This window comes from Lepidochelys kempii, chromosome 21 (genome assembly GCF_965140285.1).
Source record: "Lepidochelys kempii isolate rLepKem1 chromosome 21, rLepKem1.hap1, whole genome shotgun sequence".
Taxonomy (NCBI): Eukaryota; Metazoa; Chordata; order Testudines; family Cheloniidae; genus Lepidochelys; species Lepidochelys kempii.
In genome coordinates, this window is record NC_136400.1 from 13236042 (window position 1) to 13307683 (window position 71642).

Sequence of the window (71642 nt, forward strand, 5' to 3'; positions counted from 1 at the left end):
GTGAGTTTACACCCTTATTACAACCCCCTAATGAAATGAACCAAGAACATGGATTAGTATCAGTTATGTTAGGGTAGTAGCTAGCAACTTCTGAGATCCTGGAGGTAGTGTTTCTTAGTGGGCAGAGCACTGAACTGGGATTGAGAAGACCTGGGTTCTATTGCTTGCTCGGTCACTGTGTGCCCTTGGACAAGTCTTCACCATTCTGTGCCTCGGTTTCGCCATCTATAAAATGTTGATAGTGATGTTGACCTCCTTTGTAAACCAGTTTGAGACCTGATGCAAAACACTACAAAATAGTGAGGTATTATTATTGTGTGAGGTGCTGTACAAACACAGAGTAAGAGATCAAGCCCACCCCAAAGAGCTTACAACCTACAAAGAAGAGGGTGGGTGGGATGGGAAATACCAGGTCAGAGTAGCAGAGATGGGAACAGAACCCAGGTATCCCAAGTCCCTCTGCATAGGGACGGGGAAGGGGAATAAAACAGGATTGGAGCAGAAGGAAGGGAAGAAGTGAGCAGGCAAGGAGACGAGGAGCACGTAGGAAAGGGAGCGAGTGGAGAAGGGAGAGGAAGAGGGAAGGCTCGGTGGATGGTTGAAGGATGAAAAGCAGAGCTGCAGCGTGCGGGAGCAGTGAGAGTGCAGGTGGGGAGAGAAGCAGTGAAAGAAGCACAGATGGGGTGGGGAGGAATTGAGAGAGTCGGGGGGGAAGAAGGATCGCAGGGAGGAAGGATGGGGGGATAGGCAGAGAGCTCAGGGGTTAAACAGCAGAAGCTGGGGATTAGACATAAGAACACTCTGCCCTCTGGTGGGTTTGCAAGGATCTGAAAGGCCTTCATCCTAAAGAGACACTGCTCAGCACCTTTGCATTGTAACACACACACACACACACCCCCCGCCAGTGTGGGAGGTCAGCAGGGGCAGAAACCAGGACCAGCTCCAAAGCACTCAGCTTTGCCACTTGAGCTAAAGGAATGACTCCACTAGTTGGCAGCAGTAGTAGGCTGTTATCCTCCAGGAAGACCAGCCAGAAAAAGGGCACACAACACACTGCTATTCCAACAGTCAGCAGGACAGAGCAGGCCCAAAGCACTTTTCCCCCTTTTCTGCATGTCTTCATGGCTCAGAAAGGGGATGACACTCAAATATTTGCTGCTCACTCACTAATCACCAAAATTCAAGGAGCAGAGGGCATGGGAGACAGGGAGCATTGGCCCTACACCTGCATCCACCCCCCACCCCTCCCCCAAGGGACCCCATGACCAGTGGAGAACACTTTGTGGATCCAGGATTGTGGGTGTCACTGGGGGGATTTGTGCAAAGGACCCCCGCTGCGCATGGACCCCGGAGGGCAGACAGACGATCTCCCCTCACATTAGGTGCGCTTGCCTCTGAGCCAGAATGGCTTCACGACAGATACTGTGGAGCAATCTAAACCTATATTAACTAGAATGGCACTTAGGTTGCCACAGTGTCATGACAGCATGCTGCAAGCATCATCACGTCAGGACAGGCAGGCAGGCGGAGGCAGGGCTCCCTGGGTTGAGGCTCCCCCTGCTCTGCAGAACGGGCTCCTGGAATACACGGCTCGTCTTGGCTGGCACGAGGAGCGATGCCATCACACCCATGCCACGTCACCCTGTGCTGCTCCGCTGACCCCCACAGGGCAACGTAGCATGGGCGTGATGGCATCAGCCCAGCTGGGGTGATGTAGCTCAGCTTAATTGGGCTCCTGAATCAGTCACTCACCTCACCGCTCCCACCCAGGGCCAACATCACTTACCAAAGGCTTCTGAAAATCCCCCCTGCACTAGCTGGGTGTGCAAGACGCTGCCCGCCCCAGCACTTTTCAGGGCCACATAGAGGACCAGACCCTACTGCAGCTGGGGGAGCTCAAGAGGCAGAGGTCGGTGCTGGGGGGCCACAGTTCAAAGCCAGCTAGCAGGGGGGTTGTCACACGCGTAACAGCACAGGGATGCAGGCCAGATCCACGCAACCCCTGCAGGTGCATTTCCAAAAGGCCCGGCTTCCTAAGTGTGCAAAGCAGGCCTTGTGCGGCAGACCTCGGTTCAGGTTCTGCATGAACTTGGCTAAGACACTTCCTCCTGCCTGTAGGAGAGGCAGAATAATCCTTCCTTTCCCTGGCTTTTCTCTATCGAGTGGGAGCTCTTTGGGACAGAGGCGGTTTCTCACTGCTGTGTGTACAGCATCTAGCACAATGAGACTCTAATGCCGATCACCCTGGGAGGCTCCTACACTGGCAGAGCCCACGGCTAGCTGTGCAGAGCGCCCAGATCCTTTAAACACGGCAGCTGCCCCGTTTCCAATTCCCATGCTGCTAATTGAATGGCTTCCCTTTATCAGTTCCCTTCAACTCGAGCCTCTCTCAGCCACATAGGTCAGGGCAGCTCTTTATCGCCTCACTCCATTACAGCCTTAGAAGCCACTTGCCGCTGCGGGGTGGACTAACCTGAATCAGAGAGGAGACAGCCGTGGGGAACGCAGTGGCTTGTTGTGAAAGGCTGCTCTGTTCTCAGAGGGTTTCAGTCCCTCGTGCTTCCTGGGGCTACAGCAGGGCTAGGAAATAGGCAGTATCCCAGGCTGGGATGGCCCTTGAAGAGAGCTGGGGTTACCCCCCTTGTGACTAATTACCTGCCACCCACGTGAGGAGGTCACAGACCAGATGACAACCCAAAGATTGAAGTGCTAACCTCAAAGGCCAACAAGCATTTCCTCTGGAGCAAGACCTGCAGGGAGCAGGTAGGGTCCTGCAGGGAACAGATGGGAGACAATGGATTCGGAGAAATAAATCTCACCCCTTAGAGAGAAGGGATCTGGCTGCAGCTGCGGTTGGGAGTTATTTAACACACTGGCCAATGAGCTGGCCACACTGGCTTACAGAGGGGCTGTGGTCCCTGCCACTCACTGGCCAGCACAGCTGAGCTAGCCCTGTGGGGTGGGGAGTGATAATTTGCTACTGCTGACTACCTCCTGAAGCAGAGCAGAAATCAAGGCAAGAACTGTGCCTCTGTAGTGACCTGGGGTGATGCAGCTCCAGGCTGTTCCAATCTGTGTCCCCCATTACATGCATAGACCCCTAAGCCATTTTTCTAGAGGGTTTTCTCTAATCAGGTGCTAAGAAGTCTCAGCCACTGGCAGCTTGTGCTTCAGCTTGGCCTGTTTTGGACCCCGTTTCTGCCAGGGCTGGCAGCGTCCACTGGGTCTGTGCCCCCACTGACCTAGGGCTGGGGTCTATGCTCCTCAGAGGACTAGGGTCTGAATGATGGTATGTCCACTGCTACAGATCAGGAGTGACTCCACTGAAATTCATGGAGCTGTGCTGATCCACACCAGCTGAGGATCTGGCCCATCTGTAGCCAAGAGTGAAAACATGGAGTTTGCCCCAGTGGCCTTGTCCAAAACTTCCCAGTGGTTGGCAGTGAGCCAGTTGTCCGCCTGGTTGCTGCCTTCCACCCCAGAGGTGGCTTCATTTCAGTGGGTATTTGGGGGATTCTACCCTAAATTCTTACAGCTCCAATATGGTGGAATGTTCCCAATTTATAACCCACTGTGGATCTGGTCCCTCATATCCAGCCTTTCTTCCTCATTGAGTCAACCCCACGATGGATGGGGGTGGATCCTCTTCTTTCTCAAGGTGGTGAAAATCAGGAGTAACTCCAAGGAAGCAGAAGGATTTACACCTGTTTTACACAATTGTCAGTAAAGAGGGAATCAGGCCCTCAGTGTTTTACTGGTTGGCCTTTTCAAATCCAAATAACTCCATGATTCTATTACAAAGGCCTATGGCCCCGCGGTGCTGCTTGGGTTGTATTTTGGAGCAAGACCTGGTGTCCAGGCCAAATTCCACCCAGGTGAAATACATTCTGCTGCTCTAAATTCTGCCTGCAGCTTCAAACGGATGCAGTAGTCTTCCTGTCCTTTGTCTTGTTGCTGTGCACTGTTAAGGGGGAGCTATGCTTCACCCTAGAAGTGGCTGCATTTTGTGTGTACACTGGGCCGCATCCTCAGTTGGCGTAAACCAGTGTCGCTCCATCGACGAAGCGGTGCTGATTTGCACCAGCTGAGGCTGTGGCCTGTAATTTGCAGGTACTGTGATAAAAGTGCTCTGAGATCGCGTAGGAAGGAAGGCCCAGAATTTCAGGCGGTATTTAGGCTCCTCGCTTCCACTGATTGGAGTGTCTGGGCCAAAGGCGCGATGAAAATTAATAGTTTCTTATGTTATCACAAAGTCAAGGGCATTTTTGTGTGCGTTCTTTTAATGTGAGGACGCACAATGGCAAGGATTAGTGAGGAAGGCGACCGACCGTTGTTGGCCAATTTCAGAGAAGTGGGGCACTTTGCACAATGAAGTGGCTCCCAGTGTTCTATTGCAGGGAAAGGCTGCCCCCTTGTGGCTGGAAATGGTTTAGACTGAAGTGTCAACACCTGTGGTTTAATCATCATAACCACCTGCATGCAGGTTAGAGCTCTGGGCTGGCGGAAAACTCTCTGCGGCTCCCCTCATGGGGATCATTGTGCCCCACCAGCATCCCTAGGGCAGGGGTATACCTCTGAGCAAGCCCTGTGGCTCTAAAATCCCCTGTCCCCCACTCCCTCGGCAGCATCCCCCAGTGGCTGGCCTAGGTGGCTCCCTGCCTAGCGGGCTGGCTTTTGTGCACCCCAGTCTTAGGTGCCTTTCTCTCCTCATTCACTGACGAGGGAGCCTAAGCACCTAACTCAGGCTTAGGGGGTCCCGTTGTTCTTCCAATGGTTTTCTAGGTATCTAAAAGTGAGGGCCGGTAACACTGCGTATTGCTACACCTAAGTCCCTGTGTGCCAAGACAGAGGGGAGCTGAGTCTACTTGGTCCTTATTACAGGCAAGCAGCATTGTGTCCGTAAGGGGACTGAGAATGGACATGACTCAGGCAAACGTGTGGGAGGGATAGCTCAGTGGTTTGAGCCTTGTGAATGCTACAAGCACGGAGATCACTGGGGAATGCAGAACAGGCCCCATCAGTGCACACCAGAGCCTCACCCCCCCAAACCAGGGTGGGGAACTGAGAAGGAGCAGTCTCACTGCATGCCCTAGACACAGAGCCCTGAGCCTGGAGTGCCCAAATGGGTGTGAGAGACATTCTGGAGCTCCCCTTTCCCCCGTGCTCCTGTTGGGGGAGGCGCAGGGTGAGAAGAGCGCTATCCAAGCTCTAGCAAGTAACGGTGCAGTGACTGGGCGCTGCTCATAAAATCTGCCTGCCCATTCTGCGCTTCCATTCGCTTTTCTCTGTGTGCCTTCTCCACAGCTCCAAATGCTTCTCTGAATGTCTGAACTTTCTCCAGACATCTCATCTCATCTTCTGGGAGGACCTCATTGCTCATGCAGGTGCCAAGTGCCAGCCAGTTCAAGCAATTCTCTGCCTCATTTATAAGTTTGTGGATTCTACTACCATGGTTATTGCTTTTCCTCAGAGCCTGGCTGATGCCTGAAGCACCATATAGGAGATCACATGGTGATAGACTGAGCTTATTAAGTATTATTTGTACTGCCTGAAGGCCCTGACCTCCGGTGCTAATTGCTGTACAAATAGATAAAGAGATGGTCCCCACACACAGACACAGGCAGAGACATGTAGGGTGATAGACAGACATAGACAGAGGGTTTCATGGATATTTATGCTCTCCATTTAACATCTCCCTCTTCTGTCACTGCCGCCAGATCCCTCCTTCAGGCTCGATCTGTATTGCCCTTGTAAGCACTGCTGTGACCCCTTAGTGCCCTCTGGCAAAGAGGTTGCTGCTCTGTATCAGCAGCCTGTGGCAGGCCTGAGAAACTCATCACACCCAACACTTTCCTGTCACAGTATTTATCTGTAAAGAATGCTGTGTGAGATCCGAAATGAAAGCCAGGATCACGCTGATCCTCCTTATCGCGGCGTGCTGTATGTACGGATGATATTTCAGACGCTGGGTCTGTGTACTAGACACAATGCTTTAAAACCTGCGTCCCCAGGCAGAGCCGGCAAACACGTCTCCCCCACACCGGAGACAAAACGTGCCTGGCTCTGTCACGTGTAAATGAAACCTTGTAAGTCAACAAAATAGAAGACCGTTTGCACACGACCTCAACAAGAGGATGTGAAGTCAACATGAAGCCACCAGGCATCATGGAGTAGACATTAGAGGGTTTTACTGACTCTGGGGAGAGCAACAATGACTTTTGGGGAGTATAAGGGGACACCTTAATCCAATCGCCAAGGGAGCCAAAACAACAGCAGTTTTTGCATCCAGGGATGGTGGAGCCAGCAACAAGGGCTGGTGCTACTGGGTGGTTGCTTTAAGTGATAAACTACTTTAGACAAGGATTCCAGCCTGATAAAGTTAAGTTTCAACTTCAAGAATCGTGTTATACTTTTTGTTTTCTATATAACATTTCTGCTTCCATTATCCATGCTCAGTGTCTCTTAAATCTTAATCTTTGATAAAACACGTAAGATTGTTTCACTATAAATCTCTGTGCAGTTTTCAGAGTAGCAGCCGCGTTAGTCTGTATCCGCAAAAAGAACAGGAGTACTTGGGGCACCTTAGAGACTAACAAATTTATTTGAGCATAAGCTTTCATGAGCTACAGCTCACTTCATCGGATGCATTCAGTGGAAAATACAGTGGGGAGATTTATATATACAGAGAACATGAAACAAGGGTGTTACCATACACACTGAAACGAGAATGATCAGGTAAGGTGAGCTATTACCAGCAGGAGAGTGGGGGGACCGGGGGTGGGGAGGGAGGGAACCTTTTGTAGTGGTAATCAAGGTGGGCCATTTCCAGCAGTTGACAACGTGTGAGGAACAGTGGTCGGGAAGGGGGGGCGGAATAAACATGGGGAAATAGCTTTACTTTGTGTAATGACACATCCACTCCCAGGCTTTATTCAAGCCTAAATTAATTGTATCCAGTTTGCAAATTAATTCCAGTTCAGCAGTCTCTCCTTGGAGTCTGTTTTTGAAGTTTTTTTGTTGCAGACTTGTCACTTTTAGGTCTCTAATCGAGTGACCAGAGAGATTGAAGTGTTCTCCGACTGGTTTTTGAATGTTATAATTCTTGACATCTGATTTGTGACCATTTATTCTTTTACGTAGAGACTGTCCAGTTTGACCAATGTACATGGCAGAGGGGCACAGTTGGAGAACACTTCAATCTCTCTGCTCACTCGATTACAGACCTAAAAAGTGGCAATTCTTAAACAAAAAGACTTCAAAAACAGACTCCAACAAGGGACTGCTGAATTGGAATTAATTTGCAAACTGGATACAATTAACTTAGGCTTGAATAAAGCCTGGGAGTGGATGTGTCATTACAAAAAGTAAAACTATTTCACCATGTTTATTCCGCCCCCCCCCCTTCCCGGCCACTGTTCCTGTTCTTGTCAACTGCTGGACATGGCCCACCTTGATTATCAATACAAGAGGTTCTCCTCCCCCCCCACCCCCCGCCGCTCTCCTGCTGGTAATAGCTCACCCTACCTGATCACTCTCCTTACAGTGTGTATGGTAACACCCATTGTTTCATGTTCTCTGTGTATATAAATCTCCCTGTATTTTCCACTGTATTTTCCATGGCATGCATCCGATGAAGTGAGCTGTAGCTCACGAAAGCTTATGCTCAAATAAATTTGTTAGTCTCTACGGTGCCACAAGTCCTCCTTTTCTCTGTGCAGTGTGGTTATAAAGGACCAGATCCTGAGTTGTACCAATGAAGCTGGGAACAGCAAAGCTGGTAATTAGTGTGAGTGTCCAGTGACGGGGCTGGATACTATAGGGGGACACTTTGTGAGGGGATCGGGGAGCACCGCAAAGCACAGTCATGGCTGGCAAAGCTGAGGAAATGGAAGTGGCTAACAGACTAGGAGCGTCTGGGAGCTGACCCCAGTTAAGTATCAGCAAGCCTGTCTCTCCCTGAAGCAGGGGGGGGAACACGGTGGCTTACGGTCCTAAGTGCCCCAAGATAGCATCACAGCTGCTCCTGTTTTTCGTGTGACATCCCCGTTCCCCGAAGCTTTGAGTTACCCAGGCACGGATCGCAAAAAAGGAAGGCCAGGAGACGGCGCTTGGTAAGAAGAGACTTTTAATGGGACTCAGTTATGGTTGTTACAGTATCTCTCTCCTACTACAAATCTTCCTGCCGGCACAGGGTGTGCTTTGTAAATACACCGGCTATGTTCTACGGGAGACGACGAGTTCTGTGCTTTACCCTGTACAGTGGGGGTTCCTCAGACATGTGCTTTCCAAAGTTTAATCACCACACACAACACACCACAGCCACTCTAAGGGCTACACCCTACAGCTGATGCCATCTCACCGTGCGGCACACTGGCCTAAAGGCCTTGCTACTCAGGGTCAGCCCTTGACTCACCAGCAACTAGACCTCTTCCTCACCTCCCTCCCCTGCTTCTTGGCCCTTTTTTCTGCTCCTCTGGGGCCTGATCTAAAGCTCTTGGACGCCAATGGGAGTCTATCCATTGTCTGCACTGGGGATCAGGCCCTTGGTTTCCAAATGCAAAGGATTCTGGGACATACATCGGGCACCATTCAAACATCAGAGTTTGCCACTCCCCAGTACCACGGTGCCTGCTAGGCTCAGGACAGGAAGACCCCATGCTTAGGACTGAGCCAAAGCTCACTGGCGTGAATGGAAAGACTCCCACGGATCCCCAAAGCCTTTGGGTCAGGTCTGTAGGAATATGTCTACACTGCAAGTCGTGGGGTGTTTGCAGCACAGATAGGCATACCCCTGCTAGCTTTAATCTAGCTGACATGGGTAACAATAGCTGTGTCAACATGGTGGCAGGGGCTAACAACGCAAGTACGCATCCACTCTCCCCAGCGAGCTTGTCTTTGGGCAGCTGGCCCCTGCCAAATCCCAGTCCCCTGTCTTCATTCCTAGGATTACCCACGCTAGCTAATGCTAGCACGGCTATGCCTACCCACCTGCCGTGTAGACAGAACCTGCATCAGGTAGCTGGCCTGGTGGGTGTTGGGTTTGTAATGGCGCCCCACCTCACCTCATTCCCATAGGCTCTCACTGACTAGGAGCGAACAGAACCAGGAGCTGAGGAGCAGTTGGGGGTGAAATAGGCAGCCCCGAAAGGTTCCCCCTCTACCAAGGGTCGTGGTGGAGTCTCCATCACTGACCATTTTTAAATCGAGGTGGGGTGTTTTTGTAGACAGTCTGCTCTGGGATTTATTTTGGGGAAGTCCTTCAGCCTGTGTGATACAGGACTTCAGACTAGAGGATCACACGGGCCTTTCTGGCCTTGCAATCTATCAGCCTTTGAGGTACCCCTTGTGGCTGCCCCCTTCGCCCAAGGACACCCCTGGCCAGGAAGCTTCCCCTCTAGGCAGAACGCAAGGCAGGGGATTCAGGGAGAACATCTGCAATAATAAACTCCACAAGATAGTGCGATTTGGCTCCAGTCGAAAATAACCTGAGCAAAACACGAGTAGGCAGGGACTGTGGGATCAGCTGAGTGCAATGCTGAGTCACCAGGTCCTTCATAGGTAACGGCGCAGGGGGACGGCATCACCCAGTAATACTGCACAAGGCCAGTAGGGAGAGATGTGGAGACTCGCTCTCCCCTTTCTTGCGGTGGCAGCAATGGCATCCAGTCTGTATCGTTCCCAGAAGAACTACACCACCTATTCAGCCATTCCCAGGTCCTGACAAAGATGATGATGATCTACAGTACATTACTAAAAGCACTGTGCGTGGGAATGTATTGCCGGAAACCGTTACCTACCCCACTCACCGCTACCGGGACAGAAATACCATTTCGCAGAGGGGCTGGGCTGCCCACTCAGTCCTGCCAAGGGTTTAGCAGCGAAAGGCAAAAGCAGGGGTCTGTTCAGGGGACACTTAGATGAGTCAGACGCAAGCCCCTAAAATCCCAGATCTGGATTCTGAATATCTCCAAAGTTCAGATCTAGAGTTTTGTAAAGAACTGGACCATGTACTAAACCAGGACTGGGATTTTGACCTCCCCTCTCACCCAAGGTTGGAAGTGTTTGGATCTGGGGGTTATTTCATCCCCGTTAAAAAGATGGGGTGTGGTGCCCCACACAGGCAGCAGAAGAGTTACGGCAGCCTTGGCGAGGCTGCGCAGAAGCCAGCCAATCAGGAAAGGGTTTATTGGGAGAGCCAATCAGGAGAAGGCTTGCTGGAGCAGCCCATCTATAAAGGGCTGCTCCGCAGAGCAAGGGGCAGTCTCTTCCTGGAGGGCAAAGGGGCGGGGCAAGGCAAGGCAAGGCAAGGCAATAGTGGGGGCTGGTGAGAGTGGAGTTACAAAAGTGCTGGTAGCTCCCAGGCAGGCTGGGCAAGTCAGCCAGGCCTTAGAAAGTCAGTTCTTCCTTAGAGGCTGTTGTGCTTGTTGAAGTTGTATCCTGTGCTAATGTGAGCCAGCCTCCCCGCAGCAGATGGGTGCGGTACCGGCTAAGTGTCCCCTCGAGGCTAGGTGGGGACACTTTCTGAGAATACCCCTTATTGCTCCCCGATCCTCACTGACCCCATCCCGTGCCACTAATTCCACAGGGTTGCAACCTATCACATTTTTGCAATCAGAAAAAAAAAGTGCACCCGGTCATAATATTGACCATTGGCCATAAAGCCCTGCAGCTGATCAGCTTTAACCCTTCCCGGGCCAGGGAGAGAGCAAGATCTGGGAACACTCCCTAGGCCACGTTTGCTGCTAGAAACAGACTAAAGTTGGTTGTTAATACAAACTGAAGAGTGGCTGGATTACAGAAAAGTCGTAACGTAACACACACGTAGCATCTATTAACCATAACACACACACACAGAGTGACGGCATATAGCACCACACTTAAACCCCGCCCCGAACCTAATATCTAGCAAACGCCACAAGCAACACTGTGTTTCCACAGAAAAAAAATGAAGGCAGCTCCCCCTGGTGGCTCCCCCCTGTGGGCAGTGTGGCCGGGGCAGATCACACACTAAAATAAGAAATTATAAATATCTCAAATATACAATGAAAATAGATCTGTACAGAACAGAGAATGAAAATAGCTCACGGGTCACTTTGGAACATGTTCGTCATTAAACAGAATTTACACCAACATTTACAGAGTAAATATACAAGAGAAATAGAATCTATAGATTATTATGTATATATGTATATAGGTGACAGTTGTTCTTTGCCTTTCTACCACCACTGCTGACGCACCACAAGAAGAGGAAGGGGGACTAAGTGGACTGGTTGCTGGCTCGAAAGTGTAACTCAGCAGTTGGCGGGCGAGATCTCTAGCTGGCATAAGTCAGCATTGTTTCATTGAAGCGGCTGGAATGATGTGATTTTATACCAGCTGGGGATCTGGCCCCATTGACTCCAAATGGAACCGCAGCTGATTGACATCAGCTGGGGATTGCTTGGGGGCGAACTGATTCTGATGGAGCGACGACTGATTTACACCAGCTGGGGCTCTGGCCCTTAACGCCAACGGCATGACACCGATTTACACCAACTGGGGATCTGGCCCCATTGACTCCAATGGAGCGACATCGATTTGCACCAGCTGGTAGCCTTGCCTGGTGGCTCTACCGACACAGACTGGGAAGGCTACACTGGGTATAATGCTCGTGCTCCTTGCTTGGGATCCTGGGGCCCGCGGGGAGTGAAAAGACCTGGAGGGGGAGAAACAGAGGGAGTTTGGAAGGCCCCGCCCCCAATGGGCACATTATTCCATGACTGAGCACGAGGCAGTGCCTTGGACCTTTCTCTAAAGCAGCTGGTGCTGGGCCCTGGGGGAGATGGACCCTGGTCTGATGAGGTGAGGCCATTCCTGTGTTCCTATGCACTGTGGGAAGGACAGAGAGAAAGACACAGAGGGATGGAGAGAGGGAGGAGTGGCTTTGATTCTGAGGGCACATGGCCAGCTGTCCCAGCAGAAGCCCTCTACAAAGCTCCCCAGGTGACAGGGACTCCAAGCTGCAAGCAGAACGGGCTCGGTTCTGATGCCTTTGACAACCTGCTCTCCCCAAACCGCCTCTGACCTGCACTGCTATTCCACCCACTGCTCTCGACGCCCTGCGGAGTGGGGTCAGGTGGCAGGTTTGCAATTCCCGGCTGAGGCACTGCTCAGATGAGCGAGTCAAATGCCAGGCCTGATTCTCCCCTCAGTGCAAATCAGGGGTAACTCTATGGAAATCCATGAAGAGACACCACTTTAAATGAGAGCAGAAAATAGGGGGGTCCCGGTCGCAGCTGGTGCAAATCATTGAAGTCAAAATGAGATTTCCACCAGCAGAGTATCTGGCCCTGTGTTTCTCCCATGAAGTTTGGAAAAGAGCCAATTCCTAACCCTTCTGATTCCCACTCGGGTTTAAATTTTCTCTCATCTGAGGTGGAAATTTCTTAGGGATGCTGGTGTCTATCAAGCGGCTAATGGACACAGGGAACTGGATCCTTCTAGGGCCATCCTGCAGCTGCTCCATCCCCATCTCGAAGCAAGTGCACCAGCCAGGCAAAACCAGCCTCAGATGCAAAGAACTCAACTCTGCACAGGGCACATTCGTCGCTTTCGCTCTGCTCCGAAGGTTAGCGGGGCCCCCGTGGCGACTCCTAATGCATCGCCCAGGGAGACAAAGTGAAGAGGGTGAAAGAGTCTTCGCGATGACGGCCCATGGCACAAAAGCCAGAGGAAGGGACATGAGCCTTTGCGGCTTGTGGGAACCCAGTGGGTCCGACTGAACAGAAGTGAAATGGTGTTTGGGACACGTTGGGTGCAAGCGGGCGGGGGTGGGCCTGATTTGCAGCTCACGCCGTCTGTCTAGCTGCGGTGCGTATACCCCACTAGTGTAGTAGCTGAGCCCGTCACAATCTTTTGTGTGTGTGTTGATCCTCAACTCCCGGCGAGGCAGAGCCTTGCTGTCACCGCGGGAGAACTGAGGCACAGGGAGACAAAGGCCCAGATCCTGAACGGTATTTCGGTTGATTGCAGTGGGAGTTGGGGGCCCAAATACCTTCAAGGATCGGGGCCGGAGGGACTTGCCTAAGGTCCCACAAGACGTCTGTGGCAGAGCAAGGAGTGGAGGTCCGTCTCCCATATCGTAGGCTAACATCCTAACCCAGAGGCAGCGGAAGATCGCTTTGAATGGGGGTGGAGGGGTCGGAGGGGGGGCCAGTGAGCATGCAAAGCCAGTGTAACTTACCCCCTTCCCGGAGTAACAGTGGAGCTACACTACTTTACACCACCTGGATTTGGCTCGTTGGGCCCAATTCTGATCTCATCTACACCAGTGCAGATCAGGAGTGTCTCCACCGGCATCAATGGAGTTACACCAGGGTAAAAGCACTGTCGGGTCCGAATCGGGCCTGCCTGGCATTCTGTGCGGACGTGAGCAGGGGCAGCTTCCGCTGAAAGCAATTGAAGCTGTACCCACGTAAGCTTGAATGCGACCCCAGTATATCAGGAGAGGGTTGAGAGCATAAAATAAAGTTGTTCTACTTCATCGTGGACCCGCTCGCTAGTTGTCTCTCCAGCTACGCGTCGTTCCGCCCCAGGGTACGTACGTCGCCACAACTGAACACCACACTGGTGCACGAAATTATGGCCACACTGTATCTAACCCAGAAGATTGCAAGGGAGAGGTACCCCTTGCCTGTGGTTGCTGAGTCATGTGACCTTACCTTGGAAAAGCCCCACGGGTGGCCTAGGGGAGAAGGCCCGATTTTTAGCACAGGGATAGGGAATCGGGCGTCATGGGTTCGATTCCCAGCAGTGCCACTGGTTCACATGGTAACCAAGGCCCAGTCTGTGCCTCAGTTTCCCCACCTGTAAAATGGCTACTCCGGGGCTCAATTAATGTCCTTGAAGTGCTTCCAGACCCTTGGATGACAGGTGCAATAGAAGGGCCAAGGGTTATTATTTAAAGGCTCACAGGTTGCATGAGGGAAGTCTCAAAAGAGATGGACCTATGGGTGGAAACAGTGCTAATGGAAACGAACGAAGCAGTGAAAAGCTCCGGGGCTTTTCACCCGTCCTTCAGTCTTCCCGTGTTTACCCAAGAGGGGATTGACTCTCAGCAGAGGGGAAAGCAAAGGATGAGAGGGGAGAAGGTCTCCCAGCCCTTGCAAGGACAAGGGGAGATCAGCCTGGCCTATGCGCTGGCATGAAATACCATCGAGCTGGCGCTAAGTACAACAGGCATAAGGAAAGGCAGGTTAAAAATGGACTAAGGTCTTTAAGATCTCAGTGAACTGGTTGGATGCCAGCAGTTTGCGAGCTGAAGAGACAGCAGCTTCACCTGTCCCAGAGGGAAACTGGAAACAGGATCAATAAAACTCGCTGCCCCATTGAGACCCACAAATGGATGTGGGTAATGACTCTCTCTGCTCCCAAGGAGACCCTGCCCATCAGGAGAGGCCCTCCCTGCCCCCAGATAGATCCTAACCTCCCTCAGATGGATGGGAGAGACCCACAATTACTGCCCCTATCCAAGCCCTAAGTCTCACAGATGGGTGTGACAGACAGGGATTCGCCACCAGAAATGCCAAGACCTGCCACTAACCTACAGGAGACTCCGTAACACAGAGTACACAGCTCAGCTGCTGCAAACTCGGCATGGAGCCTCTGAGCCAACTACACCCCTGCTGGAGGCCACTGACGTCTACGGAGATACACCGGGGAGGAATTTGGAGCCTTGCTGGTAGATGCATGGAAGAAACACACACAGTCAGCTTCCGTTACACCCAGATGACACCACTCTAAAGAAGGGCGGAATTTAGATCATGGAGGTCTATTTCCTCCAGAAGCTAGCCCAAGATTGTAATCCGAATCCAATAACCCCAGCTTCTCTCTACTCATCTCTGTGTCTAGGAGGGCTAGAGTATACCATTCACCAGGCCAGGGGGTTTCTTTCACACAGTGCATTGAAAATGAAAATCCTGGGGCTGGAGCTTGCTCACAGTTACCCAGCTGCAAATCAGGAACGACTCCAGGGGTCACTCCTGATCTACACCCGTGTAACCCTGCTCAAATTCTGGCCTATGGGCATGGCACATGCTCACACACCTGAAATCGTGGTTGCACCGGAGGTCCGGTGCCACTTGGGATGGAGTAACACTGTATAATAAGTGGGTGTGCTCATTGCAGCTCAGTTTAGAATGAGATCCCGCCCCGCCCCGCCCCGACTCATGGGCATATTCCCCATGTGCGTCGAACCAACATCTATAGTAACACAACAGATACCAAAGGGTCAGCTCCTTGCTGCCGCTCACTGTAAAGCGTTGTCCACTCAAGATGCGTCTCCGCTGGGTAAGAAATGTCCACTAAAGCTGAGCTCTTTGGGTGTCTCCAGAGCTACAAAACCAAAGGACGTGCCACATTCACCACCCCAGCGGACACCCCATCAGGAGATGGCTGTCCATCGGGCTATGAACATGGGTGGTCCAATGTGATCAGTGGAGTAAGAGCCATCTCTTCTCCTAACTAGAGGAAAACGAGAGGAGGGGGAATAACTCCAGGTTATAAGAGGAAACGTCTTTGGCTGTCACCCCATTTTGTATCCCTTCTCTGAACTCCTGATGCTTGGAAACCAGGAGATGCTTGGTTTGGTCTCCAATTTTCTCTGTCTGGAACCACACCGATCAAATTTATTGCAGTGTCTTGTTTCTTGTTTTGGTTTTTGTTTTTGTTTTTCACAAGGGCAGCTGACAAGGGGTCCTGCCTTTTTGATTGGAGATTGCCGAGAGGGAAATCCGACGCCCTCCCACAACCCCTTTTTCCCAACCTTGCCAGGGAAATGGCTGCTTACTTGCTAACATTCTAGGAAGGGTTTCTTCTTTTTTTCTTTTTGCTCCACAAACGGACACGATCCATTCCCCAGTTGCCTCCTTTCCTAGGCGCTGGGGGTGGGGGTGGGCCGAGCGCTGGTGGGTGGCCATCACAGTTCAGATTCAGGGGTGCTGGCCAAGTGGTACCCACTCCCATAGCGTCCGTTGGGTGCACTGCTCATCTCCATTGGGGAAGCATTTCCCGGGCCCAGGTAGGAACGGTGCGTGGGCATCGGGGATGGGGTCTCGCTGGGCACTTTGCTCAAGATGAAGCGAGTCTCGTCATTGTCCTCCAGGTTGGAGATGTCCTTCATCATCCGGCCCTTCTTGTAGGTGACGGAGAGGGCGTTGGAGCCATCGGACACCAGGTGGAACTGACGGAGGATGAAGACCACGGGCAGTGGGAGGGTGGCCAGGATGATGAGAGAGATGAGGATGGCTACAGCCCACACTGGGTAATAGAGGAACTTCTCCGCAGCCTGGAAGAGAAACGGGCAGCATCACTACAGTGGACGTGAGTGGAGGCATAGAGGCACATAGGCAGATGACAGGAAGTTATCACTATCAAGTTAAGTAAGGCTCATAGAGGTCTTGGTCCTCCAGGTCCTAGAGAGGACCAGGACATGGTGTCTCGGGGAACTTAATAAAGGGAAGCAGGAGGCCACTGTCTAGCTCTCTGCCGATTCACCTGATGTCTGAGGGAAGGGGGTACAGAGAGATCCATCTACTGTAGGTGTGTTTATCACAAAGGAAAACTTTCCCAGAGTCTGGTTGTCCCTCACCCATCGTCTCCTGCCAACTGTGTGGTCTACACACGAAGGAAAGGGCAGTTCAGAGCTTCAGGGACAGAGGTGGAGGTAGCCAAGAAGTCAATTCCAAACACAGTGGAAGCGGAGAATTCCCAACTGCTAACCTGGAACCAAACCGTCACTCATTGTTTACCCAGGCATTACGCAGGCAGACTTCCCACGAGGAAGGTGAGGACCAAGTGCAAACTGAGTAAGGGCCTCAGGTTTGGAACTGTGGAAGAGGGGACTCACTAAGCGCTGGCGTTCCTGTACTCACCTCCTCTCTGATCCAAGCACTGTAGCCCGGTGGGTTGACTCCGAGCTGGATGATGCTGGCTGTCATTAGCACAGCCATGCAGAGGGGAGAGATGTACTTCCAGGTGTAGAAGTAGAAGATGTATGGCCGGAAGCCCAGCATTTCTGTCAGTTCCTGCATGAATCTGGAGAGAAGGGAGAGGAAACCCAAATGGATGGAGCACAAGAGTCCTGCCTTCTCCTTTCCCACCACTTCAGGTGGAAAACTCCTACCCAGTAACCTCCTTGGTGAACTAAGCATTGGGTGACCCTAGAAAAGGTCAGAAGTCAGCGGTCAGCTTAGGTCCAGAGATCCAAAAGCTTTCTTAGCTTTTTGAAGCTCTTGAGGCTGCAGAGCTGGCCTGGGAAAAGTCCACACAAGGGAAGCTGGCCTGGGAAAAGTCCACACAAGGGACTCCTGGCCAGTCCCCAGTCGCTCCCAGGAACAGCCACTTTGGGACTGCAGCGTTCCTGATTCTGGACCCGCCTCGAATCCTCAAGTGAAGGGAAACGAAAAGCAATGAAGACAAGTGGAACCAAACATTTCAGACAGGGTTTGGTTCCAGGGCGGGGGTTACGTTTTCCCAATTATTTTAGCCGTCGGTACACTTAGACCAAGTTCTAGATCCCCTCTTTATATCCGGGTGAAATGCTATGGCTTGCCTTATGTACAGGAGGTCAGAGCCCATGATCCTAATGGCCCCTTTCTGGCCTATGGGCCAGATTCTCAGTTGCCCTATGCCTTATGTACTGTTGTACACGAAGCTGCAGTGGGTGCAATGCACGACCATCCCGATCTGTACTTCTTTTGCATGGGTGAAGATGACTCTACCAATTGCAGGATCAGGTTGAATCTGGCCCTATGAGCTAGTGACTATCTGTCGACCCCTCCAGGGTTAGAACTCCTTGACGGGACCTCTACAAATGCCTTCAGGATTAGCCCATGCTCTGGTCCTAGCCCTGGAATTTGAGAGGGGGGTGGGAAATGTTGATCCCTGCCTCAAGCTTGCCTATCATTGCTCCTAACCTTGAGGTGCCACTTTGGGACAGAGATGGGTGGCTTGGAACTAACCCCTGTGCCGTTACAAATTTGGAGCAAGAGGTTAAAGGAGAAAGTTTAGGAATCCAGCCAGGCTAATAGAGGCAACGGTGAGATTATTGCCGTTGCATGAGTTCTTACTTCTTGGTGCCATAAATCCAAGCCACGGCAATGTTCTCCAGGATCACCACGACCATGAGCGGCAGCGTGGCGGAGTAATCATCAAACATGGTGACGAAGTAATTCCCCGAGTGCTGCACGAAGATCAAGCCTATCAGGAAGGCGAAGATGCAACAGCCAACTGCAAAGAGCACATGGTCACTGTCAGCATAGCTCCTGCAGGGGAACGCAGAACTCAGGGAGGGGGAACAACGGGGTTCTAACAACTCCCCCAGGCTAAATTCATGCAGCCTCAAACCTGCTGATGGAATAGTAAATAATAACAACAAGCATTACTTAGCATTGGTGAGTCTGGCAACCACCTGTGACTGGCCACAAACCCATGCTAATGCACCGGTCTCTACTGTTGCCTTGTCCTCCCATGGTTTGCCTCTTTTGTCACCTGGGCCCCTATCCTGAAAAGTCTTATGCACATGCTTAACTTTCAGCTCTGAGACCAGTCCCATTGCAATCAGTTGCAGGAGGAGGAAGGATGGTTCTGTGGTTCTCAGATAAAGATAGGAAGTTGATTATTATTATAATGATTTGCATTACAGCAGCACGTAGGAGCCCCGGCCATGATCAAGGTCCCCTTGTGCGAGGCACTGCACATACATATTGTTAGACAGCCCTGCCCTGAAGAATTTCTCAAAGACAAAGGGCAGAAAGGAAACTGAGGCACAGAGCAGTGACATGACTTGCCCAAGTGGCAAGAGCTAGTCAGTGGCAGAGCCAGGAATAGAACCCAGGTCTCCTATGCCCACTCTAGTGCCCTCCCCACAATTCATCTCCCTGTGCTTTGGGATTGCTAGGAACAGCAGGTGCTGTGTTAATATTAAATCATTAAATGCACTGAGGAGAGCTAGGGATGAAGGTGTATGTGACTTTGGTAGAAGGCACAGTGCGTGTGTCCAAAACACTCCGAAATGTTGAGGCCACTAAAGGTGCAGATCTAGATCTGGAACACCTCCAAAGTTTTGTGTCTGCAATTTCGGGTTCAGGCCCATCTTTGGTTATGATGTGACGCTTCAATGTTGTTTTGCAGTCATGGAGCCACAGCCTGGCCCTCCCAAGAGCAGAGGGAAGCAGGGTTCTTCCCACCTTCCATCATCTTTCCAACCCGCTCCCAACAACTGAACAGCCAATCCAGTGCCTAGGTAACCCTGGGCCTCACTAGATCCAGAGTTCCCTTCCTCCCCTCACCTCCCTCCCACCTTCAGCCCCCTCCACAACCAGGTTTTGCTCAGGATCCCTCTGGGAGCAAGCTCTGCTCCCCTGGTCCTGCTAACCTTGGGCCCTTCCTATAATGCAGACAGAGAGCTGAGGTACTGTGCACACTCCTAGGACATCCTAAGGTTCAACCCTGCTGGTGGAGAACCTGCGTCGAGCCTCCTGTGTGGGATCCGACCGGGCCTCACAAGCCAGCAGACACTGCAGTCTCCAACCCACCTTCTCAAGTCACCATGCCCACCCCAAGGAAATGGAGAACCCCCTGCCCCCAAGGCAGAGTAGCCGGAAAGAACCTCACCTGTGAAAACTTCCTTCCGCACCTTGAAGGTGTCAATGATAGGGGTGGTGATACCTGCCATGGTCCCAATCATGCTGCCAAGCCCCAGGTTTATCAGCATCAGGAAGAACATCACAGACCAGAAAGGAGAAGCTGGGAAATGGGTCATGGCTTCGGTGAAGGCGATGAAGGCCAGGCCGGTTCCCTGCACTGACTGCATGGGTGGGAGAAGAGGGACAGCTGTGTCAGACTTGGGAGAGAAATACACTGGGGACATGTGCATAAAAACAGAGACGCCTCTGCAGGCCCAACAGCCACACCTACACCTGACCCCCCACCCCTTGAGCTACCCCTGGCTCTGAAGCGAATGCAAAAGACCGTCCCCAGGCACCTTGTTGAGCTCATCCTCTAGCAGGCAGGCATCCAAGCCCAGCTCCTTGAAGTGATTCTCCTTCACCGTCATGATCACTTGGTACATCTCGCTGTAGTCCTTGGCCGTGAGATGGGAGAAGTTCACGTGGGGCGGGATGAGGTCGTGGCTCAGGACGTGGCTGTTCAGGTATCCCAGGATCTTCTCAGTGTTCCTATGGGGAGCAAAGCCAGAGTCACCAAGGGAGCCCCCACCCTGCAATGGAGATGAGGTGGGATGTGATTGCCCCCTATGGGCCAGGCAGGGCACTGCGTGTGGAGGCGGGACGCTGGGAGCAAGGGGGAGCATCATCTGCAACATTCCCCCACAATGTAGGTGCACTGGGAGGCAACCCTGCCATCAAATGCACTGAGGGTGGTACACTCCCTGTCCTCCTGCAGCTGGCGCTAGCCTCCGGCTCTGCAGCACTCGCCGTGAGTACAGGGAGAAAAGCTATCTTGGCTACCAACTGTAGACCACAAAAAGAACAGGAGGACTTGTGGCACCTTGGAGACTAACATATTTCTTTGAGCATAAGCTTTCGTGGGCTACAGCTCACTTCATCGGATGCATTCCGTGGAAAATACAGTGGGGAGATTTTATATACACAGAGACCATGAAACAATGGGTGTTACCATAAACACTGTAACGAGAGCGATCAGGTAAGGTGAGCTATTCCCAGCAGGAGAGAAAAAAAACGTTTTGTTGTGATAATCAAGGTGGGCCATGTCCAGCAGTTGACAAGAATGTGTGAGGAACAGTACGGGGGGGAAATAAACAAGGGGAAATAGTTTTACTTTGTGTAAAGACCCATCCACTCCCAGGCTTTATCCAGTTTGCAAATTAATTCCAATTCAGCAGTCTCTCATTGGAGTCTGTTTCTGAAGTTTTTTTGTTGAAGAATTGCCACGTTTAGGTCTGTAATCAAGTGACCAGAGAGATTGAAGTGTTCTCCGACTGGGTTTTGAATGTTATAATTCTTGACATCTGATTTGTGTCCATTTATTCTTTTATGTAGAGACTGTCCAGTTTGGCCAATGTACATGGCAGAGGGGCATTACATGCATCCGATGAAGTGAGCTGTAGCTCACGAAAGCTTACGCTCAGATAAATTGGTTAGTCTCTAAGGTGCCACAAGTCCTCCTTTTCTTTTTGCGGATACAGACTGACACGGCTGCTACTCAAACTGTAGACCATGCCCTCTCCCCCACCCAGTGAGGGGCTGTAATCCCAGCCCCATCTCCAAGGCTCCAGCTCTGGGATCAACAAGAGTCAAACCAGCCTGTGCAGCAGTCCCCAGATGCCAGCACTGGTCCAACGCTTGCCACTCAGGTGCTCATCCAGAGATCCAAAAGCGCTGTGCACATTTTAGAAACTCGGTATCGAGCTCGCTTCACCCCACGCTGAAACTCAGCCACTTTTGTGGTCGAGCGCGGCAGCTCTTTAACATCACATAACTACGCACCAGTTGAGGACAGGACGTGAAAGAGAATCCCGTCTCCAGCTGAAACTGGAGGAGGAATTTAGAATGTAATTAGTCACGTTGGATTTGCCCACGACTGTCAGGTCAATACCTCAGCTTTAAGCTTGGATTTCCAACGGGACCTAAGGTCTTATTAGAAGCTGGTGGGAGATGGGCACTTAGGTCATGACTCAGAGAGAAAGAGCACCCTGCAGTGTGTCACCAGCAATACCCTAGACCAGGTTTCATTTATCCCCGTAACAATCTTTTCATCCCCATTGGGTCATGAGTGGAGACAGAACTGGGAGCTCCTGGACCTAAAAGCATGAGCTTTTAATGCATGCGCTAAAGGAATAGGGCCCAGATCCTCAGTGGCATTTAGGCACCTAACTCCCATTGAAATCAACCTTTGAGGACCTGGGCCTAGAAGATACTGAATATGCATCCCCATTTGTGGGGGTTCACCCCCTGGGCAGGAGACCAAGGTCAGGAGAAGGGCCCTGGGAAGTGAGAGAAATCCACACGTACTCCACCACACATTTCTCATTCATGATGTTGGCCTTGAACCCCAGCACGGCGAAGACCACCAGGGTGGCCAACACGGAGGTGAAGAAGTTGATGAAGGAGACGAGGGTGGCATCGAAGTGGCAGTTATTGTCCTGCTTGTTGTAGCTGGAGAAAGCGATGACACCTCCAAAGCCCAGGCCCAAGGCGAAGAAGACCTGAGTGGCCGCCTCTCGCCACACCTGGGGGTCCAGCATCTTGTCAAGCTGGGAGGGGAGAGAAAGGAGGAGGAGCCTGGTGAGTCTCCCCGTCTCCCTGTTCGTTCAGCCTGGCGGGTCCAGGGAAACCCAGCACACCCATCACTGGCTCCAAGCCAGTGACGTCCCTTATGATAATGAAGGCTCTATATGTAGAATCTTGGGCTCCATGTGCTAGCCAGGGCCGTGGGCTCATACCCACTGCACCCTGGACTGACCCTTGACCAGGGTTTTCGCATATGCATATGGACTTGGAGAAGCAAAGAATATAATTCCCTCCCAAACAAACACCCCTTCTAACGAGAGTAATGAGTCCATCGTGTTTATGTAGCCTATTCCACCCGCAGATCTCTAAGAGTTAGGGGGTCACCATCTCTAATTTACAGATGGGGAAACTGAGGCACCGAGAAGGGGGAATCGCCACACAGTGACACAGCTGGGAATAAGACCCCAGCTTGCTTGATGCCCGAGCCTGTCCGTGCTCCAACCACTAGACCCTTGTGCTTTTCATGGATTTCAAAGCCCCTTCAAAGCAAGTGTGGTTAGCTTCCTTTCGGAGATGGGGAAGCGACTGGCCCAGGGTCACTCATTGAGTCCGCAGAGCTGGGAAGAGCACCCAGATCTCCTGATGTTCACTCAGATCCCCCATCCACTAGACCGTCCTCTCTATGAGCTCCCTGTCTTTAATACCTTCCCTCCCCGTTACTATATAGTTAGACCCAGGCGCTCGCTTTCCGTGCATTCTGCAGCAAGCTCCAATCTTCCCATCAAGACCACTGGCTGCTGACTTGCCCCTTGACGACTATGCCATGTTTGCTACCATGGGACCTGGAGTGCTGCAGGTCCCCGCACTGTGTGGAGCGGGAGCTGGATGCTGAATTGCGGTGTGTTCATATCTGCAAAGCCGCCGGAAGATGCACAGAGCCATCTCTCTCTAGCTATTTAGAGCACACGTCTCCCCACGGTGCCTGAGTACCTTAGGAGTGCCCTAAGCATTAACATTAATTGAGAGCTAGTTGCCTGTGTGATTAGCCCAGTTTGTTTTCAATTCTCCCCCCATCACAGCTTCCCCTTTGTAATAAAAGCCAGAGCTGTAGGACTGGAGTGTCCGGGTATCTCTCATCAAGCTATCATCGTTAATATCTTGCATCCGCTTTGTGGGATGAGCTGATTTATCTACATCTCAGCTTCATTAATTCATTAGCTAGTGAATTACTCGATAGGTAAGACTGATGGCTGCCTAGGTTTGTAATTGTGGAGGTTTGTCTGCCAGCCAGCATCTGTCACAGGGGCAGCCCCATGAAGCCTTAAAATGTAGCCCATGTCAACAAGCAGAGAGACTGCAGGTGCCAACCAGCAATGCCCCACCTTGAGCTAAGAGACCTGCCCCCCAAAGCATTGCAGGCTGGGAGCTGTAGTTTCCTCGAGCTGCTGCCTCACTTGTGCAAGTTAGGTGTGGTCTTGGGGTTCCTGACTGTTTCAGTGGCACTGGGTTTAGGCACCCCGCTCTCCAGTAGGGGGCGTGTGTAGCACCGATTGTATGTGCATAGAGGGTTGTGTCAGGCTGTGTGCAGCTGCATTGCATGCATCTGTTTACTAGTGCGACGAGGCTGTATGTGTGTGATGGGGGAGGGGGAATCTGTTTCCTAGTGTGAACCAACTATATGTGTAAATGGGACTGGGTGCACAGGGCTGACTGCATGTGTGTAGATGTAATTGTATGTGTGTAGATGTGATTTTGTGTGTGTGTTGTATCAGTGTGCACCTGCCTCTGGTTGATAGAGGAAGCAGCCTGCTCCTTCCAGGGAAATGAAGGAGCAAGCCAGAAGGAATGGGAGCCTGTATCGTGATCATGGATCTCTGCCCCTATCGCCCATCCAAACTCATCATGAAATCAGCAGGGCAAGCAGCCGTGGGAAATGGCCCTGTCCCTCTCTGATCAGGCAGAGGGGCTGTACAGCGAGTGATGGTCACTTACCTTAGGAGTGAACATGTGCAGGATCCCATCTATCGCTCCCCTCAGGAGCAGCCCCCGCACCAGGAAGCAAAGGAGCACCACATACGGGAAGAGGGAGCTGAAGTACATCACCTGGGAGAGAGAAGACCCAATGTGACAAGGACCTGTGCATAGCTACCGCCTCCCACCCTGGCACTCAGGCAGGGCTCTTCCTCCGTTCCCCTCTGCACACAATCCCCCGACAGAAAAGGAGCAAGAGGGGGAGAGAATGCTACTCTGAAAGAGAAATATTGAGCCTCTATAAGTCAGCATGAAACACGTTGCAGCATTAAGGGGCATTGTGCTGCTGGAATATTGCCCTTCAGCACCTAAATGCCAGTTCTATCTGCCATGGCACCAGGGGGCACTGTGCTGCTCGGGATGCTGTCCTCCATAGCCTGAACCTATCCCCTTTATACCGTAGCATGATGTAACAAGCCCCGCGCCCCCCGTACGGTCTCTCAAAAAGATTTGAACCTGCCACCTTTATCACTGACCTTGACCACTGGAACAGCCTCCATTGGGTTGTAGCAGTAGTAGGCTGTTATCCTCCATATGACCCGGCCACTAGGAAAGGGCGGGGATGCAACGCATACTTTACTAGTGCGCTCTAGTGGCACGAGGGGGCCCTCTGCGGCTAATGCCGACTCCCTGTGTAACCGGGGCCTATTTCACACTTAATCTGAGCAGGGAAGTTTGGCTGTTAACGCTCGGCTTTTGTTCTCCGCTTGCTGCAGAGCATCTGGTGCCTCTTTGTATTGCGGGGGTGGCTGCCAGGGGACCCACAGTCCTGTCTCACCTGTTGACATGCCAGAGGCTTCTACAGCAGAGTTATGGAGACACAGTGTGTTCCGGCATCTCCGCTGGGATTTTACCCTTCAGAACTCCCTTGCCTTGCTCAGCGAGGAGACGCAGCCTCCTTCACAGCGCCAGATGTGAACATCCTCTCAATGCTCATCGCAGCCTTCTCCCCAGGCCTCTGATCCAGCCCTGGTTGTCTCTGGTGCCTACCAATTCCCACTGGCGCTGCCTGCCAACCCAGGAAGACAAGCTGGGCGTTGTGGCAGCTTCCTTGGAGCAGAGTTTCCTCAGCAAAGCCAAGGGCAACGAACACAAAAGGCCAAACCTCGCTCTGGGCCCAAATCATCACACGTGGGTGCCCAATGTTTCACAGCCAGGTGCCTGGCCTGATTTTCACAGATGCAGAACACGCACAAGCCCCCCTGAAGTCACAGGGACACAGCCCTGGAAAGGACTTCCCAGGGCATCCATGCTATCATAGGCAACCCCATTCGTAAAGCTCCATCTTAAAACCAGCACGGGTGTTTGCCCCGCAATTCCTATTGGAAGCCTATTCTGAAACCTCACTCCTCCGATGGTTCTAATTCTAATCGCCAGCCTGTCCTTTTGCTTAAATAGCTCTTCTCCCTCTCGGGTGTGTACTCACCTGATGTGTTTAGAAAGAGCAGACAGAACCCCTCCTAGCTTTCTTTTACAAGGTCACACAAGTCAAGCTCTTTCAGTTTCCTCTCATGAGATCTGCTCCTGATTCCTCTGCTCGTCCTAGCAACCCTTCTCTGCACCTGCTCCCGTTTGAATTCATCTTTACTGAACAGGGGTGACGGGAATTAGACATAGTATTGAAGAGGTCTCACCAGTGCCTTGTACAGTGACGTTCATCCTTCCCTGTCTCGACTGGAAATACCTTGCCTGGTACATCCTGTGTTCGCCTTTTTCACAGCTGGTCAATGGGGAGTTGCTGGTGGCCAGAAACTCAGAACATGAGCTCATTTCCATTAGGGGACCTACAGGCTGAGGTCTTGACATGCTTGCAGAAGTTAATACCCTGTCACATACCAGGGGTATCTGCGAAGGCCAGTCATGATGGTTACATCAACAAGGCCACATTCCCAGCAAGAATAAACTCACCAGCCGTAGAAACCTCCTACCTCAAGGCACAAGCAGCAGCAAACATTCCTACCTTCTCGGACACTTCACAGCTACACTGCTACCCAGCTGCTCTTTTGCAGACACTCCCCAGCAGTGGTCGCATTTACTCCTACTATCCTTGGTGCACATAACATCACTTCAGCCACTGGCAGGAAACAAGACTTGTTGTGGCTCTGGCCACTGCGGACTCTCACCTTCCCTGAGGACTGAATTCCTTTGATCACGGCCAATCCCACGATGCTCCAGGCCGTCAGCAGGCACAGGGTCATCTTCCAGTTGAGCCCTCCGCTCTCTGAGATGGAGCTGGAAATCTCCAGAGCCTCGCAGTACCAGAAGTAGGTGGTTGCGGAGCTCTTCTCACATTCTGCCTCCACCACTGAAACAAACAAGGGTCACGAGAGTTTGGGTTGCTGGAAAGCACCCCCATCCCGTGAGGGTAACGTGTCATTAAGGACCTGCCTAAGTCCCAGGGCAGCCAGCCGTTTTACAAATGTCTGTACGGCACTTGGGGGATTGGACCTTGGTTCATTTTTAATAGCAAAGATGGGATAGAAAGATGCTAACAAATGAAAATAAGATGTTAAATAAATGGTGCAATTTACACCTGCCATAAAATATTCCCAAGTGTACCAGGGAGATGTTTATATGCTACTAAATGCTCTATTAACTTAAACACGCTCTGTAATGGGCTCTCAGGAACCAGCTAGAGGAGCTCTCCAAATGCACTTACCAGCTGCCAACTCCATCTGCAATCCTGATAGCAGGCATGCCACAGTGGCTGTCCCCTTAGAGCAACCAGGCAATTCTGCCAAACATGTCCCAATACAACGCCATGTCCCACCAGTGGGGAAATACCCACAAAGAGGCAGCAATTGTCCCATACTCTGCCACATCCCAGCATCCCCTAACCACAAGCATCCCCATCCAGTGACAACTATCAGCAATGGAAACTACCCACAATCCCAGAAGCACCTCCCCAGATCCAATGCCGTGTCCCAGTAGCTGGAACCATTTTCAACCCTAATAGCTCTTGTCCACGTCCCGTCTCCCAGCACCTGCCGAGTTGGAGAGACAACGAAATCACTCACCGGCCATTGTGCCATTTTTAACAATGGGGCACTCGCTCCAGGGGAGCGGATACTGGAAGGATTTAAAAAAGTAAAAGATGCTCCAGCCGATGATCACGTTATAATAGAGACCGACAAAGAAGCAGACCTAGGGGAGGGAAAATAACACAGTGTTTAGTCCCTCACACAGACCTAACACTGACCAGGAAACCTTGGGACAACAAGGCACCTGGGGTGATGAGACGTGGTAATCTGGACCTGATCCCAAAGTCTAGTGATGTGACTGGAAAAACTCCCATTGACTACAATGGGCCAATGGATCAGACCTTTAGACTGTTCACTTCCAACAACCATGAGAGACCCAGAACTTTACTATGATGGACCTTCAGAAAAAGCTAATTTTAAGCTTGAATTCCAGTTCTTCAATCTCATTCTTCAATCCAAGGTCTAACATGGTCCACTGACTGGGAGCTGAAGCTAGACAAATTCAGACTAGAAACAAGATTCACAGGTTTAACAGTGAGGGGAATTAACGACTGGAACAACTTGCCAAGAGCTGTGGTGAATTCTCCAGCCCTGGCCATTTTGGAATCAGGATTGGATGTTTTTCTAAAAGATCTGCTCAAATTCAAACCGGAATTAATCCAGGGAAGTCTGACGGCCTGTATTATGCAGGCGGTCAGACCAGATGATTACAGTGGTCTCTTCTGGCTAGATAATCTATTCATTGCATCTTCCCCGAAGCGTTTGAAGTTTGTGCTGTGCAAGCTTATTAAATACGTGTTGTTGTCTTTTGCTCTTTATGCAACAGAAACAACGTGGAAAAACCACACAGGCACAGCTGGGTCCCAAATAACTGTGTTTACTAACTATACACATATAGAACAGGCCTGATCACAGACACATTGCTGCTTGTTTCTGGCACGTTCTAAGACACAGAACACATTGAGTGTCACTAGACAGTTGGCAAACCGTTTAAAGGGACACTACCTTATTTTCTGTATGCTACAATATGTGATCCAACCAGGGAACAGGCCCAACCCCACCCAACCCATGTAACTAACAGACACACAGCAATCCTTGGTGAAAATTCTTGCTGCATTATCCTCAGTTCAAGAATTAGTCAGAGAAGGAATTAGCAGAGAATTTCATCTAAACCGGTGTAATCACTTTGCTGTCTGCTCGCAAACTGGAAGCAAAGATGACATTGGCTGAATGAAAGATTCATCATGAATGAGTCGCTCGGCTGTAATTACATTCCAAACTTAATTCTGAATTGCCTGTGTAACCCACTGATCAGGATGTGTTGTGGGTGTCGTCCTCTGCACCTGATCTGTAGAGGACATGAGTCTGATACAGCCCTAATTTGAGAGGCTGGCTTTTTAGCTCACGCTGTAAAGACTCATGTTTTCAGCTCCCAGTTCAATCAATCAACGTGGCAGCTGTCTCATGTGTTTTTCAGTGAAGTTGCTTTTGACACGTAGTAGCCAAAGCTAAGAAATGAAAAGTTAAAGAAGAAGCCAACAGCTCGGGGCTGCATGTCTGGGGCTGTGCCTGGATTAACACAGTCTATAGTGGTATAATGAACATCACACCCTGATCTCAAACTCCTGCAAAACCCACGGGGAATTGCTAGGGATGGTAGTGCTGCGTGCTCTGGGAAAACCTGGAGCCGGGAGATCATGAGGCTAGAATGGGAGCCATTTATTACCTAGGCACCACTTTACAATTGCACCTGCTGCAATGCACCACAGCCAAATGCTCGGAACTCACCTGCAAGGGACTATCTCTGCTAGGGCAATCCAGGATGAACCCCCTCACCCCATCATGCCCTGGAACTAAGGTAAGAATCTCTATCCGTTCAGAGACTATCCAAGGGACTGATTCTGTGAGGGGCTGAGCATCTCCTAAGGTCCACAGGCTCCATTGAGGGCACTCAGTAGCTCCCAGGAGATGCCCAGTCCCTGGCTGGATGGGTCCCTGCTTGTACTGAACTTTTCCTCTTAGAAGCCCAGGTGAGACTTCCATGTTGAGCCCAGGTGGGACTTCCACGTTGAGCCCAGGTGGGACTTCCACGCTGAGCTCAGACTGAGGTGGAGTGCTGCACCCCAACACTCACCAGATTAATTCTGCAAATGACAACGCACTTGAATTTCTATGTATAGGAACGACCTCCCCTGCTACCAAAGTGCAGCCACCGCTGGGGTGGGACGTGGCAGCTGTTTAACGGCACTCATCACTGCCCAACAGGCCAGAGGTGAAGAAGACGATATCCATTAGCTAGGTAGTGGCCCACCCTGGCGTGTGACCAGGACATTGGGGCTAACACCCTGACTCTTGCAATAAGTGCCATGGGATTTTGGTGACCACAAGCGGGTACAACCCTGGTTTTACATCTCAACATCCTCAGACAAGTACCACTTCCCAGGCTCCAAGATGACTGAGGATGCCGCCAGGGCAGCTGGAAGTCTGTGTTGCTGTTGCTCCAGTTACCATAGCTAGGAACCCAGCTGTTTGTGGCTTGCAGTGCCCTCCCTGTGCCTGGACAAAGAGATCAACCCTCCTCCCCCTGCAGCCACATGTGGCACCGGGTGACACTCGTCTGAGCACTCACGAGACAGCTGGCGTATCCAATGCCCCCCAGGCGGGGGGAGATGTAATTCCACACGCCGATGCTGCCCCGGCGGATTCTCTGACCCACGGCCAGCTCCAGGAAGAAGAGAGGGAGCCCGATGATGATGAGCAGCACCAGGTACGGGACCAGGTAGGCACCTGGCAGGAGAAAGAAGGGCCATTACAGATCCCACCTGCGACTGCACGGTGAAAGCCGGGGTTCTTCCCAGTGGTGGGACGGACATGGAGGGGGAGAGGGAGGAGGACAAGGGGGAGGAGAGAGAACAGTCTCAATCGTGATGTCTCACCAGCCGCCTGATCATTATAACCCAGAACCATCGGAGTCATCCTCTGCGCCTGTTGTTTTTCTTACACGCTGACATAAACCTAGGATACTCGTGTGCAGAGGAAACAGACAAAGAGACACACAGATGCTTCCAGGGACACACCTCCAGCCACACCCCCACACATGATGGGCTGACTGACACAGTGACACATGGACACAGGAGTGTACACACGCACAGAGGCTAGTCTGGCACCTACAGACACTTGACCTATACATCTGCTTTCACACTTGTGCTTGGCACAATGCTAGCTGCTGCCCTCGAGTGAGTAGCTCCCAAGAGGGCTAAATGGCAACCCCATTAATCTCTGTCGAACTGGGGAGACTGGAGCCAGGACTGGCTCTAGGCCCCCCACAAAGCAGGCACATGCTGGGGGCGACATTCCGGCCACCCCCCACTTTTTTTTTTTTTTTTTTTGCTTGGACAGTTGCACTCCTGGAGCTTGGGGCGGCAACAAACCTTGCCTGGCTCCCATCATTGTTAACGGATTGAACCTCACAACACTCTTGTGAGGCTATTACCCCCTTGTGCAGATGGGGAGCGGAGGCACAGAGAGACACTAAGTGATTGACCCAAGGCCACGCAGGAAGTCCACAGCAGAGCAGGGATTTGAATCCAGGCCTTCCACTAACCACTGGACCATCCTTCCTCTCTAGGGGACAGAATGTATAAATATGTGAAGGGAGGGGTTGGAAGAGGGGTAGGGAAAATTGGGATGACTGACAGAACCACAGACAGCAGATATGGGAGTAAGGAGAAATGACAGCAAAGATATCGGTGGGGACAGGATGAGACAAGGTGAGGATGGGGATGTGAATGGGCCATGGGCCAGATATTCAGCTGGTGTAAAATTAGGGAAACATTAATTCATTAGGGAGCCCCCCCCAAACTGCTGTGAGATGGGTCAGTGTTATTATACTCATTGTGCCAATGGGGAAACTGAGGCACAACATGGTTACGTGACTTGCTTTAGATAATGTGGCCAGGAAATGGCAGTTCTTGGAATACAACCAGGAATCCTGACCCCCGCACAAGTCACGGCTCACTCTCTGAGCCTGGTTCTGATCTCCCTTACACTGGTGTAAATCGAGAGGTCCGCCATGGAAGTCACAGGGCCAGATCCTCAGCTGGTATAGATCAGCATAGCTCCATTGGAATCAATGAGAATGGAGAATCTGGACCAATAATTGCATTCAACCTCCTCCTTGTTACTGGTACAAACCCACTCAATGCAATCAATGCATATCACTGCATCATGCAGCGCATGCATCTGAGTGGGTACACAATGTAATCCGTGCATGCAATGCAACTGTTGCATGCCTCTCAGTGCAGACGCAATGCAGCCAGTGCACACGTATCAGGGCATTCGCACTGCAACGCAAGCCAGGCATGTCTATCAGAGCATTCTCTCCTTGACCCAAACTAGGTCACTGTTCGCTATGCGTGTGAGATCACAAGGGGAATAGCTGGCACACTGGAGCTGGCCTGAGGTGCGCTCCATCCAATTTGGGATCGAAAGGTGAGGGGCGCGTGAGCAGGCCCGGAGTGTGAAGCGTTCACTGTACAGGTTCAGCCCGAAGGATGACTCATCCCCGAGATGGCACTAGACACATTTTAATTATTGAGATTACTGCAGCCTTCGCAGCTGAGGAGATGCTGAATTATGCAGCGCTGGGAATATGGACAACAGGGAGGAGGGGAGGCATCAGAATAGGCTCCCCAGATTGGGGATTTGCAAGCGGGGTGGGTAAACTTCTGACTGGAAATCTGAATCTGGGTCCTGCTGACTGAATTGCACACCGGAGAATTTAGCTCTGACGGAGGATCTGAATGTGAGCTCTGAGATGGGTTCGTGGCATTCTGCTGCAGCTTCCTTCCGCACCCTGAAAGGTGAGCACTGCAGCACAGAGACACTGAATGCCTGATCTTCCAAGGTGCTCTGCAAGCTCTGCTTTTACAGGAGAGCCTCAGAGCTGCGAACATCAGAGTGACGAACTGACCCGTCAACCACGCCCCTCCTTTGGAGCCGTACGAGATCAGGCAGCTGCAGACACCAGAAAAACCCCCAACAATGCAGTGCAGTCCTGCGTGAAACGTGAACTACTACAAAAATCAAGGGAAAGCAGCATTTTCCCTCTGCACAGTTAAGTTTCAAAGCTCTATTAAGTCAATGTTCAGTTGTAAACTTTTGAATGCACAACCAGACCATTTTGTTCAGAGTTACGAACAACCTCCATTCCCGAGGTGTTTGTAACTCTGAGGTTCTACTGTATGGACTTCGTGAGGTGCTGTGGGTGGGCCCTAAGGGCTAACCCAACGGGCTCGATCCTGCCCTTTGACATTAGTGGGGATTGTGCGGGGTTATCTGAGAGCAGAATCTGGTCTGCGTGATTAGGGGCAGGGGCTGGGTGGAGGGGGTTGGGCTGGGGAGGGTGAGGCCTGTCTAAATGATGGATATATTTTGCCTGTCAATATATAAAATTGTAGCAATTATCAACCGAGGATCTCAAAGCACTTTAGAAACATTAGCTAATCAAGCATCGTCACAGGGTCCTCTGAGACAGGTCACTCTTATGATCCCCATTTTGCAAAGTGGGAAAACTGAGGCACAGAGTGGTTAGGTGACTTGCCCAAGGTCACAGAGCAAGGCAATGGCGGAGCTGGGGGTAGCAGCTAGCAGCTGTCTCCCCGTTACTGCTCCATTCACTAGACCACATTCTCTAAGCCAGATTCTGATTTTATGTGCGCTGGTGTAAATCAGGAGTAACTCCACAAAAGAAATGCAGTGGTGCTGGTGTAAAACCAGCCTCAGAGGAAAGTCAATTCTCCCAATTGCATAAAAACAAAATTCAGGTGTCTGTTTCCTTGTACAGAAGTCATCATTAAAATGCCAGCATTCACCTACATTGTGATGGCTGACGTCACTGCAATGAGGCCTTGTTCTACTCCTGCAAAGAAAAATGGCACAATAATGTGCTCATAACTGTGAATAAATGTTGATACTCTCTAATGGGGATAGATAGATAGATATAGATAGATAGATGGGGTGGATGGGGATGGATAGATGGATAGATAGATAGATAGATATTCACTTGGTGTTGATTTCAATGGATCTATCTAGGCTGGTTTACACCATTTAAGGAGCTGATCCCATAGGTTGACCTGGTTCAAAAATCTAATGCAATTTGCTTTCCTATAATATGGTATGGAGAGATGACCATAGAATCACAGAATCACAGAATATCAGGGTTAGAAGGGACCTCAGGAGGTCATCTAGTCCAACCCCCTGCTCAAAGCAGGACCAATCCCCAATTTTTGCTCCAGATCCTTAAATGGCCCCCTCAAGGATTGAACTCACAACCCTGGGTTTAGCAGGCCAATGCTCAAATATGATTGATTTTTTTGGTTCACTGGCAATTTTGGAGAAAAAAGTTTCATGTCAACCTGAAAACAAATATTTTCTAACTTTTCAGCAAATAGAACAGTCAAAAAATTTAATTTCAGGTCGAACAAAAGGTTTAGTTTCACTGTCATGTTTTTTATAATAAACTTAAAGAAAAGTTTGAAAGAAAAATATTGCTCCAACCTGGAAAAAAACAAACAAACATTTTTCGGTTTCTGGATATTTTTTCCCCCCAAACTATCCAGTCAGTAAAACGGACACAAATTCTGTATCACTGAATCCGACTTCTCCACCCCCCCTCCCCCCTTGAAAAACAGTTTCAGACAAATAATGGTACGGCCTCCTCCTTGGAGTCCAGGGGAGGCGATCAGCTCAGCTAAATCTGCACGGCAATAAAAAAACCTGCAGCACCGAGTCTGAGAGCCCCAGGCAGCTGATTCGGGCTCACAGGGCCGGGGCTGTGGGGCTATAAAATTGCAGTGCAGGTGTTCAGACTCAGGCTGAAGCTCAGGCCCTGAGACCCTTCCCGATCGCGGGGTCTGAGAGCCCAGGCTCCAGCCCGAGCCTGGATGTCCACACTGCAATTTTATACCCCTACAAGCCTGAGCCCCTCTGAGTTAGCTGACCTGGGCCAACCACAGCTGTGCCACGGGTCTTTTCTCACAGCGTAGACATACCCCATATGCATTCCAAGAGCCCAGACAGTGCATGTGGGCTAATCCTGCCCTCGGTTACGCATTCCCACCTGCTACAGACTTCAGCAGGAGCTGGGTGCATGCAGGAATTGGCCCCCTCTCTCTATCCCAGTGGCGTTTTGTTGTACTGAGCCGGCTGTACCCACGCCCGTGGTCTCTTACCTCCTCCGTTTTTTTGACACAAGTATGGAAACCGCCAGACATTCCCCAGCCCCACCGAGTACCCGATCTGGGCCAGGATGTATTGCAGTTTGCTGTTCCACGCTGGCCGCTTCTCAGAGTCCAGATCTTCCTCCACATCCTTCTGCTTGTCCCAGGCCTCGCCCGTCATGTTCAAGACACTGCGCTTGTAGTCCACGGGCTCCTCGTGGGCCAGCAGGTCGGCCACCGATTCGGTGACATGCTCGCTGCTGTGCTCTCGCTGTGTCACTTTGCTGTTCTTAGGCATTGGGGGTTTGCTGGCTCTGCAGCCCCACGCGTCGGGAGGGGATGAGAGGGGGGTGGCAGGAGAGGCAGGCGCTGGCTTTGGAGATCAGCCCCCTCAGCTCCTGTTCATCCACGGGACCTGTAAAATAGACACACCAATGGGCAATGAAAGCAAATGGTCTGTTTGGCTTTGCTGTGATGGGAGATGCACACTTCACTCGGGGAGGGAGGGGGGTGCGGATCACCTAGTTTAGGGAGAGGCTTCACCTGGTTAGATGGGACTGCGGGTGGCCTCCGAGCTGGTGTAAGGGCCAGATGGGCTAGCCAGAGGCTTCAGGCATCTCACGGCATCAGGGACCTTCATCTGGTCCAGGTGGGCTGGCTAGGGTCTTCAGTGCTAGTGGGGACCTGCACCTACTCTAGGTTGCACTGAGATATGACCCACCCCATCCTCCATTTATCTCTCCCCGGACTCCTGCTCCGATTCCACGATATTCGGTCTGCAGCCACCGCCTGCCTCCTGCAAGGCCTGACGGGCATATCCAAGGGTGGCACAATCCCTGCTCTCCTCCAGTGTCCCCCATTCCCTGGACAGCACCTTCCACATCCTGCTTGGGTTAGAGCCAAGGATGGGCACTGAAAATATTGTCCAAGACAAGAACAGGCATCAGCTGCGTTCGTGTGACAACGGCAACAGCCAGAGTTCTCTCTCTCTGCTGATGTTATCAGAGCAATTGAAATAGCCAGGAAGCCTGTAGCTAATTCTTCCAAGGCAGTTTTACAGCAGAGAATGTCTACAGATCATTGGCAGGGTGTACAGAGGCATCGATTGTGCCTTCTCTTGGCATTGCAAAGCTGCTGCTGCTTATCATAGGATCACATCCTCAGCTACTGCAAATCAGCACAGTCCTGTTGACTTGGATGGTACTCCAGCGATCGACATCCGCTGGGAATCTGGCCCATAACGTTTCAAAGATCTATGGCGTCTGCTTAGTTTGAAATTGTTTCTTAATTAAAATGACGAGGGGGAAAGATTTTTCAAAGCAGTTTTCACCAGTGTATTTCCAGGACAGTAATGGCTGTCCGGTGTAATTGTATTGTTACAGGGAACTCCGTCTTTTGAACGAACCTGTATTCAGCAGACCTCATGTTCTGCATTGCACAGGGACCTGACCCCATACTGGTCATACATGGAAGATGGAGAAACTTAGAACCGGATACTTTCTTATTTGCATGACGAGAGCGTCTAGAAGCCCCGGCCAGGATCAGAGCCCATTGTGCTAGGTGCTGCATGGACACAAAGGGGGAGACAGGCCCTGCCCCCAGAAGCTCACAGTCCAAATAGACAAGGCAGACAAGAGGCAGAGAGAGAGTGGAAGTGACGTGTCCAAGGTCACCCAGCAGGTCAGCAACAAAGCCCGGAATAGCACCCAGGGCTCAAGTCTCACTCCAGTGCCCTAGCCAGAAGCAGAGCTAGGTTTTGCAGCTAGGGGTGGCGATGGGTCTGATAGTGTGGCTGATGTGATTAGGCCCTATGATGGTGTCCCCTGAATAGATATGTAGCCTAATCACATCATAGGGCCTAATCACATCAGCCACACTATCAGAGGCTCGTTCGCCTGCACATCTACCAATGTGATATATGCCATCATGTGCCAGCAATGCCCCTCTGCCATGTACATTGGTCAAACTGGACAGTCTCTAGGTAAAAGAATAAATGGACACAAATCAGATGTCAAGAATTATAACATTCAAAAACCAGTCGGAGAACACTTCAATCTCTCTGGTCACTCGATTACAGACCTAAAAGTGGCAATTCTTCAATAAAAAATCTTCAAAAACAGACTCCAAGGAGAGACTGCTGAATTGGAATTAATTAGATGCATGCATTTCATAGAATCATAGAAGATTAGGGTTGGAAGAGACCTCAGGAGGTCATCTCGTCCAACCCCCTGCTCAAAACAGGACCAACACCAACTAAATCATCTGAGCTAGGGCTTTGTCAAGCCGGGACTTAAAATCCTTTAAGGAAGGAGATTCCACCACCTCCCAAGGTAACGCATTCCAGTGCTTCACCACCCTCCTAGTGAAACAGTGTTTCCTAATATCCAACCTAGTCCTCCCCCACTGCACTTACAAATGCTGGTTTGAGGGTGGAGGCTGACAGCTCATAACCCCCACGTCATAACCTCACGACCTCCAGTTTGAGAATCCCAGATCTAGTCTGACCTCTTGTCCAGCACAGGTCATTTCCCCCAGTTACCCCTGTACTGAGCCCAGTACTTGTGTTTGGCTAAAGCATCTCTTCCAGAAAGACATCCAAGCTTGGTCTGAAGATATTAGGAGATGGAAATTCCACCTGGGGATCTTATTCTAATAGTTAATCACCCCCACTGTTAAAAATCTGTGCTTTGTTTCCAGATGGATTTTGTCTGATTCAGCATCCAGCCGCTGGTTCTTTCTCACTGTACTATCCAGCTCCCCTGCCAGCATAACTGGGTCAGGCAGCAACCCCTCTGGGCGGGCACAGTTAAAAATCAGGGCCTCCCTCCCCTGGGTGACATAACCAACCTCCAGTTCAGTTCCCGTGTGCGGCTCCTGCTCTTCCTGAGCATGCACTGTACAATGAGCAGGTCCCTTTAAAAGTGGGCCCTGAAGTAAGGTCATTGGCTCATAGAGCAATCAGGGATTTGTAGCAGCCTCCATGCTACTGAGTCCGCAGAAAGATTTAATCAGATCAATCAGCAATGCATTAGACCCGACTTATAATTCATTACCCAACAACTGGGGGTGGGGGGATCAGACACCTGGACGAACCTGGACGTAAAGCCTGCTGTATTTCTCATAAGCTGGGACAACGGCTGGCAAAATGAACAGCCCAAGCTCCTGCCGGGCTGTTAAAATCCAAAAATAAGATGGCAAATAACCCCCGAGGGAGGTCTAGCAAACAGGCTACTCGATGGGGCAGTAAGAGATCTGGGTTCTAATCCTAGCTCTGTCACTGACTCTCTGTGTGATGTCGGGCAAGTTACTTTGGGGCAGATTTTAAAGGTGTTTTGGTGCCTACCTTTAAAAAGTGAAACCTGTCCTCACTCTGTGCCTCAGTTTCCCCCCCCCTCAAATTTTGTCTGGCTTATCTATTTAGACTATAAACTCTCCAGAGCAGGGCCTATCTCTTACTATGTGTGTATACAGTTTCTAGCACAATGCTCTTAGTTGGGGCCTTCAGGTTCTACTGTTCTAACATCATTCAGAATAAAGCCTGGGACATGCAGCTAGTTCTTTGTGTGAACACGGGATGACACAGATATGCCTGTGAGATTAGAAGGCGATGCAGAAGAAACAGCTTTACTGCCCTGCTGGTGGGAATGAGGGACTGGTTAGCTCCCGGTAGACAGTAAATAACGCCCACCAGGACATTGGGTGACCTCAGCAGAGAGTCTCAGGGTTGAACGGGTATGGGCTACCTCTGCCCTGGTTTTGCCAGGGCCTCCATCACTGTAGTATCTGGGCACCGCTCACTCATTAATGAGAGAGATCTAGGCCAAGATTTTCCAGAGTGACCTTGGGGGGCGGGGGTCAGCCTGAGACATCGAATGGCGCCTGGTTTTCTGAGGGCAGACACTCAGCACTGTTTGAAAACCAGGCCCCTTTGACGTGTCTCAAGTCAGGCACCCAAAATCACCAGGTCCTTGGGAAAATCTTGGCCAAGGTGACTTGCTTGAGGTCACACAAGCCATGCTTGGAGCCTAGATCTCCTGAGTCCCAGCTCAGTGCCTTAACTGCAAGCCCATCCATCTTACAACACTGCTCAAGGACTGAGAGGAAAGGATTGTTGGCCTGACTCCGGTTGCTATGGGGCAGCGAAGTGTCCACCCCTCACAAACACCATCACACCACCTGGAATCTTTACCAAAGAGACCAAAGACAGGGCGGCCCAGGGTTTCTGACCCTTCTTCTCACCCTCTGGAGGATGGTTCCCTCCAGGCAGGGCTGAGGCACATGGGCAGGAGCGGGAGGAAGCTTGTACTGCTGGGACTCCATGTTCTGTGGATAAACGGGAGGGTTGATTCTCCAGAACTGTTAACCTGGCCCCTTTCACAAGCACTAAATGATCCATCACATCAGTCTTGCAAAACTTGGACATCACCTGTTCCTTTCAATGAGCCTGCTGTCTCATTTCTATGGTGTCCCCCTCTCTTTAGGAATTCAAGGCAGGAACTACTAGGATTTTTCCCTCCCCTCCTCTTTCCTGCTGCTTCATTCACAAGCAATTTGGAGATAGAAATTCTGGGAAACTCCCTCTACCAGCCCTCCAATCAGAGCTATGCCCTGGAGCCCTGGCAGTTGCTGCCTGAAATTGACAGCCAGGAAAGCTAGCCGTTTCTTGGATTGGTTTCTGCCATCTGGCTATGGTGAGGGAAAATAATCAGAAGAGCTCTGTGGTCTGCCGGGTAACTCACACAAATATAAGTGAATGTTCTTATCAGCTGCATGCGCCAGAAAGTGATGCCATTAAACAAAGAGGGACAAATCCACCGACTGTAGCTGAGTTACTCCCGGGACATTTGGCCCAGAGTTTTCAAGTGATCACCTCCCAGGGCTGTGCAACTTCAGAGAACCTGGTGAACCTGGGTGCCTAAGGAAGGCTGCTTAGTTCTACATCTGGATGCCACACCAGGGCGCCAACTGGTGAAGCTGGGTGCCCTAAATTATACACCAACTTGGGCAGCAAGCTGGGCTCTGCTATGCTGCTTTGTTGCTGCAAAGAAACCGTAAACCCAGCTTTGAGGATTTCATGGCATATTCCCTCTTGCGAGAGAATCCTCCGTAAGGGCAGGGCCACCACAGAAGCTCCTGAGTCATCCCCCAGTTCTGGCCCATGGCTCAGAGGACACAGCTGATAGAAAGGGACGGTCTCTATGCCTAGTGGATAGAGCACCAAACTGGTACTCAACAGACCTGTGTTCCATTCCTGGCTCTGCCACTAGCCTGTTGGGTGACCTTGCGCAAGTCACCTCCCCTCTCTGTGCCTCAGTTTCTCCATCTGTCAAATGGAGATAATGAGACTGATCTTCTTTGTCAAGAGCTTTGATATCTGCTGATGAAAAGTGCTAGATAAGAGTATTATCATTATTTATTATGCCCTGGTGATCCCTAGGCATCCAAATAGCCCCTTAAGGGTATAAAAGACACAAGGTGGGTGAGGTAATCTCTTTTACTGGACCAACTTCTGTTGGTGAAAGAGACACATTTTTGAGTTACACAGTGACCTGAAGAAGAGCTCTGTGTAGCTCAAAAACTTGTCTCTTTCACCAACAGGAGTTGGTCCAATAAAAGAGATTACCTCACCCACCTTGTCTCACTAATGTCCTGGGACCAACACAGTTACAAGAACACTGCAAACAAGCTTCAGGCTATAGGCAGCTGGAATAAGTTAGAGTAGCCTTCGGGCTGTTCTGAAACGCGCAGGGCGTGGAGAGAAGAGTGCTTGATCTGGCAGTTGGCAGATCCTGGAATCAAATGCGAGAAAAGATAGCATAAAACCCCTCCCCGCCTGGGCAGCTGCAGAAAGGCAGAACTCCAAGCCCTGGATGTATGGTGGGGTCCACCATCGTATTGTTCTATGCACAAAGCTCCCCACACTGCTGCTTGCTGCCACTCCCATCCCCTCCTTACCTTGCCCCATCTTTCAGGCTCAGATACAGTCACATAAAACAAAGCCTGTTGAGATCAATGGAAAGATACCGAAGGATTTCACTGGGCTTTAGAATCAGGCTCCTATCTATTCTTTCAACGCTGTAGATAGAGGAAATGTTTCTACCTGACCCTGTGTTAATCATGATGAGTGCCATGTGCCTAAGGGTTCATGGCACTCGTCTCAGCATAGGATGCTCCTTTTGCAGGCAATTTTTCAGCTGTAGTAACTGCCATGGGGTTGAGAGATATTGGCATGAATGGCGCATTATTATACAATTAAACTATTGTATCAATCTTGACAGAATATTTAAACGGCTTCACAGTATCATTTTAGGAGACTCCTGATCCACCAGAGCCTGGAGATCTGACACTGTAGCCTAGCAACGGATGCAGAGTGCAGCTTAAAATAGCTTTTCTAATAGAAGCAGGAACAGAGCCGGTGAACTGTGAGCTTTCTTAAGGGGGAGAAATAATGAGGTGAAAGGAAACAAAACTGTCGGAAAATTGCTCCTTGCCAAGGGCCTATTCCCCCACCATGCTGCTCTTTAACCCTTTCAGCAAGTCTTTGGCAGCTCTTCAGGAGTTCGGCCACTGTCTGACCTGTCGTCCTCGGCTTCTAAGTCATCTTGGGTCAAATGATGAGATCTTTGCTCTGCCCTCAGTCAGGGAAAATCTGTGCCATTTTCAGTGGACATTTGTCTAAATAAAGAGACGTTTGCCTGAAAACTACATAATGACTTCCTATTAAAATATATGACGTGGTTCTCCTTTCACTCACCCTGATGCAAATGAGGAGCGACTCCATTGGGCCAACTTCCTGCCTCGCTCACGCCAGTGTAAATCAGGAGCAACGCCACTGAAATCAATCGAGTTACACTGGTGTAAGCAAGAGGAGAATCAGACCTGTGAAGTAGAAAGGGCTGACCAGGAAGTCATACAGGAGTGGATGGCAGGGCTGTCCTTGGTGCTGAAATGTGCCCATGGGCTCCAGCGTTAGCTGCAGAACAGGGAGGGAGCCTGAAAAGTGAGATCCTTTCATACAGGGCTAACCAAATTTTGCCTGACTGAATGGCCTGTTGGGAGAACCCTGAGGGCAGCACCTAACCCACACAGATTTCAGCCGTCCTCTTTAACATGAAATTCCCCAGCTCTTTGCTTCCAGTCTTGCCATATTCGACTAGAAGCACTTCTGGGTGGCACTGCTTTCCGATTTTAAAAACGGGTGTCATAAATCAGGGACCTGGATCTGATTTCACCCACACCAGTGTAAATCAGAAAGAGCTGTATTAAAGTCAACATGGCTACGTGGGCCAAATTCTCCGCTCAGTTACACTACTGCAACCCCACGGACATCAAGGGAGCATAGCAGAGAAGAGAATTTGGCCAAACACCATTGTGAGATCAGGATCAGGCCTAAAGTGCACCCCATCCATTCCCAGCATGCTCAGCATCCCAAAGGGCCGGATCCAAGGCCTACTGACGCCAGCCGGATCCTTTCCATTGACTCCAGGCTCAAAGACCAGACTCCCTTAATTTGAAAGTGCATTTCAATTCCAGCATTGCCACCACTGTTGATTGAAAAGGGATTTAATCAAAAATTCATCTTCCAAAACAAACAAACAAACAGATAAAGACAAATCTGATCAGCTGACAAACATGAGCCTTTCTGTTCTGATTTGCTATAGAAAGCCCACGTTACTGACAGATGGGGACTTTGTTTACTCAGGCCTTGCAGCATTAATTTTCTTAAAATGTGCACGTTCTCTCTCTTTAGAAGAAAGATGAGGGCATTTCTAGCTCTCGGGTTGCAGTAATCGCACTTGAATGGCTCAGTGCTTGCCGCATATTTGCAGTAATATTTCACACATAACAGTTGTGCTGGTTTTTCTGTCATCTGCCTGTGGAAATGGACCTATTTGGAGACAGGACAGTAGAATTCCCCGTGGCAAGGCTGAGAGAATTTGCCAGCTAAAGGCGGTTCCGGTGCCATGGGCAGAATCCCTAAAGGACTCATCAGAGAGCATATTCTCATTGCATATCCATGTCACATGATTAAAGATTGCTGGGCCAGATCCATCAACAGTGTAACCTCACTGAAGTAGATGGAATTATGCTTGGGATGAATTTGCATGTGTATCATACAGGCCCACCTACCTTTGTCCCTTGGATCTGCTCTATCCACGTGAGTCTGCTAAGTTACTTGTTGCTTAGTATTATTAGACACCTGTACTGTTCGATATTATGCACACCCAGTTATATGTTATGGCTGCCTTTGTGCTGATAGTTTTACTCCAATAAATTGTACATGGTGCTGGAGCTGAAAAAAGCATTTTTACCATCCAGAAATATAGATAATGGAACAATGTGTAACTCCTATTGTATACCCCTCTCTAGCATCCTCCCTGCAAAAGGGGCAGCCTGGAGTCCAGTTCCCGTTGGAAGACCATAGGAATTGGGCACCTACCTCCCATTTGTGCCTTTGAAAATCTCCCTCCAGGACTGTAAATAAAGCATAGCTATGCAAATAATGTAGCCCACAACATATGTATATTCAAACAGGAACACAGGGGCCATCATGCCAGAACAGACCCGGGGGGCCTGTATCTCATCTCTAGCAGTGACCAGTATCAAATGCTTCGGAGCAAGGTGGAAGAAACCCTGCAGAAGCAGTGATGGGATCCTCTGTCCCCAGGAAAAGTGTCTTCCTAACCCTAATATCCAATATATCTAATATCTAATAGTCTGATTAAAGCCTCCAAGCAAAGAAATTCAGAACATAAAAGTGAAGATAGGGTCAGCAGTGACTTTGGAAACATGGCACCTTCTCACTCAAGGGATCTGCTCCCTGATGGGATTCAGTCTATTCCAATGGACTGGAAAGAAATTCAGCTTGACTGTCAGAGTCCAGCTGGGACTCTGAAGGCCTAACAGTTAGAAAAGTGACCTTATTTCTAATAATAACTTTCAGTAGGAGTTAGGCAACTAACTACCTTTGAGGATCTGGACCATAGAGCTTAAGTGGTGCATCAGTATTATGCTGGCCCTCCAAACAGGGGTGAATTTCACCCTCTGTGAGTATGTTTGGTATAGAATTAAATAACATGAGCCATTTTCATAGTTAACACCCAGAACGGACCTGTCTTTTAAGAAACTGAAATCCCACCTTCAACCAGGAAATTGCAGTATAGGGGCCTGATCCAAAACTCATTGAAAAAATCCCACTGACTTCATGGCGGTTCGATCAGGCCCTAAAGGCACAGGATGCAGGGTTACCTGGTGTCTGAGGACTCCTGGGGTACCTAGGTGCTGACAGTGAGCAGGAGCGGCTTACACTGTCCTAGCTCTATGGACAGCCAGAGGGTACCAGTATCTATGGGTATGTCTACCCTGCCACTAAATACCCACAGAGTCAGCTGATTTGGGATTACAGGTCTCGGGCTAAGGGGCGGTTTAATTGAGGCGTAGATGTCCAGGCTAAGGCTGGAGTCTGAGCTCTCGGACCTTCCCCCAGCACAGAGTTCCAGATCCCACGCTCCAGCCTGAGCATCTACACTGCAATTAAACAGCCCCTTAGCCCTGTCCAGCTGCGGGTGTTTAACTGCACTGTAGACATACCCAATGGGACCCACTCTGGTGCCTTCCATCCGCCTGAAATGCGAACGTTTACAACGGAACGTGCTCCCCAAAAAAAGCTGCCCAAGGACTAGAGGCTTCTGGGCAAGGCACTAAGGGCTTTGAACTGTTCTCACAACACTGACGCCACGTGTACCAGTTTAACGAGCCCCATTAAGCCAGGCTTCCTGCTCGGTTATGAATTGTTTAGTAGACGAGGGAGTTGCTGTGCTGTGTGTTGCCTCCCTGGGTTTCTCCGGGCAGTAGCCAGAGATCTATGTAATGTTGGCTCAGCGTTCTGACAACAGCCGCATGTTGGGATGGGCCACTGCCTGATGGGATAATGCGGCCCACCTGACATGGGAGGCGGCACGGATTACAGCAGCCCCTCCAACCTGCGCATGGGCGAGTTATTGGAAACAAATTAAAACCTTGGGCCCGGAAAACTCCTCTGGCATTGCTGTGGAGTAGGCCACTTTTCTCCAAACCCTTTCCAGACCCTTCTGCTTCAGCATGCTACTAATAATACTGAGCCCCTTATCCACTGCAGATCTCCAAAGCATTTTACAAAGGAAAGTATCACGGGCTCCATTCTACATGTGGGGAAACTGAGGCATGGAGGAAGGTCACATGGTGAATTTGTGGCAGAGCTGGGAATGACATCAAGGTTGCGTGACTCCCAGGCTACTGCCTTGCCCCTCAAACCACCTGCCCACTCCATGCCGCCTCCTCTCCTCATCCCACCTTGCCCCAGTGGCAGCCTCATTCCTCCCAGGTTCCAGAAGCCTCGGAGATGACCAGGGAGAGGACATCTGTCCCTGGGGGGTATCCTGCCTCTGCCAGGCAAAGTGTTCAGCTATCGAGGCCTAGAAATCCAGCATGCCTGTGCACCCATAGAAAGGAGTCTTGTAACCAGCTGTGCACTGACAATCGCTAGCATTTGAATAAGCCCATGGTGTGTTCCCGGACAGCCTCTAGGGGCAAGAGATATTTCAAAATAGGAGGAGAATAACTATATTTAGCACCTATCATCAGTATGGACAGGGCCCCCAGCATCCCTGCTTAATGTGTTTCTATTCCCAACACCCCAGGGAGATACAGCATGGCTATTATCCCCACTATCCAGAGGGAGGAAACTGAGGCACAGAGATACCAAGGGACCCACCCACGGTCACACAGGGAGCCAGTGACAGAGCTGGGGTTTGAACCCAGGTCTTCCGTATCCCAGGTTAGCACTCTAACAACTGGACCATCCTTCCTCTCTTACCCAGCCCCATCTTCAAAGCTCTATATGGACACATATGGATTCACCCTCCCAGCGCCCCTGTGAGCTTGGCAAGCCAGAGTCATTATTCCCACTTTGCAGATGGAGGAAACAGAGGCCCAGAGACCCGCTCAATGTTACAGAGAGGAGCCAGCATCAGAGCTGAGCTTAGATTGTAGGAGTGTGATAGGAATTGAACAAGGAGTCGAGGAATTAGACTCATGAAAGTTCCAGGAGTGTGTGTCCCCTGTTAGGGAACCAACCCAGGAGTTCTTTACTCAGTCCACACTCAGGCAAAACTCTCATTGACTATAATGGGGGTTTGCCTGAATAAGAGGCTGATTAAAAACTTCTGGGCACAGTCACCTTCTCCTAAATGAAAACCAGCTGGAGGAAGCAAAGGGGAAGGAAATCGCTGTGAGACATCTCCCCCCCGCCCCGTTGTTTTTGTCATGGGTTCCCCCTCCACAGAGCAGGCTGCAGGGGATCTGCACAGATTCTGGGGACCAGTAGAAAGCCAGACCCATTGGCATGGAAGGCCCCACACTTCAGCTTCATGTCCCACTCCACTCTGCTTCCTAGTAGCATGGCTCCATTGTGTGTGCCCATAACTCAGATCAGTCACTGACCTTATTCGGAAGGGAGGCAAGCCATTTTTCAAGATCAGGAAGAACTGAGCGACGCGATTTTTTGCCAGGCAGATTTTATTTGGGGCCCACTGGGCTTTGACGCTGCCTCTTTAAGCCTGTGACTCCTGCTGGGCACAAGCCAGCATGCAAACTTGTTCCCAGCTCTCTCGGAGAATGATAGGCACTGCCAGAAAATGTCAGCCCCAAGCTAGGCTGAAGGGAAACAGATCAAAGCAGCAAAAGGCATTTTTAATAAGGACATTAGGGCCTGACCCTTTGGTGCTTTGCCATTGAGTTGCACGGCTGCAGGATCAGGCCCTAAATGCTGATTGAATGGGTTTATCAAGGTTTAAAGAGGAAGCCATTGATGCAGAGGGGAGTTTTAATTGGCTTTGCTCCCTTTGTACCAAGGGGCTACATTTCCAGAATGTCGGCCTCCTTTTTGGCACCTGCCAAAATGTGCATTTTATGCTCCCAGATGCTACAGCAATGGGCAGCAACGTAAAACCCAAAGCTAGATTTTTGCCTCCAAGTTGAACTCTGGGTGCAAATATGAGTGGTCTCCCCTCTACGAATTGTGCACGAAGATGGGCTGGTCAGAGATGCAAATGCTTAGACTTGCGCCCACCATTTATGGTGCAGGGACATGTGCTCGAGTGGCATGTGTACCCACAAAAAGAGAAGCCAGGCCTCAGCTCTTTTACAAAATGTCCCCCTTATGTCTTGTAGCGACTACTGCCCACATCTGTCCTCTCTCGCTTCACCGTGCGGAGCTGTCCGGTACCTCTCCTTGTGATACCAGAGTCTGGCTTCTCAGCCGGCATAAATAAAATGAATGCAGTGGTGATAAGCTAATTTATATCAGTGGAGGCTCTGGCCCCAGGATATTTAATGCACTAAGAAACAGCTTTTATTTTTCAGAATTTCCCATTGCAACGCTGAGTGCCTCAAGCACCTTTCCTCAGAGGATCTCAAAGGGTGGGGTACGTGCTATTGGAAATACCCACGTTCATTTCCTTCGCTCCCCGTACAAATGTTGCTAGGGGATAGGAAACATTCACATACTAACGGTCCCATTCTCTATTGGGGAAAGTGAGGCACAGAGCAGTGAGGTGACTTGCTCAGGGTCATGCAGTGAGTCAGGGACAGGGTAGAGAAGAGACCCCAGGAGGCCTGTCTCCTCACAGACCTCTGCTGTAATCGCTAAACCACGTTCATTTGGCTCCCAGATGAATGCTGTGCAGCTCCAGGGTTCAGCTCTCCAAAGGCTGGATCCAGAGGCCAGAAGGTGACCATGAAAACCCAAGAGTCACTTTATCAAGGCAGCAGGAAAGGGAAGATCAAGGACACAAGGGACCAGGGAGTGTCCGCACTGGGTAAGGCCCCGGTTATCTGTGGTGGATATGGACCCCACTCCCTCCTTATCCACCCCAGCTCTCCCTATCTATTGTTTGTACTGCAGCAGCACCTAGAGGCTCTAACCAAGATCAGCGCCGCATGGTGCCAGGCAGGCGCAAGAGAAGAGAGAGTACCTGCCCCGAAGAGCTTCCGCTCTAAATAGAGGAGAGAAAGGGTGACTGACCCCAGTTTCACAGATGGGAAATTGAAGCAAAGAGATTAAATCAATGTTGTCAGGAGCCTAAATATCTTTGAGGAGCTGGGCCTGAGTGACTTGTGCAAGGTCACACAGAGAGTCTATGGCAGTGTAGCAAACTGAACCTCAGTTCCACGAGTGCTAATCACAAGCTCTGCCTCCCTCTCAAAAAGCAAACACTATGGGCTAGGTCATGAGACTAGCACTGCAAAGTCATGTGTTCAAGTCCCAACTGTGCCACAGACTCAGCGGGTGACCTTGGGCAAATCACTTAATCTTCCCGGTGCCGTAGCTTCCCAGCCATGGAATGCAGCTAATCCTTCCTTTCTTCACGGGGGAGGGAGGTCACGAGGACAAAATCCATTGCTGATTCGAAGGTGCCCAGATACTACAGTGATGAGAGCTAGATGGGGGCGGGGTCATTGTGCGCACACAGGTACAGGGGATTGTTGCATCCAAACTGCACCATGCGGTCCCGAGAGGAGAATTTCACCCGGATTGTGGAAGTGAATCATCTCCTGGCACTGTTTTTACTGCACATCCCCTGGTCTCCTCTCTCTCAGAGCAACCGTGCGTACAATCCAAGCCACATCACTTCTCCAACCAGACAACGAGAAAGGCTGCTGCTCTCAGGGATGCCAGGCTCCAGATCTGAGCTTCCCTCCTAGCTGGCCCTGTTGGAACACTTTGCCATGTGGACTCATTAGGGTTTCTCCCCTCACCCCCAGACCATCTGTGCTAATTAGTTACATTTAACCACAGGACAACAAAAATGACACACCGACTTCTAGTGTGACTCAATCGAAACAAATGGCGGGCACACTCTGTCCCCCATTGCGGGGTGAGTGTGTTAGTTGATTTACACTGACTCACCAGGAAAGCCAGGGCTCCAGGCAGGCTTGCCAGCTTTAGCAGCGGCAGGGGATGGCTTAGCTACCATCAGGTGCAACTAAGCCACTAGGCTGAAACTGGGAGCTCAAATCTCAAGAGGAACAAACCATCCTTCTGAGGTGGATCAGCTGTGTACCTGGTGGGCAGGGTGGGGGGCTGGGGTTTCCAAAGAGAATTAGGCACTCAGAGCCTGATTCTTTCTTGCCCAGTCACTTGCCCCAGGGCAGAGGGGGGATAAAATGTTACCATTCTGATTGGATAGCAGCTTACATTCACTTTGCCCTGAGGCATCCGACCTTCATATATGACAGGCCTATAAATACCTGGAGAGATTTAAACAATGAAATCCTGTGTACTCTGTGTGGATGTTCCTAATGATGCTATGGCACTTTAGCTAACAGTTGGGGCTTGGTCAGCAAAACCTTCCCACATGCTTTGAGTTCCTGCTTCACTAGCCAGGTGGCTGCATTTCATTGCATATGCCCTGATTTGGGATGCAAGGTGCTACCATGTAAAATAATATTCTTAGCTCTTTACCAAGAGTCCATTGAATTAAGTCCTCAGGAGCCCAGAAGGGGAAGTTATAAAGGAGTATCTCAATGTTTAACATCCCATAACAACATTCGGAGAAGGGGAATTTTCATACTTCATTAGTCAGGAAGCGTCTGGACAAGTTTAATCATCTGATTTGGTCTCCTTTCTTCTCTCATTTGGTAATATGCAAACATACATCAGCTGCAACAATGTGACACTGAATTTGAAGCCAGTTAGAGCCAATGATCACATGATTCCTTGCACACGGCAAGCTTTATTACTCTCACAAGAGGATATTTTTCCAGCTGGAGCAGAGGAGCACTCCCTCCCCAGTTAACAGCACTAACTTCAGATTAATGAACCTACCCTGACAGCAAACTCCTCCTGGAAAACAGCATGTGAACGGAGTTCTAACACAGCTAATGCATCTCAAATCACAGCTTCCTCATTTCAGATCATCTTCGCCTATTGTAACACAATGAACCTCTTCATGTGTAAACAGTAATGGCCAGACTGATCTAACTCACACTGGAGTAATTTCAGAGCATCTCCACTGAACTCAATAGAATTACCGCGGATTTATGAAGGTCTACCTGATTGCAATAGGCCAGATTCTGACCTTACAATGGGTTTACATTGATGTGACCCCGGTGGAGCAAATTCTCCTCTCAGACTGGTATAAGTCTAGAATGACCCTGGAGTTAATGGTATATTCCAGATTTACACCAGGAAAGGTGAAAGCAGCCTTTGGGCTACTGACATCAGTGAAACTGCTCCTGATTTACACTGGAGCATGGTCGATCAGAACCAGGCCCAGCAGTTTGGTCTCCTTTCAGTCAATGACCTTACAGTTCTCAGAGACTTTAAGGCCAGAAGGGACCAACATGATCATCCAGTCTGACCTCCTGCACATTGCTGGCCACAGAGCCTCATCCACCCACTCCTGTAATAGACCCAGTTAAACCAGAGTCCAGCATTCCTGACCTATTCACACCATGTTCCGCGAGATACTTTCCAAGCCACACCTAAGCCAAGTGATTTTTTAAATCACAGAACCATAGAAACGTAGGACTGGAAGGAACTTTGAGAGGATATTAAGTCCAGCCCCCTGGGCCAAGGAAGGATCAAATAAACCTAGATCATCCCTGACATCCATCCTGCTCTTAAAAACCTCCAATAAAGGGGTTTCCACAACCTCCCTTGGAAGCCTTCAACTGCCTTTATAGTTAGAAAGGTTTTCCTAAAATCTAACCTAAATCTCCCTTGCTGCAGATTACACCCGTTACTTCTTGAATTTCTACTTTCACCATGTCTGTGTAAACTCAAATGCTCGTCTCTCTCACCAACAGAAGCTGGTCCAATACATGATACCACCTCACCTGCCTTAGCCACTCCCAACCGTCAATTCCCGGACCCAGGTGGGTTAGCCGGGGTGTGGAAGCAAGCATCAGATCTTCAGCTTTTAAGCAGGGCCGCGCTCTTCAGCGGGTGCAAGCCATTGTAGCTTAACCCAAGGCAATGGCGCTCTGCTGATTTACAGCAGCTGAGGATCTGGCCCAGGATGTGAGACCCAGAGGAACATGTGTCCTTGGGAGTGCCCAGTGATTTACTGAAAAGCACAAATGCAGGAGGGGAAATGAGCCATCCCTGCACCTCCTGGCATCTTTAATCCGACAAACACACACATATTACTGCCAATTTTCTGGCCCCCCTCCCCAATAAGACTCCTGCTCTGAATGCACAGCATGCATATAAATAACTAAATACAACTCAGGGGCTGGAAATTAAATATTCATTATGGTAGCGTGTGCTTTCTGCCTGCCTTCTCAATGTTACAGTCAAGGTCACACTGGCAAGCCTGGAGCCTGTATGTAGTTCAGCAGAGGCATTTAGGAATTTGCAGGGTTGTTTCCTGATGCTGAGTTGTGGATTCCACTCAGACCCACCAGAGGTACCAGCCAGCTTGCCCCAGCTACTGCAAAAAAGATTTACTCTTTTACATCACTCTTTCTTTCTGACTTTTTCAACCATTCCTTCCTGGGTAACTGCTCAGAGCCTTGTCCTTTGTGGATATTTTTAGATTCCAGCTGACCCTTATTTCCTTTCTCTCCCTCCCCACCCCCTTAAACCATCCCCTCCCTGATTTCCTTCTCCCCAAAGAGGTCAGATCCCCACTTCAGCACCGTAGCCTAGCAACTGGGGTGGAGGCGGGTTGTAATGGTGGAATAAAACAGGCGATCGCCTGTCTGAAGAGATGCTCCCTGGGAACGGGGGAGAGGAAACCTACCAAGGGGAAGTTGCAGCGATACAGGTCATGGTAAGAGACAAAAGCCCAGGCACTTACTGATCTTGTAGTATAAGGAGGAGGTGAGTCTTACCTCTCTCCCCCGGATGCTGCCCAGCTGTTGCGGGGTGAGCAGAGAGCTCCTCGGGGATGCGGTCAGAGTGGGAGATCTTAGCTGGGCTCTCCCACGCCCTGGCGCCCACACTGGCCCAGCACCGGTGCAACTGACCAGCTCCTGAGCTTGGAAATTGACCTGCAGCGCGGCGCGTTCTGACGCACGGATGAAACTCCCCAGATCTCGGCGCGGGGCTTGGACCCAACCTCGCTCCTCCCGGGGCGGCAGCTGGTCCACGCCGTTACCTTCCCCGCTGCAGGAAGCTGGACGGCTCCGGTCCGCGGCGGCTCGGTGGAAAATGCGAGCAGATCCCGCTCCGCTCTGCTCAGCCCGCGTGGAGACACCTCCACATCCCCGCCTCCGCTCCGCGGATGCTCAGCGCCCTGTGCAAGGTCGGTCACATCCCCCTGGGTCTCAGAGCGACTTGCCGGAGAGCCAGCTACCTCTCTGCCTGCGCCCGGATCTGCTCCTGCCCCGAGACGACCAGCCACAGGCTGGGTGAGCGCTGCTTTCTCTCTCAAGGAAAGGGGGGACACAATCTTTTAGCTGGGAGGGGGTGACGCAGGCTTGAGTCACTTGGAGATGCACGTCAGTGAGAAGCGCTGGGCTAGCGGACAAGATCGGCTGAGAAGTGGGCTGGAGACACCAGTGCGTAGGAGCGAAATCCACCCTTCTGGGATCAGGGAGGCGTCCCGCTGGAGCTCTTTGGCTTGTTCATAAATAGCCCCCCCCCCGAGTCCAAAACGATTTGGCTGGGCTGTTGCACAAGAACATGAATTTGCGGCGCCAGAGCTTTGAGCCTGGTATCCTGCCTTCAGCTGAGGTCAACGCCTCATGCTTCCCAGAAAGGCAGAACCTTCCCCTCCTGCATTGGGGCAGCTTTGCACATGGAGCCCTTCCTGATCACTGTGGGAACAAACAGTTTCTGCCCTGAAACATCAGGCTAGATTGCCACTAGCTTGTCATGATGACAATGTTGCGGGGCTCTAGGGCCTTTTACCTGAAAATAACCATGTGCTTTATGAACCTCACTGAACTCAGAGTCATGGAGTTTAAGGCCAGAAGGAGCGCAGGATCATCTGGTCTGACCTGCTGTATATCACAGGCCCCCAACACCACCCAGCAGCTGCACAGCACTCCTGGGAGGCAAGTTATTATTCGCATACCCAAATGGGGAAACTGAGGCACAAACAGGGAACGCAAGCTGGGAATAGAACTCAGGGGACAAAAATCTATTCTCAGGAATACCAATGTAAACCTTGCCTTGAAAGTCGATGGAGTTAGGGCATGGATCCAAAGCTAATGAGCTTTGAATCCAGACCCAACCCTGCATTTATACCGGTCCCACGGCAGAATTTGACACCACATCTCCTGACTTCCACAAGGGCCCTCTACCTCAGCTACAGATGTCCATACAGATCACAAAGTTATCCAGGTAAATGGTTCTGTTGAAAGCTTCTGATCAACCACTGATGGGTTATAATGAGGCCTCCAGCTGTTTATACACACAAACACACACACACACAAAGTCACAGCTGAGCATTTGATGTCAGCTCTTTAGTCCAGGCAACCCCTGAATCTGGCTGCTCATGTTGGACTAACTTGTCACTCAGCTACTTTTGCTGCTCCAATCCACGTATTATTATTTCTATAAGAGTATAAAGATCAGAGCCCCCTTGTGCTAGGCGCTGTACATACACATAGCGAGACAGAGTCCCTGCCCCAAGGGATTACAATCGAAATAGACAGCCAAAGGAAGTATTACCATCTCCTTTTTACAGACAGGGAAATGATGCTCACGGGGACTAAGGATGGACCCAGCTCTGGTTTAAATCTGCCCTTCTGAAAAGACCAGGTTGTATGACTTGTCCAAGGTCACACAGAGAGTCTGTGGCAGAGCTGGAAATTGACCCAGATCTCTCCAGTCCCAGCCCAGTGCCCTAATCACAAAACCAGCCTTCTTCTCTAACAGAGGTTCATGGGAAACCTGCCAGTTGCTAGTATGTGGAACATAACTGTCCAGAGTCCTTCTCTACCCAGGTCACTCTGAGCTTATAGTCATGATAAGAGGGGAAAGCAGAGCGAGGCTGACCAGCTTCTGAGTTCATGGGCCATATGAACGATCCAAGTTTCTTGTTCCAGACACCTCTCTAACTCTGCAGCAGAGCGTTTCTATTTCGTTATTGACACACATTTTCAGCTCTATAGGCACAAAATGATTGATTCTTCCCCCCAGACGCACTTACATGGGGAGAACGCTCAAATCCATCAAATACGAGAGGCCTTGAGCCTCATTTCCCTCTCTCTGACCCAGGGGAGAAACTCCACTAACCCTGGTGTAGATCAAGAGTAACCCCCCGGGGCCAGATTCTCCTCTCACTCGTCCCAGCTTAAATCCGGAGTCACAGAACTGGAGTCCATGGAGTAAAACCAACACAAATGAGATGCAATGTGTGCTGCTGGCATGAGGGTTCAACCACCGTTGCTGCTTTCCAAGCAAAATTATCTTGGCTCCTGGGTCTGCCACCACGGCCAGAGCAGGCTACACCAGGAATACCACCATTGAACTCCAAGGAGTCACACTGATGTAAGTCGGATGTGAAAGCAAAATTGTACCCGGCATGTCTCATCATATGTTATATAAAGTTCTGCTTCACACAGCGGACACGGCCCCCAGCGGACACGGCCAGTGTGGGCGCCAGGGCGTGGGAGAGCCCAGCTAGGATCTCCCACTCTGATCGCCTGTCCGCATCCTGGAGGAGCTCTCTGCTCACCCCGCAACAGTTGGGCAGCATCCGAGGGAGAGAGGTAAGACGAGCCTGCGCTGGCTCCTGGTTATTCTCCAGATGGGAGTCAGGCGGTTGCTTTGCATTCTGACTGATAAAGCAGCAAACAATTTGGATCCTGGCGCCCTGGTCGCCTCTCTCTACGCATGAGATCAGAGGTGGTGCACGTATTGTTGGACCTTTGCAGCTGGAGCCAAAGGCCACTGAAGTTAATGAAGAGGATGGCAGGGTGACCACCTCCAGAGAACCCCCTCCTGGTCAGGGGCAACTCTGCAGCATCACTGCCTCGGTTTCTCTTTCGCAGGGCTCCTCAGAAACGCCACAGCATGGTTTGGCTACTGCTGCAACTTGGCCTCCTCCTAAGCCATTAACAAAATCCCACCCCTTCCAGGGCATGCAAATCCTAACACAAAACCACACAGACTTCAAGCCAGTTTCAGACAGGGCCAAGCCCCTCCTTTCTGAGGGCCTGGTCTGTCTGCAATAGACACTCGTCAGCCCACCTTCTGTCTCGTCTTTCAGCCCTTCCCAGGAGTGTTCAGCCTCTCCACCTCAGCTCCTCCTAGCCTCCTTCACATTGCTTTTAAGTCAGCATCCACTCCTGTCAAGGTTCCTTCCCCACTCTGAACTCTAGGGTACAGATGTGGGGACCTGCATGAAAGACCCCCTAAGATTATTCTTACCAGCTTAGGTTAAAAACTTCCTCAAGGTACAAACTTTGCCTTGTCCTTTAACACGCTTGGTGGTGGCAGCATAGGGTTAAACAAAGAACAGGGAAAGAGCCCCCTTGGAGACATCTTCCCACTAAAATATCCCCCCAAGCCCTATACCCCCTTTCCTGGGGAAGGCTTGATAAAAATCCTCACCAATTTGCATAGGTGAACACAGACCCAAATCCTTGGATCTTAAGAACAATGAAAAAGCAATCAGGATCTTAAAAGAAGAATTTTAATTAAATTCTGTAAAATCAGGATGGTAAATCACCTCTGTAAAATCACCTCTGTAAAATCAGGATGGTAAATACTTTACAGGGTAATCAGATTCAGAACATAGAGAATCCCTCTAGGCAAAACCTTAAGTTACAAAAAGACACAAAAACAGGAATACACATTGCATTCAGCTCAGCTTATTTACCAGCCATTTAAACAAAAGGAAATCTAACGCATTTCTAGCTAGATTGCTTACTAACAAGTTCTAATACTCCATTCCTGTTCTGTTCCCAGCAAAAGCCTCAGACAGACAGACAGACAGACCCTTTGTTCCCCCCGCTCCAGCTTTGAAAGTAACTTGTCTCCTCATTGGTCATTTTGGTCAGATGCCAGCGAGGTTATCCTAGCTTCTTAACCCTTTACAGATGAAAGGGTTTTGCCTCTGGCCAGGAGGGATTTTATAGTTCTCGTATACAGAAAGGTGGTTACCCTTCCCTTTATATTTATGACACCCATAACTTGCTTCATAGAATCAGAGAGTTAGAAGGGACGATAAGGGACCTCTAGTCTAAACCCCTGCCACGATGCAGGACTTGTGTCTAACCCATCCCAGACAGAGGGCTCCAGCCTCCTTCCGAAAGCCTCCAGTGAAGGAGCTTCCACAAGCTCCCAAGGCGTCTGTCCCATTGTCCTGCTGTTCTGACCGATAGGAAGCTTTTCCTGAGGTTTAATCTAAATCGGCTCTGCTGTAGTTTGACCCCAATCCCCTCTTGTCCTGCCCTCTGTGGCCAGAGAGAACAACTTTTCTCCATCTTTTTCATGGCAGCCTTTCAAGTATCTGAAACCGCTATCATGTCCCCCCTTAATCTCCTCTTTTCCAAACTAAACAGCCAGTTCCTTCAGCCTTTTCCTCATATTGTTGGATCATATTAAAGAAGTTGTGCTTGTGGCACCTTGGAGACTAGCCAGTTTGTTTGAGCGTGAGCTTTCGTGGGCACAGCTCGCTTCGTCGGATGCATGCCGTGTGGTTTTTTTTCCACGGCATGCATCCGATGAGGTGAGCTGTAGCTCACGAGGGCTCGTGCTCGGGTGAATTGGTTGGTCTCTAAGGTGCCACGAGTCCTCCTTTTCTTTTTGCGAATACAGACTAACACGGCTGTTACTCTGAAACCTGTCATTAAAGAAGTTCTGTATTAAAATCACAAATGAGTTTGATTCCCCAGAGTTTAAATTCCAGGGTATTAAAATCACAAATGAGTTTGATTCCCCAGAGTTTCAATTCCAGGGTATTACTAATTAAGAGGTCTCTTGGTTTTTGGTGCTGTTTCTCTCCCTCTATGTGTGAAACTTGCAAGCTGCTAACTGTGTTAGTACATTCTAAGACAGAGTCTGTTCTCAAAGCAATTCACAGAGAGAGAGACTCAAAGCAATACTCGAACAACAGAAACAGCACCCAGAGACTCCCCGCCCTTTTGTTGTATTAACAATTGTGATTAAAATAGAGATAGAGGATGTATGTGGATGGATGCTTGGTGTGGATAATAACTGAATGATCAGGGAGGTGCCAGCCTAAGAATCCAGTGTCCATCGGCTGAAGAAGGCGTCAAGTGGAAATAACCAGACGACCCCCCCGGAGGGCAGACTGGAATCCACCCAACAGCCTCAAGGATGGGAGAACCAAAGAACAAGATAACATCTTGGAGCCGTCAGGAATGTGCTATCTGCTGATTGATTCAGCAACAGCATGATGAAGCAATTCCCATAGAATGGCATAGGAAGAAATTCCTATAAAAATAGACTCTAGAAAGTGAGAACTTTGGGGTCTGATTCTGCAAACCAACTTCCAGAAGCATCAGATGAGCATCTGACAAGGCCCTGCTCCCTCCTCATGTCCAGGCCACCTGGCCAGTGGCTTGGCATGAGCAACTCTAAGGCTGGTAACTATGATAACAACCTTGCAGAACCTCTGTGTGTGTGTTTGTATGAATGAATGTGTGAATAAATACGAGATTGAATGGCATGTTATAGCTATAACTAACTGCTTACTAGGATTCTTTCTGTATTCACAATAAATGTGGTATTTTGCCTTTTTCCCTTTAATAAGATCCTGCTGGTTTTTATTTTATTGGTATAACAATATGGCTGCATTCCATCCCTCTGATCATATTTGTTGCTCACTTTAGGATCCTTTCCAGTTTCTCTACATCTTTTCCATACATTGGTGACCAAAATTAGACACCGTCCTCCCGCCGAGGTCTCACCAGCGCCGAGCAGAGCCGTACTATCACCTCCTGCGACTTGCGTTCTATGCCTCTGTTAATGCAACCTAAAATTGCATTTGCTTTTTTGCAACAGCATGGCATTGTTGACTGATGTTAAGGTTGTGATCCACCACAGCTCCCAGATCCTTCTCGGCTGTGTTGCTGCCAAGCCAGTCATCCCCCGGTCTGTATCTGTGCATTTGGTTTTTCTACCTTATCTCACATTTGTCTTTGTTGAATGTCAGTTTGTTGTCTATAGCCCAGTTCTCCAGTTTATCCAGATCCCTCTGAATCTTAGCTCTGTCCTCCAAAGTGTTGGCAATGCTCCCAGCTTTGTGTCATCTGCGCATCTTTTCAGCATGCTCTCTCTTCCTACATCCAGGTCATTAGTAAAGGCATTAAACAACACCAGACCTAGACCAGACCCCTGTGGAACCCCACTGGAGACCTCCCTCCAATCTGACATCAGGCCATTCATAGTTACTCTTTGGTTGCGGTTGTTTAACCAATTATGTATCCACTTAATGGTCGTTCTGCCAAGTCTGCATTTCTCCAATTTACTTATCAGATTGTCATGTGGGATTTGTGCTTCCTTCTCTTCCTAGAGAGACCCCGCCCAAGGCCTCCTCCCCTATCTCCCCAGAGGTCCCATGAACTTCATTTTCCCCACCTGGGGAGAAGAGTTGGCTGTGTCACAGGAGGGACGTAAAGACCAGCCACCCCGCGGCAGCCGGCTTGGATGCATGTGGGATCCAAAGTTCTAACAGACTGGGTGAGCACCCACTGGGGGACTCAGTCAGCACTGTGACAACCTGATCATAGCCGGATCTAGTTCACCATCTGACCATGCACCGTAGTTCCGTTAGGGCCCACTCCAAAACACACTGAAGGCAGCGGAAAGAGTCCCATTGACTTTGGATCAGGCCAGCGAATGCTCTGCCTGAGCTGAACTAGCCTTTCGTGCCACTGAGCCAACTGCTGTTGGGTGCCGATTAGAAGCGAGACAGTGACAGCTCAGGTCAAATGTGTCCCTGCTGTAACTCCCCTGAAGCGAGGGGAATTATGTTCGAGATGGAGTTGGCCCCGTTACATCTCTGGCTCTTCTGCCCAGGAAGGCTGTTGTGCAATCAGGGTTTGTCATCTGAAACCGAAGTCATAACCAGCACACCGGAGAGAAGCCAGGATGCATTTACGGCTCAGACTGGGACGCATTACGATGCACTGAGGAATTTCTATTTCTGTGCAATTAAAATCAAAGTCAGAGTCAGCAATATCCAAACCAACTCCGGAACAGGAGCTCAGCTCAAATTCAGTAGCCTTGCGCAAAGTCCCGTCAGCCCCACCCGGGTGACTGACAAGCATCATGTTATTCGGTTTGTATCCTTTTGCAGGGTGATGTCAGTGTTTTTTTTCTGCAGTGGGGGGTGAAACATGCCAGCCTATTTAAATCCTGGGGTGGTGGGTGGAGCCCACCAAAGGGACAAAAGGCTCACCCCCACAGATGAGGTTTGGGGGCCCAGCACCTAGAAATATTGGGTTGCCATCCCTGGAGACTGAATCCTTTGTGCATCCACAGTGCAGGCAATGACAGGTTACCCTGCTGTGAACCCGCACTTACCTCATTACCCTACCGTGCGCCTCCACTCTCTCTCGGACGGGTAAGAAAGAAGTCCACATGCATAGCCTTCCGTGTGCATTCAGGCCTCCATTTTGCAGCAGGAACATGACACCCAGACTGTGTCTGGGAAGCTGAAGTGGGGCCATCAACCCTGAATTGTTGAACAATGGGGTTTCTACCCCTGACTTCTAATGACTCTCTGCCCACCGGCTCTGTCCATGTCTGTTCTTAAACTCTTGGGGAGAGCCGGCTCTTAAACTGATTCTGATCTCCCAGTTAAAATCAGTGGGATTGCACTGGGGCAGATGGTGCCACTGAAATCAGAATCTCTGCCCATTGGGGTGACAGTGGGTGGTTGTGGGGATGCTTGCGTGATGTAGACACGTTTTCTTAAAATAAAGGATCCATGCTTTCCCTTCACTATAATAAGCCAGATCTTCAGCTGGTATAAATTGGCATCACTCCAATATGCCAGTTTACAGCAGCTGAGCATCTGGCCCATTTGTGTGAGGGAGACAAGGGAGCTGGAGGGGCATTGGAGAGGGATGTGGTGAATGAAGTGGTTAATCAGCTATTTAGGGCCTGACTCTTGGTATGCCAGAAAAAAAAGCAGCAATGGGCCGATGTGCAGGGGATGGATTCAGATACACCCATGTGGGACACCACCCCCGGGACCTCTGACACACTCCACTAGGTTTGAATGTACGAACCATGTTGGCAGCATCTGCCCAAGAGAGACATGGGATCAAAAGATTTGTCCCCCGGCAGCCCCAGCTCCTTTCTGTGCTGCCCTGACAGGCTGTCCCCACCCAGAGAAACCCACTGGTGGGTAGCTTGCACTGCCGAGACACCCACACCAGCCACCACTCCAGCCAGATGTTCCATCAGCAGAATCTTGGCCCCCTAATGTTGAAAGTCTGGAGGATGCTCAGGTCATGGAGGTGATTCACCCTGGCCTTTTTGGTGATGGTCCCATTATTATAATTAGGGAAAACAAATAAATACAGTAGCTTTGGCTTTGCATTTCTATAGCCTCCTTCATCGGAGGATTTCAAAGCACGGATATTATTTAACTAACACCCCTTTTTTGCAGCTGATTGGGTCCATGTGACAGCTAGGTAAACTGAGGTGCAGAGCGGTTATGTGATTTAGCCAGAGCCACTTGCCCCATAACCTCAGCCATGCGGAACGCAATGCCATCCACAGCCTCAGAAACAACTCTGACATCATAATCAAAAAGGCTGACAAAGGTGGTGCTGTTGTCATCATGAATAGGTCGGAATATGAACAAGAGGCTGCTCGGCAGCTCTCCAACACGAGTTTCTACAAGCCATTACCCTATGATCCCACTGAGAGTTACCAAAAGCAACTACAGCATTTGCTCAAGAAACTTCCTGAAAAAGCACAAGATCAAATCCGCACAGACACACCCCTGGAACCCCGACCTGGGATATTCTATCTACTACCCAAGATCCATAAACCTGGAAATCCTGGGCGCCCCATCATCTCAGGCATTGGCACCCTGACAGCAGGATTGTCTGGCTATGTAGACTCCCTCCTCAGGCCCTACGCTACCAGCACTCCCAGCTACCTTCGAGACACCACTGACTTCCTGAGGAAACTTCAATCCATCGGTGATCTTCCTGATAACACCATCCTGGCTACTATGGATGTAGAAGCCCTCTACACCAACATTCCACACAAAGATGGACTACAAGCTGTCAAGAACACTATCCCCGATAATGTCACGGCTAACCTGGTGGCTGAACTTTGTGACTTTGTCCTTACCCATAACTATTTCACATTTGGGGACAATGTATACCTTCAGATCAGCGGCACTGCTATGGGTACCCGCATGGCCCCACAGTATGCCAACATTTTTATGGCTGATTTAGAACAACGCTTCCTCAGCTCTCGTCCCCTAAAGCCCCTACTCTACTTGCGCTATATTGATGACATCTTCATCATCTGGACCCATGGAAAAGAAGCCCTTGAGGAATTCCACCATGATTTCAACAATTTCCATCCCACCACCAACCTCAGCCTGGTCCAGTCCACACAAGAGATCCACTTCCTGGACACTACAGTGCTAATAAACAATGGCCACATAAACACCACCCTATACCGTAAACCTACTGACCGCTATTCCTACCTGCATGCCTCCAGCTTTCACCCTGACCACACCACACGATCCATCGTCTACAGCCAAGCTCTGCGATACAACCGCATTTGCTCCAACCCCTCAGACAGAGACAAACACCTACAAGATCTCTGTCAAGCTTTCTTACAACTACAATACCCACCTGCAGAAGTAAAGAAACAGATTGATAGAGCCAGAAGAGTTCCCAGAAGTTACCTACTACAGGACAGGCCTAACAAAGAAAATAACAGAACGCCACTAGCCGTCACCTTCAGCCCCCAACTAAAACCCCTCCAACGCATTATTAAGGATCTACAACCTATCCTAAAGGATGACCCAACACTCTCACAAGTCTTGGGAGACAGGCCAGTCCTTGCCTACAGACAGCCCCGCAACCTGAAGCAAATACTCACCAACAACCACATACCACACAACAGAACCACTAACCCAGGAACTTATCCTTGCAACAAAGCCCGTTGCCAATTGTGCCCACATATCTATTCAGGGGACACCATCACAGGGCCTAATAACATCAGCCACACTATCAGAGGCTCGTTCACCTGCACATCCACCAATGTGATCTATGCCATCATGTGCCAGCAATGCCCCTCTGCCATGTACATTGGTCAAACTGGACAGTCTCTACGTAAAAGAATAAATGGACACAAATCAGATGTCAAGAATTATAACATTCATAAACCAGTCGGAGAACACTTCAATCTCTCTGGTCACGCAATCACAGACATGAAGGTCGCTATCTTAAAACAAAAAAACTTCAAATCCAGACTCCAGCGAGAAACTGCTGAATTGGAATTCATTTGCAAATTGGATACTATTAATTTAGGCTTAAATAGAGACTGGGAGTGGCTAAGTCATTATGCAAGGTAGCCTGTTTCCTCTTGTTTTTTCCTACCCCCCCCCCCCAGATGTTCTGGTTTAACTTGGATTTAAACCTGGAGAATGGTCAGTTTAGATGAGCTATTACCAGCAGGAGAGTGAGTTTGTGTGTGTATGGGGGTGGGGGGGATGTGAGAAAACCTTGATCTATGCAGGAAATAGCCCGACTTGATTATGTAAAGAGTTGTCACTTTGGATGGGCTAGCACCAACAGGAGAGTAAATTTGTGGGGGGGGTGGAGGGTGAGAAAACCTGGATTTGTGCTGGAAATGGCCCACCTGTTGATCACTTTAGATAAGCTATTACCAGCAGGACAGTGGGGTGGGAGGAGGTATTGTTTCATGATTTCTGTGTGTATATAAAGTCTGCTGCAGTTTCCACGGTAAACATCTGATGAAGTGAGCTGTAGCTCACGAAAGCTCATGCTCAAATAAATTGGTTAGTCTCTAAGGTGCCACAAGTACTCCTTTTCTTTTTGCGAATACAGACTAACACGGCTGTTCCTCTGAAACCTGCCAGAGTTAAACACTGAGTGATAGTTAGAGCTGGGGATAGAAGCTGGGCTAAACCAGGGCTAAACCCAGGAGCGCTACTTCCCATAACCTGTTCTAACCCCCGACAGAGGCCTATCAGCCAGACCAAAGAAACAGGCTATGATGAAGACAGTGATACCAGTGAGGGAAGCAAAAGGTGCAAAAATCGGGCAAAAGGCTTTGCATAGACGGTGAACATTTCATTTTTGTAAAAGGACAACTATAAGGAATTTAGCTTTGATTAGTCTGGCTGGAATAGGTTAAAGACAGGCTGAAACAGAGAAAATTACAGCGAGCCTTGTACTTTTCCAATGTACGTCACCAAGAACCCTCTGAATTAATTCAGAGAGTCCATGTGAGTAATGCCTCTCCTTAAAGACTGGTACCGTGGAGGCACAGCAAAGACTGAATACAATAGTCTAATATAGACGCATTTCCATAAATGCACAAACAGCAGCCTAGAAATAACTCGCCGAGTTTACAGCTGCTCTCATGTGATCCTGATCCCTGCATCTTCTGCTGCCATCTATCACCATGGTGACAGCATCACGTGGCCACCAGCCATTCATTCACGGCAATTTCAAGCTGTCACAGGGAAGAGGGGGCGAAAATAATGAATGATTTTAAAAGATCAAGTTTCCGATCTTTGGGAGGAAAATACAAAGTGCTGGTTTGATTGGGAATGTGTGACGGGAGAATGACGGATCCTACTCAGAAAGGAGGCTGGAGAAGCAGTGTGTTGATGGGCACTATCTCAATATGATAGGGGACAGACTTGGAGAAGGAAGACAGACAGAACCTGTTCCAGAGTTTAGCTTCCCTTATATGTAATTTGTAGCTTTTCCCAATATCTAACCTAAATCTCCCTTGCCAGTCCTTGTCCTCCGCTTGGTAGACAGGAAGAATTGGTCACCATCTTCTTTATAGGAACCTTTTCCATATATGAAGACTTATCAATCCACTCTTTTCTAGACTAAACGTGCCCAGTCCTAGACTCTCTCCAATTTGTTTACATCTTGGAGTTAAGTGCCCAAAACTGGACTCAGTTCTCCAGGAGAGGCCTCCCTAGCGCCGAGCAGAGCAGGGCACCTACCTCCTGTGTCTCCCATTCTCGGTTAATACACCCCAGAATGACATTTGCCTTTTCAACAACAGCATCGCATTGTTGACTCATAATTAATTTGTGAAACAGACTCCAAGGAGAAACTGCTGAGCTTGAATTAATGTGCAAACTAGATACCATTAACTTGGGTTTGAATCGAGACTGGGAGTGGCTGGGTCATTACACTAATTGAATCCATTTCCCCATGTTAAGTATCCTCACACCTTCTTGTCAACTGTCTAAATGGGCCATCTTGATAATCACTACAAAAGTTTTTTCTCCTGCTGATAATAGCTCATCTTAATTAATTAGCCTCTTACAGTTTGTATGGCAACTTCCACCTTCGCTGTATGTATATATATCTTCTTACTCTATGTTCCATTCTGTGCATCTGATGAAGTGGACCGTAGCCCACGAAAGCTTATGCTCTAATAAATTTGTTAGTCTCTAAGGTGCCACATGTACTCCTGTTCTTATAACCTCCAGGTCCTCTTCTGCAGCACTACTGCCTAGCCAGTCATTCCCCATTAGCACTTTTCATCTATGGAGCTTAACTAACAAAGGGGGCCAGTGTCATTAACCTCTTTTTACAGATGGGGAAACTGAGGCACAAGGAGGTGAAATGGCTCACTCAAGATTATTCTGTGTGCCAATGGCAGAGCTGGGAGTAGAACCCAGGTCTGCTAAATCTCTGATCAGAATGTTCCCAGGGCCCCTTCTCAAAAGAGAGGGAGTCTTTGGGGGAAAATGGGGTCACGTTATTTTAGAAGAGGCTGAGGGCCAAATTCTGATTTCACTTACAGTGGTGACAATCAATACTTACTTCCCTGAAGTCACTGGTTGACATCCTAGCTCCCTTGAAATCAATGGCAAAACTCCCATTGACTTCAGAGAAGCCAGGATTTCACCCCTTACTATAATAATCAGCTCTTTTATACCAACACTTTTCAATAGTAGATCTCAAAGTACTTAACAAAATAGATAGTTATAGTTATCCCCATAAAGAACAGGAGGACTCGTGGCACCTTAGAGACTAACCAATTTATTTGAGCATCAGCTTTCATGAGCTACAGCTCACAGCTGGGGAAACTGAGGGACAGAGCAGTGAAGAAGTTAAGCCACCAGGCTAGTAGCACAGCTAGGAATGGAACTCACGTCTCCCAGTCCCACCGCAGTGCTCCATCCACTAGGCTACACTGCTTCCCCAGCCTAGCCTCTCTATTAAGGTATTTATTCTGTACGCCACTCCATTATCAGCTTACCGGAGAGCAGAATTTGGCAGTGCGGCTTTAAGGGACTTCAGTTACAGCAAGGCAACACAGCTGCTCCGTTGAATTAAGAGATAACTGGCGACAGGAGAACTTGTAAGAACCTGATACAGTTGGGACAAGGACTTAGACCTTGAACGTTCACAGGAACCTGATTGGAACTAAGTGAATTTCAACACCACCACCACCATGCTTAGACAGCGAGGGTCCATAGCGCCGAACAGCCACATCGCGTGGCTTCACTCCAGGCGTATAAAAGCTCCACGGGGTTATTACCGAGCTGGGGCAGCCAGGTTAATCGTGGACCATCATGTGGCCACTGCCAGTCCATAGCCAGGCAAATCCCCTGTTGACTTCAAGTCCAATCTTCAGGCCCCAATGAGCGGTGACTATCACCAAGGTGGGTATCTGACCATAAAGCACGAGCCAGCAATGACCAGTGAGGACTTCAATCCTCTCCAGGCCACATCTCAATAATGTATCCCTATTACTGCTAAAAATCAAACCATCTTCTGCTCAGTAGCTGCTGCTGGCAACACACATTAAAGGCCTCCCACTGTCTTCTGGAAGCAGCATCCCTGTTTCAGAGCCGTATAAGAGGATTGGAAGTACACAAGTTTGACAAATCAGTCAAATTGCCTTCTTTTGAACCTCCCGGGGCTTCAAAACTGGGCTGAAAGCTTTGTGAGATGAGTCTTTTCCCCAGTGGGGATTTCAGACAAGTGTCCTGGCAACAGGCCATCTCAGGGGAATTCAGCCTTTTGCATCAGGACATGCAGGTGGAAAAAAATGGATCTTTAAAGGAAATTGATGTGAATTTTTCCAAACTTCAAAAAAAAAAAAAAAATCCAGTTTGAGTTCAGACTGAGGTTTGTATCAGTTCTTGATCTTCCAGACAGTAGGTAGGGGCCATGAGCAGTTTCCTTACCCTACCCTCCATCCCCTTGGCGATAACAGCAAACCATGCAGACAGCTACAGCTAACTCGGGCCCATAATCACGATCCTTAATCCGCTAATTGTGCATAGAGATTTGGCTCCGAATTTCGATTGCTAACCAGCCAGGCTGGCCAAACACGACCCTGCAGCTGCTCACTGGTCATAGCTACTTTAACAGATGTCACCCAGGAACAGCTGGAGGCTTGTTAACCAGCTAGCCTAGTTAGCGAGGGACAGATGACGGCTAACCCATTAGTGCAGCTCAGAGAGGAAGCACAGGGAAACCGCTCGCTGCTGGTTAGCTAGGTGCTGCCAGGTTCTTGGGAAAGGGAACAGGGAAGATGCAGAAGCAGAACTGAGGAGAAAAAGCCCCTAGCTTTGGCTGGTGGATGTTTATCACTCTTCCCCAAAGCTGTCTGCCTGGCTCAAAAAGACCGCGCATATTTCACAGCTGTCATGTGATTTTTCCAGGGGATATTTTAAGCCTCATCTTGACGTCACATCTTCTTCTCCATCTCCCTGGGATTCTGCTCTGTATATTTCCAGGAGAGCAGGGTCCAGAGCCTCACCTTCAACTCTATCCTCTTTTCTGGCTGGCAAGGCGCTGGCTAACCTGGCCACAAAACAACAACAAGGATTCCCAGAAGGGCTTTTTCCTTCCCTTTCTATGGGTATTGTCCACCCTGCAAACCACAAAACCCCAGGCCGAAACAAAACACAGCTGCAGCTCTTAGCCCCCGGCTCCGCAGACTGCGGCTCACGCTCTGGCATTAAAAATAGCAGCACAGACATGCCCACTGGGCTGGAGCGGGGGGCCCTTAGATTCACCCCCTTGCCAGGTTTCAGAGCCCCAGTGGTCAGCTACGGAGCTATTTTTAGCACTGTAACATGAGCCTGAGTCTGTAGATTCGGGGCTGAGAGACTCACTGCTGCGGGAGGTGGGTGGTGTTTTGGGTTGGTTTTTTGCAGTATAGACTTGTCCCTCAGTCACTCCTGCAGTAGCTTTTCCCCTGGTGCATAGCAATCAGACCCTCTGTTCTCCTCAGCCACGGCACAGAAAGCCTTATGTTTCAGCAGCCGAACAGAGTGTGTGCCGTCTAACTCGACGGGGGAGGGGAGGAGAACTGAGGCACCGAGAGACTAAGTGACTCGCACATGGTCACACAGGCTGCCTGGAGTAGACCCAGGGTCTGAAGGCAGAACGACTGAATTGCAGTCTGGTGCCTTAAGCCCAGATCCGGCTCAATCCTGCAAATCCACAGATCTCTGGCGAAGCCCCACAAGCAGCCCCTGGCGGGGTCAGGGCGTGCCCCCCTTTGTGCATCGCTGGAGAGTTTGAGAGCCCGGCGCGCTGGTGTGGTTTTGTCTGTCCTGGCAACGTGGCTGCAGAGCACGCCACATCGTTTTTGAATAAAATGAGCAGCTGAAGGCAGGCCAGACCTTGTGCAAAATGTCACAATCTCACAAACTCCACTATACCAGGCCTGGTGCAAGGCCATCACCACGGTCGCTCCGGCTGGCGCGGCAGTCCTTAGCAGACTCTGCGTGTTGGATGATTCGAGGCCTTAGCCCCAAGCCCACCCTTACTCTGTGAAGAGTGAAGCAGCATGATTAGTTTGGGTGGTGAATTTAGCGCCATGGAAAGGAGCTATGGAAAGAACTCTGCTTATCCCCAGCATGGCAGCAGTAGGGTGTGCGTACAAACCCAACCTGTTAGCGATACTGAGCCCCCGACATGCAGTCTGCTTCTAAGCAGAAGGCAGCTCACTCCTCATGTCCATTCTATCCTCGATCACTGGCCTGCCTGATCCGAGGGTGCTGGTGAATGCCAGGTGTGGGGCTGCAGTTCTGTGATGGGGACACCCGGGGCCCAACTCTCCTTTCATGTGCACCAGTGTCACCCAGGCGTCCACAAAGTGAATGGAGTTCGCAGTCGACGTACATGAGATCAGACGGATTGAACTGAGACCACAGATTCATTTCACACAGGCCCCTCCACAGCCATCGGTTGGTGGTGGTTTGGCTGTCTACTGTCCTGGGTCAGTAGAACAAGCTCCTCCAATGTCCCAAAGCATTTAAGGACAGGTCACTGGGTCAGAGCACAGATTCAGTCCCGTGACGTCAGCTCTGAGTCTGGCTGCCAGCTCCTGGCTGAGGATCCTCTTCATGCAGTTGCTAGCACAGCTGGAAGAGATGAAGTCTCATCAGCTCTGTTGGCTTTTCCCCGCTGAGGATCTGGCCCACAACATGCAATATCTTGCACTGAACCCCTTGGAAAACACATGCTACATGAACATGGGTGGCAGGAGATGAGCCTGGACAGCTGTTCAAGATTAGCTTCTGCTCATGATCACGTTGAACCGGACTTTCCTACACAACGAATCCTATTTCATTGGGGCAAGTCACAGAGGGAGGGCCCAATCCCACCCCCTCAGGTCCTGGATGCTGAAGCCACAGCAGCACCAGCTTCAGCCTGGCGTAGGCCTGCCCGAGGAATTACCCAGGGCTCCGGACGGGGCTGTACAGCCCACCGTAAAGCCCATGCTGCCGCAGCTGTGCAGCGGTGATGCTCGGGACCAGGCTAGTTTGGGTATGTCAACTGAAGCTGCATTGACACCCCATGACTGCAGTCTAGCCAGACCTCCTACCTAGGGCCTCACGCTCCCTTGCTGCTTAAAAGCCCTCTCTTCCTGGCCAGTCCTTGAGTTTTACACGGGGGGATCGCCTTAGTCCAAGGCTGCCCGCAATGGCCTAGAGAGGGTGAGCCTCAGTGGCCACCCTCCTTTTTGTGCAGCTCTTCTGTAACACAAAAGCAGGTTGGAAAGGTCAGGGCTTTAACCCACCTATAGGGCTCTGGGTGCAATTTCTAAAGGGCGTCTTTAGCTCTCTCTGTGGGGAGTTTCACCCCAAGTGCTTATGTAACACAGACAGACCGCAACTGGCGGCAAGCAGGATTGAACCTGGGACCTCCGGAGTTTCATGCATAAGCCTCTACTGCATGAGCTAAAAGCCAACTGGCTGTTAACCAAGGCTGTAGAGCAGACTCAATCTCTCTCTCAGTGCCACTAGATGGGACAGAACACCACACGCAGTAGGTGTGTGGGTTACACTTACATATCAGCTCACGCTGGGCAAGCCAAGAGCACCTTTCAGCATCACCCCCGCCTGCAGGTTTGTTCTGAGGATCCGAGCTTTTGCTGTAGATCTCACACCAAAGCTGTTCCAGGTCTACTCAGAGGATTCCAGGATCACCTGACTAGAGTTATCCTGGGCTCATTCAAAGGACAAAGTGGCTGGTAAAGCACATCCCAGCTCTCGGCCTGGAAATAATCATTTACAACCAGGCAAAAGCATTCAGAAGGGAGAGAGGATGGAAGGAACTTGAACTCAGAAGGAGATTTTGCTATATTAAGGGCTTTCCCCAGTCTAGTCTAGGATAGGTTGGGGACAGTGGCACTGAGGTGCTTGAAACACTGATGTATGGGTCTGCGTTGTGTCCCCTTTGCCAGTCCACACTGCAAGTCATCTGACTGTAAGGCTGCATCTACAATGAGGAGTTTCTGACATTGCTAGCACTCGTGTAGACCAGCGGTGGTGTTTTTACCTTTGTGCCATCTAACCTTGCCCAAAGCAGGCCCAGCTAATGGTTCAAAACCAACCAACCAAACAAACCACACCAACCCGTGTCCTGTCCACACTAGTGTTCCCATCATTGCTAGAACTGCACCAGCAAAGACAAAGTCCCCAGGCCTGATTCTCCTCTGATGCCAGAGTGGATCACCAGCAGAGCAGCTTGGGAATTTTTCGACAAAGTGGGTTTTTGTCAGAAAATGCAGATTTGTCAAAACTAAAAACGTTGTGGGAAAATATCTGTTTTGGTGAAACTTTAGCCCAGGAAGGTTTCTCAGGCCAAGCATGAAATCTCTGGTGAAAATAAAAGAGAGACAGACAGACAACCCAGAGTGGGCAATTGGTTAGGGCACCCATAGGGGAGACGCAGGTTCAAGGCCCTCGTCTGAATCAGGCAAGACAGGAACTAGAATCTGAGTTTCTAAGTGAGTCCCCTTACCATTGGGATATTGAGTGGTGGGTCTGTCTGTCTGTCTCCCCCCACCCCTCCAATGCAGGATGGCAAAAATATTTGGAATCTCAAATATTCACAAGGTCAGAAAAAAAATTTCCTGCCCAGCTCTAACAAGAAGTGTTTCTACTGAAGTCAACAGAGTTATACAGAGGTTTAAGCGAGAGCAAAATCAGGTTCAAAATACAATTTGAGCTTGATTGTGGCCAGAGAGGGTCTAAACATGCTTTGACGGATCAGGGTAGACTGAGCCAAATTGTGCTGGAACAACCAGCTGTAGCTGAGGCTAGTTCTGCGCATTCTTCTACCATGGATTGGCCCTATTAGTTCTAGCCACCCGAAGTTCAGTCCGCGTTTGAGTGTGATTTTTAAATACAGTTGTTTAGCCAGTATAAATGGGGAAATTACTGATTGCTAGATCCTCCTGTCCCACTGTGTTAGGCACAGTATAAATGCATAACCAAGACGTAGCCCAGATCCTCAAAAGGTGCTTAGGCACCTAACTCCTATTGCTTTCAGTGGGAGTTAGGTACCTGTGCATCTTGGAGGATTTGGGCTATAATCCCTTCAGTCTAACCTCCAGTCTTTCTAATGGCTTTAGACCTTGCAATGGGGAGCGGCATTCCACCCCAGCAGAGACATTCTTCCTTGTAAGAACATGCTTGAGCTCAACAATTCCTTTCTTTGAGACGCAGCGGCTGCACTCAGACCTGTATAAGACATATCTCCCGCCTTCCACTAATCACTTTCCGGTCCCCTTTCTATCCCCAACCTCAGCAACAAGGAAAAAACCCTCTGTACCCATCTCAGAAATCTGCAAAAATAACACTAAATCCCCTCCTTCCTTCTGTTCCATTTGGATTTCTTTGTAGACGTCTCACAGGGTGCTTCATAAAGAACATTCTTCATTCCCTACCAGCTCTGCCTCCCCATTCCAGGGTCACCTCCAACGGGAGACCTCCAAGGAGCGCTTACCTAAGCACTGGAGAAAGCAGTCTTCATCATCCAGTATGTGGCACTCTCCCCACTGAACCATCGCCCCAGGATGGTGCGAGGGGCACCGTGCTGCAGGAGGTCGTGTGAGGAGACGTAGAACAGTGGCTTGACTCCTGACCGCCTGTGGATATGAAAGGTCTCAGGGTACTGTCCACAAGAGGAGATATCAGCAATCCCATTGTCCCCGCCAAATTCTTACATCCCACCTCCCTGCTATTCTTCATTTCCCCTCCCATTTCACAGCAGCACAGGCTTGCCGCTGCGTCCCACCCCCAGGTGCCTCCCCCCATTCCTTTTGCTGCCCCTTTAGTTAGTGCAAGGGCTGCAATTATGCATGGTCCCGCCATTGAGGACTTCTTAGTCCCACGCCCTCCTGTGCATCCACTCAGGTGCCAGGCACAATCAGGCCCTCAATGATCTTCCCTGTTGCAGGGACTGAAGCTAAACCAGGAGTGGTGTCTTAGGCAACAGGTTTCAATTCCTTCCCATCCACCCCAAATGGGGCCACAAGCTCAAGCCCCAGCAGGGCGTTTTCCCTTTTGAATGGGGCCTTACAAACCGTTAGAGACCACGAGGTTCTTTCCACAAGAACAGGGCCTCTCCCCCTTGGACTGGTCTGAAAGCTCACCCATTCACATGATGGATGACTGTTTTGTGCATCAGTTGTCCACCTGGCTGCTGCCCTCTCCCCCAAAGGTGGCCGCATTGCAGGG

At 50.1% G+C, this 71642-nt stretch overlaps 1 protein-coding gene across 2 annotated transcripts; it reads right to left on the reverse strand.

Moving 5' to 3' along the window:
• Window positions 1–8108: 8108 nt before the first annotated feature.
• SLC6A17 (solute carrier family 6 member 17) lies at window positions 8109–52044 on the reverse strand. Of its 2 annotated transcripts, none has more exons than XM_073319772.2 (12): window positions 51361–52044; window positions 34495–34897; window positions 29892–30049; window positions 27299–27425; window positions 26405–26586; window positions 24243–24353; window positions 22032–22273; window positions 20024–20216; window positions 19654–19846; window positions 18108–18267; window positions 16911–17073; window positions 8109–16324 (listed from the first exon to the last, which is right to left on the reverse strand). In XM_073319772.2, the coding sequence occupies exons 2-12, from the start codon at window positions 34778–34780 to the stop codon at window positions 15956–15958; spliced, it is 2184 nt and encodes a 727-aa protein (XP_073175873.1). In that variant the 5' UTR covers window positions 34781–34897; window positions 51361–52044; the 3' UTR covers window positions 8109–15955. The 2 variants fall into 2 exon arrangements, with proteins under 2 accessions (XP_073175873.1, XP_073175874.1); XM_073319773.2 differs by having other exon boundaries at window positions 51327–52044.
• Window positions 52045–71642: the final 19598 nt, after the last annotated feature.

Excerpts from the sequence above, each read along its gene's own strand:
- SLC6A17 (XM_073319772.2), bottom strand. The coding sequence starts at position 34,780 with ATGCCTAAGAACAGCAAAGTGACACAGCGAGAGCACAGCAGCGAGCAT. Across the intron at positions 24,354-26,404 it reads GAATTCAGTCCTCAGGGAAG|GTGATGTACTTCAGCTCCCT; the intron begins GTGAGAGTCCGC and ends TCTCTCTCCCAG. Across the intron at positions 19,847-20,023 it reads TAGAGGATGAGCTCAACAAG|TCAGTGCAGGGAACCGGCCT; the intron begins GTGCCTGGGGAC and ends CCACCCATGCAG.